The sequence below is a fragment of the Lissotriton vulgaris genome, chromosome 8 (genome assembly GCF_964263255.1).
Source record: "Lissotriton vulgaris chromosome 8, aLisVul1.2, whole genome shotgun sequence".
NCBI lineage: Eukaryota > Metazoa > Chordata > Amphibia > Caudata > Salamandridae > Lissotriton > Lissotriton vulgaris.
The window spans coordinates 280,667,037-280,739,125 of NC_141696.1; positions in this window are offsets into that span (position 1 = coordinate 280,667,037).

The window sequence follows — 72,089 nt, forward strand, 5'->3', positions numbered from 1 at the left end:
TCTGGCCCTAAATCCTTAGTAGACTTAGACTCCAACATAATTTGACTCCAGGAGACGTGGGCAAGGGAAGAGTTTCAGCTACAGAATTTTTATGTGTACTGCAGTACAGCAAAAAAATCTGCAAAGGGGCATGCAAGTGGAGGTCTAGCCATTTTGCTAAGTTGTGATATAGCATGGGACCCCTTCATATATATACACCCTTCTAATTACTGTATTTGCGCAAAGTAAAAAATAGGAAAGGATAACTTGGGGCACGTAATGTTTTTGTTCTTGGTAAATGTTTATATACCCCCAGGGAAGGTGTCTAACCTATTGGTCGACTCCATCTGCACTTTCGTGCAAAGCTTAGGTAATATGGAAGAAAGTGCACGTATAATGATGGTAGGGGACTTTAACGCTAAGTTAAGTAACAGCTCTATCTCGTCTTTCTCCAATTTGGATTTGGAGGAGGTTTGGTCTATTCCAGAGGCAGTATTCCCGGCCCAGTTAAAATCTGACAAATGTGGCCTTTCCCTTTTGCAAAATCTTAGGAATCTTGACCTTGTACTTTTAAACAACAGATTCCCCGAGGATTTGCCTGCAGCCTACACCTTTTACGGGACATATGGCAACTCCTTACTTGACTATATGGCAGTTTCCTTTCAAATGTTTGGGGCATGTACACAGTTTAAGGTGCTCCCCCCTAAGATGAGTGACCATAACATTCTAGTGGTAAATTTAGCTATAAACATCTAGAAGCCTGAAATCTGGAATCAGAGGAATGAAAATGTAACTTACTCTCGAAACAATGGTCGTACTTGTTGGTCATATAAGTCACTTCCAAACTTTCATAGGGTATTTAAGAATATCACATTTCGGCTAAGTCAGGAGAGCCCGGTTGAGAGGTACGAAAGAGTTTTGGCTGCAATTAGAAAACTGGGTAGAAAGAAGCAAGGTATAAGAGGCCCCCCCTATAGTAATAATTTCCCAGGCAATTAAAAAACTGAATAAGGAGATAAATGGGTTGATTAGAGCCCAATTTAGAGACCCTAATTTACTAAGGCAGAAACAGATATACAGATTAAAACAGGTTCGGAAAAGGAAAATAGCATCTGATCGGAGGGCTGCTGAAGATAAAAAATGGGTCAACCTACGGGAAGTGGCTCTATCTGGGGATACTAGAAAGTACTGGGCATTGATAGCTAAGTATTGTGATGGTAGAGAAAAATCATAACCCATTCTGATCCCAGAATCAGAATAGTTTATTTATTTATCCCAACTGTATGCCCCCAATCAACTAGGTGATCAGTTTGAGGGAGTTGTTAATAACTTAGTAATGGTGGGTGACGTAGGAGCACCAACAGGGTGGGAAATTGAAGGATATATTAAGGGGGCAAGATGCTCTGGGGCAATGAGGCCGGATGATGTCCCTGTAGGCATAATAAAAAAGGACTGTAGTGATTGGGCAAAATTCTTACCTCCTTTGTTTGTCCATTGTTATAGCAGCGGGGACATCCCTTACTCCTGGAAGGGAAGTATAATAGTCCCGTTATATAAGAAGGGCCCAAAAAACTCCCCAGCCAGTTTTAGGCAAATTCCCCTTTTAGATCCAACGGGGAAACTGTTTGCAAAGAGCATCCTTGGCCACTTGCAAGAATGGGTATTCGGAAATAATTACATCCCCTTGGAGCAATCGGGGTTCCGTGAGAGTAGTGGTACACTAGATAACATTTCTGTCCTGCAAACTCTAATCAAAAAATATCCTGTGGGTCGGGGGATCCCGTTGTATACAGCATTTATAGATTTCTCCACAGCGTTCGACAGGGTAGATCGGGGGACGATGTGGAGGAAATTGGTTACTATGGGGATCCCACTCCTCGACGTGGACAAAAGTCTTGTTAGGGGGAACTCAAGGCCTCTCAAAGAAAATATGTGCACACAACGGGTTGAAGCAGGTGTGCCTTCTGGCCCCTTTACTCTTTTCAATCTATATTAATGACCTGCCGAGTCAGGTAGGAGAGAGTAAAGGGGACCCACCCCAAGTGGGTAACCTAAAACCTAAAACTAAGTTGTCGGTTGTATGCAGATGATGCAATAATAATGGACTTAACTCCAATTGGGTTACAGAGACGATTGGTGGAACTGGTTAGGTACACAGAAGAATATTTTTAAGAAATAAATATTTCAAAGAGCAAAGTTTTGATTTTTAGTTACCAAAATTGTAGGGTTAGAAAACATTTGAATTGGTTTCTGGGAAATGAAAAAATTGAGGTAGTAAAATGTTATCCTTACTTAGGAAAAATATTTACTAACAGGTGTTCTGCTAATAGACACATGGACCACTGCAAAGGTAAAGCTATCTCACAAGCCTCAGCAATTAATCGCTTGTATTTGCAATGTGGGAAAAGACATTTTTCGCACATTATTGCAGTTTATAAAATAAAAATCCCTCCGACTCTGAATTATGCTAGCGAAACAATAGATGAGTGTGAGTGGGCAAAGTTTGAGAAAGTGGAAGGAAAGATCTGGCGCCAAATATGTAATCTGAGTTATGCTGTGCCAATCGCGGCACTTAGGCTCGAATTTGGCCTTCTCTCAACATATTTGTTAACAATGGCTGCCTGCTGAAGGTGGTGTAATGCTCTTATAAATGGTCAGGACAACTTACTAAGGGTAGCATTGCACAGGGAAATATTTGTAAACATGCTGAGGAAAAGTGCAATTTATAGAAATTATTTAAAGGCTTTAAGCATTTTTGGTTTGGATTTTGAATGGGCAGCAGTTTTAGATAAAACATCGTTAAAGCATATCATTAAAAAAGCTATATATGCGATTTCTCGTGAAAGAGATTTGAAATTATGCTCATTGAACGGAAGGATGGACTGCATTGTTGGGAGCTCGATTGTTAAAAATCCTCATCCGTATGTTTTATGGAACCTTAATCATGGAGTTCGTAGAGTGATTTTGTTACTAAGATTGAACCTACTACCCTTGAGAATTGTAACAGGTTCCTGGGAGGGTATTCCCAAAAATGAAAGATATTGTCACCTATGTAATTGCGGTATACAAGATTTGAATCACGTTCTGATTGTGTGCCCTGCACTTCACTCAATACGACGCAGATACTTAAGGAATGGTTTTTTAAAGTATAATATCTCAACAGCAGAACAGGCCCGCAATTTTCTTCTGTTCCCTCCATCCAAACTGATGTGTTTTAAAATTTTTCGTTTTTTAAAGAATTTTTAAATGTTTTTTAAGAAAGTAATACGTTAAGGTGATTTGCATGTTTTTTAATAGTATTATGTGAAACCATTTATACTGCTGCTAAAAAATCGTAAAGAGCACCTGCACTTGCGTATGAAATGTTAGTTGTCTTAATTAGATAAAGTTTGCCTGTTAGATCATTTATACTGCTGCTAGGGGAGGTTGGAAAATATTCTCCTAAAAAATCGCACAGAGCACTTGCAGTTTTCTTTTATGAAATATGTTTAACTACGTGTATCTCCTGAGATACATGCTGTTAGTTAGTTATTGGTAAAAAATGTCCTGGAGAGGATATTTAATGCATTAGCATTTTTTCAAACACTTTATAAAAATTTCTTGCTGCTCGTATTCTACTTTCCTAAAAAACCGCACGCAGCACTAGCACTTTTTTTATGACAGGATTTATCATGTGTATCTCCTGAGATACATCGCTGCTATTTAGTTAGTGGTAAAAAAACGTCCTGGAGAGGATATTTAATGCATTAGCACTTTTTAAAGCACTTTATAAAAATTTCCTGCTGCCAGTATTAAACTGTGATTTTTTCCCTAAAAGAAGCTTTTTTACTGTTTGAGTTGTTTGATATTTGTATATTGGATTACAACCGTATATTATTTATTCTGTGTGCCCTCCTTAAGTAGGTTTTTGTGATAGTCCATAGTGTGTTATAATCGAAAGAAGTCTGTTTTAGCTGCAAGCGCATCTGCCTTGAAATTATGTTGACCACTGTAGTACTTAGACTAGTGAATAAAAGAAATTGTTTACTTTTAACTGGATGTATTTTAGTATAAAAATTGAATTTGTAATTTTATGTTTTGCATCTCTTCATGTATGAAATTATGTTTTATTTTGTATTTTATGTGGAATTCCTTGGAATTCTAAATCATAATAAATAAATTGAATTGAATTGAATTGGGTTAAATCCATTATTCTTTTACTCACCGTGCCACCCCAGTGTAGACCTGACCATATTCAAATCAGTCTTGACCCTGTGTCTCATGGGAACAGTCACAAAATGTGAGAGGTGCACTTACAAACGTAGGGGATAGGGCCAGTGACAAAACAACAAAATGATATCCCCAACATGCCTCATAAAATCCCTTGCACGCTATTCACTATTGTCTACACTAATCCCACACTAAATTACCGAACCCATCCACATGTGACAATGTTTACTTTATTGCTATTTTATTATTCATACAAAAACACTATTAAAATCTTGGAGCAGTATCAGTTAAAAAAAATTATTTCATATATATATAATCACAAATTAAAAATGAGGATTTGCATTTACTAGTATTCGCCTCCAGTTTATTAGTGATATTTGAATACAATTTGTCAATCAGTACATACAAATTAAAAACACATTTTATAAAAAACAATCACATAAACAGTGCGACAGTTACATATTCGAAACTGGCTTATGGTCACTGGAATTTAAAAACATGTAGCTGTCAACGCAGCGTTTCGGTGGATGATATTCAATAGAAAACCACCTGCTTCAGGACATTAACTTTGTGACAACAATCATCTATTAAAAGATATATAAAACATGGGGGTAAATGTTCTGCATTCCATCCATCAATTGTGTGTCTATGGTGCGTGACCAAATAACCAGGTTTAGAGCAATCACATGGATGGCCATCTAGTCGATCACATGGATGGCCATCTAGTCGCACTCAGTTTTGTGTAGAAGATTTTGCTGGCCCTTGATGGGGCCAGGGACTTTGCGGGCTGGGCTCCTGTAGCACGGCTAGGCCTCAGGCAAGGAGCTTTGGACGGCATGTGGGGTCCAACAGAGATCTGACCTGGGCCCAGTCAGAGCTTCTTAATCCAGGCAGTCAGGCAAACCCTCCATGAGCATGTGTGACCCTATCCTGGGCACTTTCAGACATGGAAGACAGGAGAATGCTTCCACTCCTGGGTGTGCTTGAGCTCTGATTATAGGAACCAGTCAGAGCATTTTAACAAGGGTAGACTTCGCCAGGCCTACAGGACCCCGACCCGGGCACTTTGGGACACGGTGGGGCAGAGATTGCTGGGACTGCTGGAGCTCTGAGCCAAAGGCTAGTCCTGGGCACTTTGCATCATGGTGGACCAGGGAAGGGAGCCTAGCAATAGGGCCTTCATTTTCTGGGCATGCTGAGGCTCTAAATGGGGGCTTGGTCAGAGGTTCTTAACCTGAGCAGACAGAGGAGACCTCCTTGGGCCAGCGGGACCCCATCCAAGGCAGTTTCAGAGTAGAGCACAGAGCCTGGGGCTTCCACCCCAGTCCCACCGGAGTTCTGGTCTGGGCATTGGGCAGCGCTGCTTAACTTAAGCCGGCATTCCTGTGTCTGGGGGACCCTATCGAGGGCACTTTGCAACTTGGTGGGTGTTAGATCTGGGGGCTCTCTAGTTGGCAATGGTATTCACCTTTGTCCAAATAGGGACCCTTACTTATAAGTCAGGATAAGGGGATTACACTCCTAAATAACCCCTACTCACCCCCTTGGTAGCTTGGCACGAGCAGACAGGCTTATCTCAGAGGCAGTGTGTTAAGTATTTGTGAATATACACAGTACTACAGTGAAAAGACTACAGATGGACACAACACAGGTTTTCTAAAAATAAATATTCTTTATATAGACTTAACACAAGACCACAAACGACAAAAATCCACAATACTGTACTTAAGATTGACTTAAAAGATGGTAAAAGTTGCTTAGTTCAAGTTGATGATAAATGCGGCCAAGTTCTCAACAAAGTACCTGGATGCGTAACCCAAAATAAACAAAAGGCTCACAAAGGGAGATGCGTTGTTTCTGTGCTTTGGGGAGATGATGCGTCGCGCCTCAATGCTTGCGCGGAGTAGGGGATGTGTTGTGATCCTTACTGGTGCGCCGATGATGCATAGATTCTCGGCCTGCGGTCCGGTTGCGATGCACAAGATGGCGCCTCGATGCGATGCGACAATCCTGGTGCAGTGCGAGAAGATGGCGACAATGCGATGACACTGCATAGATGCCCTGGCAGCCTTAAGACGACTCTGTACTTCGGAGCCTCGACAAGCCCTGCGACACGCTTCTCCGGCGATGGTGACCCTCTTGATGGCATCACGCTTCTCCGGTGATGCGACAGCAGGAGGCTTCGACGAAGACATGCTTCCTGGGCGATGCGGAAGCGGCACACTTCTCCGGCGATTCGAAGATTTCAACTGCAGTGATGTCACACTTCTTCTCGATGCGTCGCGCTTCCAGCTCCCAGCAACACGCAGGCTTTGGCAAACAGAATTCCCGGCAAGGAAACCCTGAGGGGAGCTGGAAATTAAGTCTTTTGTCCCTGAGACTTCAGCAGGAGGCAAGCACAAGTTCAATCCCTTGGAGAATATTCTGTAAGATGATGAAAGTCCTTAAAAAGTTCCTTCTCCTTTCCTTGGCAATAAAGAAACCACTGCAGGCCAACCCAGCAAACAGCACACTGGCAGAGGGGCAGCCAAAACTCTTGCAGCTTCTTGGTTCTTCTCCTTGGCAAAAGGTTTGTCTTGTTCCCAGAAGTGATCTAAAGTTCTTGGGTCTGAGTACCAATATTTGTACTACTTTTCTCTTTGTTCTCTGAAGGCAGAAGGGCCTTTGCCCAGTCCAAACCAGTTCATGAGCACTCTCTTTACAAGGTTCCTTTCCCTTCACAGTGCAGGGCAGAAACATCAGACGCCCCACAGGAGGTGGAGCCAGCATCATGGAGGGAAAGCACAGCCCTGGAGCACTTTGTTGACATGATTCCTTCTCTCCTTTCTCAGTGCAGGGCAGAGACATCAGAGGCACCACAGGAGGTGGAGCCAGCATTGTGGAGGGAAGGCCCAGCCCTATTCAAGTACCAGGTGCAACTCCTCCCTCCCATCTAGATGCAGATCTCGCTATTCACCACTGGGCTACCTCAGCCTGTCTCCTGGAATCCCCCAGCCCTGTCACTCAAACTCCAGACAGGGAATACACAACCTAGCAGAGGCAGGCTTTGGATAGTTAGACAATAAAATACCTACTTTCTAAAAGTGGTATTTTCAAACACAGAATGTTAAAATCAACTTTACTAAAAGATGTATTTTATCATTCTGAGTTCAGGCATACTAAATTTGTATTTCTACCATGCTCCCTGAGTCAGTTACGATTATAAGATGTAAAAATCTAACTGCCCATTCTGGCCTATGGAGAACAGTTAGCCTTGCAATAAGTGAAAAACGAAAATGGCTGTAATTCACTATTAGGACATGCTACACACACCAGGGCATGCCCTACCTTATACTTAATGAACCCTGCCATTGGGCCTACCATAGGCCGGGTCTGGTGGCTCAGTGGACTAAAGCAGCCACTGCTTGGCCTGTGTTCGACCTCATGGTCACAGGTTCAATGCCCGGCGGGTCCACTCAGCCTTTCATCCATCTGAGGTCGATAAAATGAGTACCATTGAGTTGGGTAACAATATACGTCTGTTATTCAGCGCCAGGACACCTACGGGTAACTGTGCGCTTTACAAATACACCTGTTATGTTATAGGGGTGTCTGATATGAAACAAAGGGAAGGTTTAGGGACTGGCAAGTGGGTGCACTTGCCAAATCAACATGGCAGTCACAGACTACACACAGCCCTTGCAATAGCAAGCCTAAGACACACTTTACAAGCTGCTTCTGTGGGCGGCACAACCAGTGCTGCAAATCCACCAGCAGCATTTGAATTGCAAGCCCTGCGCACACATAGTACACTGTACTAGGGTCTGACAAGTAGATCAAATAACCCAATCATGGAATCACTAATTAGTACATCAATTTAACTTAGGGAGCACTTGCACTGTGGCACTGAATAGCAGTGGCACAGCCCCAAAGCATATAACCAGCAAAGCATATCAAAAACAGAGGAGGCAATCTGTAAAAATGTAAGGGAGACTCACACCAATGATGCCAAGTCTAACAGCGGGCCAGATAGATGAGCCAGAGTTGGCAACTTTCACTGCTGCGTGTGCCGGAGCTGTGATACGGGCTGGGTCGGAGCTCTTCACATGGGCAGGCAGGAGAGACATACAAGGCATGAACAACCCCGTCTGGAGTGCTTTGAGGAGAAGTGTGGCTCAGGGGTTAGAGGCGGCAGACCCGGAACCTGAGATCGGGCCTGGACCAGGGTTCAATTCCCCGCCTCGACGGGGCTTGGGCTCAATAATTCCATGGACTCGATAATTCTCGCTCCGGTGCCTACTCGACTCACGGGTTCACACTCTGTGACTCTGGGCAATAGCTTGCTTAATCTCCACAACGGCCCCTCGCGGCGGGATGCCTGGCTTTCACCTTGTGGATACCCTGCCGGGGTTATCTCACAGGGGAATACCAGGACGGGTTCCCTAAGCAAGCGCTTAGATGCCTGCGATGTGGGTGGTTTGCGCTATATAAATACCTGTACATTTACATTTACATTTGACACACAACGTTTAACCAACAAAATAGGAATGCCAATACTGATGTGCATAATTTCAAAAACCACTAACCACCAGAAACCTGAGCAAAAGATCAGAAATGGGGAAGTACTATTTAATAGTATTTTTATTCAAAAAGATTTTTTCAGCATATATCTCAGTTTTAAATTCTTTGATACAAAGAAAAGCTTTACAAAAACACGTGGGACATAAGGATATTGGCCAAATATTCAACCATTCATTCTAAATTCAGGCATATCACACGCAATCAACATGTATACATACTTGGGGAAGAGAAGGAAATTAAAGTAGAAAGGTTAAGAACAAATACCAACGTTTACAAATATTTACAAAACATTTGGACTAGCTATTTTATCAGTACATTCTTATATTTCTACGAAAACATTTCGAGTTTGGGATTGATGTTATAAAGTAATGTACAACAATATGCTCAAGGTTCAAAAACTGGTAGCCAAGAGCTTTTGTAGACTGGTAAGGTAGAGCCTACGCGTTTCGAATGCCACTGAAGTTGTAGGGGATTCTCTTCAGGGCCTTGAAAATTCCTGTGAAGGATAAAAATGCGAAGAAAGAAACAAGCATAAGTGGAGCAGAAATGAAATCAAATGTTAGGTAGTTCTCATGACAAACATGTACCACATCAAGTGAACTGCCCAGCGATACAAACAACCTGTGATTCGAACGGTATTATAAGTGGATTAAACGTTCTACATCCATGCTAAGAATTAAGTCCCTTCATGTGGATGGAATTTGAAGTAAAAGAAGGGGAATACTGCTAATATTTACTAGACTGGCATTGAGGTCAAATTTCCAATAACTGATGGACTACTCACCTTTACTGAAATTAAAGGACAGGGTCCTTAATGTAATTGTCCACGCGGTGTGCCACTGCGCTATAGCATACAAACAAACTACCTACAATGAAAGGAAATTGGTTTAGACTCATGGTCGAATCAGCGAAGTTTCCTAACCAAAAAGGGGGGCGCTGCATCTGAGGGAAGTCATATAAACTTACCCTTAAGTTCTATTTCCTTTGTTTGGAGGCTTCTATTTGTGTTGACTGTCAAAATGAGGAGGATTACACGATGATTTCATAGTCGATTAATTGAGAAAAGGGGAATCGTTTTAAACCTAGGGGTGTTAAAAAAGAAAAAAAGAGAGGGAGAGGCATAAAGCAAAGCTCGCTTCGAGAGGCTGGCCTAGGCAAGATGGTTCAGATGTAATAACACAGTTCTTACCCGTCGGGTGTGTGGTCTTATTCCTTTATACCCCTAGGTTTAAAACGATTCCCCTTTCCTCAATTAATCGACTATGAAATCATTGTGTAATCCTCCTCATTTTGACAGTCAACACAAATAGAAGCCTCCAAACAAAGGAAATAGAACTTAAGGGTAAGTTTATATGACTTCCCTCAGATACAGCGCTCCCCTTTTTGGTTAGGAAACTTTGCTGATTCGACCATGAGTCTAAACCAATTTCCTTTCATTGTAGGTAGTTTGTTTGTATGCTATAGCGCAGTGGCACAACGCGTGGACAATTACATTAAGGACCCTGTCCTTTCATTTCAGTAAAGGTGAGTAGTCCATCAGTTATTGGAAATTTGACCTCAATGCCAGTCTAGTAAATATTAGCAGTAGTCCCCTTCTTTTACTTTAAATTCCATCCACATGAAGGGACTTAATTCTTAGCATGGATGTAGAACGTTTAGTCCACTTATAATACCGTTCGAATCACTGGTCGTTTGTATCGCTGGGCAGTTCACTTGATGTGGTACATGTTTGTCATGAGAACTACCTAACATTTGATATCATTTCTGCGCCACTTATGCTTGTTTCTTTCTTCTCATTTTTATCCTTCACAGGAATTTTCAAGGCCCTGAAGAGAATCCCCTACAACTTCAGTGGGATTCGAAACGCGTAGGCTCTACCTTACCAGTCTACAAAAGCTCTTGGCTACCACTTTTTGAACCTTGAGCATATTGTTGTACATTACTTTATAACATCAATCCCAAACTTGAAATGTTTTCGTAGAAATATAAGAATGTACTGATAAAATAGCTAGTCCAAATGTTTTGTAAATATTTGTAGACGTTGGTATTTGTTCTTAACCTTTCTTCTTTAATTTCCTTCTCTTCCCCAAGTATGTATACATGTTGATTGCCTGTGATATGCCTGAATTTAGAATGAATGGTTGAATGTTTGGCCAATATCCTTATGTCCCACATGTTTTTGTAAAGCTTTTCTGTGTATCAAAGAATTTAAAACTGAGATATATGCTGAAAAAATCTTTTTGAATAAAAATACTATTAAATAGTACTTCCCCATTTCTGATCTTTTGCTCAGGTTTCTGGTGGTTAGTGGTTTTTGAAATTATGCACATCAGTATTGGCATTCCTATTTTGTTGGTTAATCATTCTGCTCAGCCTTACTGATCAGAGCCAGCCCTTTGTTGTTTCTTGTTGACACACAACGGGCAGAGAATGAAGAGCAGTGCCAGAGGCTTCCACCCCTGGCCCTGCCGGAGCTTTACCTGGGTCTCAGTCAGGGTTTATTAACCCAGGAAGACAAGGGAGGCCTGTCCGGGTCTGCATGGCTGCATCCTGGGCTCTAAGTGACATGTGTGGGCCAGAGAAGTGAGCATGTCAAGGGGTTCCAGTCATGGCCCTGCAATAATTCTGACCCTGCACTGGGTCAAAGGTTCCTAACTTGGTCAGGCATGGGTGACCTCCCTGGGCCTGCGGGACCCCAAAAAGGTATTTTTGAGACATGCTACCCCATAGATCAGAGCTCGGCGACTGGGGCTTCCATCCCCTGGCTTGCCAGACCTGTGCCCCAGCAGTGCTTCTTAACCAAGGCAGTCAGGGGCCATCCCAGGCCTGCAGACTGTCTATCAGACACTTAGCCACATGGAGCCCAGGACCACGGACTTCCACCCTTAGACCTGTTACGGCTCTGACCCAGGACCTGGTTATCAATTCTTAGCCTAGGCAGGCAGAGGAGGTGTTCCTGGGTCTGCGAGACCCCATCCCAGGCACTAAGTAACACTAAAAGCTGGGTGAAGGAAGTTCAGGCCCTTGGGCTTCTACCCCCAGGCCTGCTAGAGCTCTGACCCGGTGCCTGGTTATGCTTCTGAACCTGGAAACACAGGGGATTCTTCGCCGACCTGTGGGACAGAGTTCCGGCCACTTTGAGACACAATGTGGTGAAGAACAGAGATAAGAAACAGGAGCTTTCACGCCGGCCCAGTTGGAGTTTCTTAACTCCGACACACAGAGTAGGTACTCCTGGGCCTGAGGGACCCGTCACTGGCTCTAAGTGACACAATGGGCTGGAGAAAGGAGTCCTTAGCTGCAGCTTTTCACCAGTGAGTCTAACCGGGTTCTGAACCACCCCAGTCAGAGGTTCTTAACCAGGGCAGGCAGGAGAGACCTCCCTGGTCCTGTGGGACCCATTGAAGGAACTTTGAGACATAGCTGCCTGGTGAACAAAGCCCAGAGCATGGGGCTTCAACCCCTGTGTTTGTTGGTGCTCTGTCCCAAGTTCAGGTCAGATTTTCTTAACCCAGACATGTAAAAAGGGTCTTCCAGGGCCTTTGGGACACCGTCCCGGGAACTTTGTGACATGTTGGACTGGTGAAGGGAGCCCAGGGCTGGTGGTTCCATCTCAGGGAGTCTTCACCGACATGAGGACCTGAATTCCCACCACTTTGAGACACAATGTGGTGGAGAACAGAGACAAGCACCATGAGCTTCCACGCTGGGCCTTCTAGAGTTATGACTGGGGCCCAGTTCGAGTTTCTTAACTCCAACACACAGAGTAGGTACTCCTGGGCCTGAGGGACCCGTAACAGTTTCTATGTGACACAATGGGGTGCGGAAAGGAGTCCGTAGCTTCAGCTTTTCACCAGTGAGTCTGTCCTGGTGTCTGAACTAGCCCCAGTCAGAGCTTCTTGACCCAGTCATGCCAGAGAGACCTCCCTGGCTCTGTTGGACCCATCCAGGGCACTTTCAGACATAGCTGCCTGGTGAGCAAAGCCCAGAGCCTGGGGCTTCAACCCCTCTGTTTGTCGGTGCTCTGTCCCAAGGCCAGGTCAGAGCTTATTAACCCAGACATGCAAAGAAGACCTTCCAGGGCCTTTGGCACACCGTCGCAGGAACTTTGTGACATGGTGAACTGGTGAAGGGAGCCCAGGGCTGGAGGTTCCATCTCAGTGCCAGCTGCAACTCTGACTCGGTGCCTGGGTAGGGCTTCTTCACCTGGACAAACATGGCAGCCTTCCAGAGACCTCTGGAACCCCATCCCTGGCACTTTGTGACACAGTGACCTAAAGAATGGAGCCAAGGGATAGAGGCTTCCATCCATGGCCCAACTGTATCTCTGAACCTGGGCCTGGTCAGAGCTTTTTAACTTGGCCAAGCAGAAGAGCCCTCCTCTGGCCTGCAGGATCCTGTCCTGGGTGACATAGAGGCCGGAAGAATGGAGCCTAAGGTGGTACTTCCATTCCAAGGCCAGCCATAGCTCTGACCAGAGCTTTAGTCATAGCTTCTTCACCGGCCTAAGCAAGAGAGCACTCCACAGGCCTGCGAGTCCCCATCCCGAGCAATTTGAAAGACAGAGGCCCAGAGAATGTAGTCCAGGGCTGGGGATTTCCAATCCCAGGCCTGCTGGAGTTCTTGCCCAGAACCTGGTCAGAGCTTATGAACCCAGCCAAGCATGGAGCCCTCCTCGGGCCATGAGGACCATGTCCCAGACACTTTGTGACACAGTGATCCAAAGAGTAGAGTACAGGGGCTTTCACCACCGGGCCTGGCAGATCTCTTACATTGGCTCTGTCTTGTAATGAAGGACAACATAAATAGAATAACTTCAAGTGTGAAGTTTATTGTGAGATATAAAATTAAGAATATAAATATTAATTAAGAGAATAGAGCTTTGAATGAGTTGCTGATCTGTCCGTGCCCAGGAGAAGAATGCAGATCATCAACTCCTTCAAAGAGAACACAGAACATGGAATACTGAATTCCTCCAAAGGCAACAATCTAAATGATTAAAGACACAGGATACAACATCTTCCTTCTATAACAAAAATAAGATCAATATAAATAAAAATCTTTGAATTTAGAAGGAATTACAATATTTAATTTTGAATTAATTAAATCAGAAGTATTACTTGAATTGCAAATTACATTTTCCGTTACACCATTTGAACCAGTGTTTAGCTCTTCACTTACAACTTGTTGAATCAGAAACATGTTCCACATTTCCATTATCACTAGAATCAAAATCAAAAGTTTCATTATGAGCATATAACAAATTGGCAACATTATCAACCTTATCTGATGGAAATTTTTCAAAACACAAAAATGATGAACCTTTCATCTTATCCATCATCGATGTTTTCTTTGTAATTATGTCTTTCTGAAAAGGTTCAACTTTAATGACAGCACTCTTATTCCACCATCCTTTGTTATTAATCATAACAGATGAACGAGTAACTCTAACAACTCGTTGTGGCCTACTATATTTTGATTCACCCGTACGCACCTTTTTCGTTTTTTTAATGATAACCCAATCTCCAACAGCATACCTCTCTTCTTCATTAACTGTACCTGTAGCATTTAGTTTGTACTTTCTCATAAAATTGTTCATAACACAATCAGAAATTGAATCAGCAGATTTGTTCTTATTAATTTTCTCCAATGAACTAAATTTGTTTCCAAAAACAGGTTTCAACACAGATTTAGAATCTCTACCCTTTAATAAAAAGAAAGGAGAAAAACCTGTAATAGAGTGTGGCGTATTAAGATAACTCCAAACCTTCTCCTTAATATGACTTTTTACGTCCAATCCATTTGACAAAGCTGTCTGAATGCCCTCCTTAAAGAACTTATTAGCTCTTTCCACCAGGCCATTTGCAGCAGGAAAATACAAAGGTGTTTTTTCATGCTTTATATCATGTTTTATTAAAAAATCAACCATCTTCTTTGAAACAAAATGTGTTCCATTATCCGAAACTAATTTCTTTGGAAAACATTCACTACAAAAGATTTTTTCCAAGAAATCAATCACGACATCAGTAGTGGGTGAGCTAACCAAATGATACAACCCACTTCGAGTAATAATCAGTCAAAACAATCAGATATTTCATATCAGAACTCAAAATATTATAAGGTCCTGAAAAATCTATAGCCAATTTTTCCCAAGGCTGATCCGGAAAAACATTTGTAGAATGTGCACATTTCTTGCTCTTCCAATGTTTATCCAACAATAAACATTCAGGACATTTATTAATATATTGATCCACCTGTGAATCCATGCAGGGCCACCAGTAATACTCTCTCAATAATTTCTTTGTACCAGACATTCCTGGATGTCCAATATGTGCTTTCTTAATTAAAGAAATAACAAGGTTCTTTGGTGGAATGAACAGACCATTTCTAGTGACAAAATCATTTTCTATTCTCAATTCTGATGACACTTGTTGATAAGGCACTATTTTTTTCCACATTTCTCAATGGTGGCCATCCTTTTGTAATATACACTTTAATTGTAGATAGTTCTCCATCTTTTTTATACTCACTAATCCAATCTTCATCAGATATCACCCCATCAGAACTTACTGAAGCATCAACTGCAGATACAACAACACACTCATCTTCATCATTTAAATTAGAAAGATCCTCTCCTAAATTAATAGGTAATCTCGACAGACAATCAGCCCTAAAATTTGCACCTCCAGATATGTGTTTTTTATCAAAATTATACTCTTGCAACTTTGAAATTATTCTTACCAACCTTGAAGATGCCAAACCAGTTCCTTTGCCATTCATTAAAAATATCAGAGGTTTATGATCAGTCTGTAAATCAAAGTGACTCCCCCATAAATAATTTTTGAACTTTTCTACAGCCCATGAACAGGCTAAGGCCTGCCTCTCTATGGTACTGTAGTTTTATTCTGCCTTGCTTAAAGTACGTGAAATAAAAGCTATCGTCTTTTCCTTACCCTTGCAAAACTGAGTTAAAACTCCGCCAAGTCCAACAGAACTAGCATCTACGGTAACTGTACACTTCTCACCACAAGTGAACGGTTGCAACGCCGGTGCCATCTTTATCATCTCTTTAACATTACAGAAAGCATCTTCTTGCTCTTTGTTCCAAATGAACTTCTCATTCTTTCTCGTCAAAATTCTAAGTGGCTCAACACAAAATTCATACCCATGTACAAAACGTGCATAGTACTAAAAAGGATTTCAGTGACTCTTTATCTACACGGACCGGATGGATTCATTATTGTATCAATAAGATTCTGTTTAGGTTTAATTCCCTCTTTAGTAATAGAATGTCCTAAATATTCTAACTCATTCACAAAGAAATGACATTTCTCCTTTGAAATCGTCATTCCTCTATCACTAAGAATATGAAGAACCTTTTCAAGAATGCTATTATGTTCTACAACTCCTTTACCAAAGATGAGTATATGATCTTGGAATGCTTGTACCCCTTTGATGCCTCCAAATAATGAGTCCATTAGCTTCTGAAAAACACTAGCTGCTGAAGCTAATCCAAAAGGGAGTCTCAAATATTTGAAGGCACCAAGGGTAGTGAGGTCTTGAGATTTTTCAGTAAGAGCAACCTGATGGTACGCAGACTTAAGATCTATAAGAGAAAAATGCGTAGACTCACCAATGGCCATCAACATTTCTTGAATTAGCGGTAACGGTTGACAGTCTACTAGTATGTTCTTATTTAAAGAACGTAAATCTGCACACATGCACAATTTTCTATTTTTCCTTTTAGTTAAAGCTACAGCCGAAACCCATTCCGGTGAATCCACTGGTTTAATAATCCCATCTTTGCATAAACTTTGTAAATGATCCTTCAATTCCATCTTAACACTCAATGGAACACTCCTTACCTTGTGTTTCACTGGTGTAGCATTTTCCTTTAATTTAATATTATGCACAACACCTTTCACACAACCAATCCTGTCTTCGAAAACATTTTTATATTTGTCTAAAATAATATCCAACTTACTTGAAGTATGTCTTTCAGTGCAAAATTCTACTGTGAAATAGTAGTAGGAACATCACACAGGACAATAGGAGTATCACTACCTGGTTTCAGCATAATACCCATCCTGCCTAAATCACGCCAACCAATAATATCTTGTCCTTTTCTAGCAACATAGACTTTTGTGTTAATCTTTATTCCCAAAAGTTCAACATCTTCATAAAAAATCCAACCATGTCTACATCTTTACCTCCAAACGCTTTAGGACTACAATTTGGAAGTAAAAGTTTGTTAGTAAAACAATTTTTATACTAAGTAACATCATTTAAAATTGTAATTGGCGATCCAGAATCAGCCATGATATCTAACTTCACATTTCCAAAACATGCTACACCAAGAGGTCCTTTAAAAGAAACATCAGATTCAATAACATTGACATTAACAATAAGATTATTGATCATATCCTCTTCTAGATCTTCTATTGCAGTTACACTTGTTGAAGATGAGTTCTTAAACTTAATAATGCTTTTGCATGAACTTTCCAAGTGTCCTATCTTTTTACACCTGTTACATCTTTTTCCATGCGCTGGACAACTTGGATTGTTCCCAATATGTGTTTTAGATCCACAACGATAGCAAATTAATTTTTTTTAATTGTGAAGTTTCCTTTATATCTGTTACTTTCATTAGTTTTTTGTTTACTTGAAACTGCGCATACTGAATCCGTATTACTGTCAGTTCCAGAAATGACTTTAGTGGAAACAGACGATCTCTCTATTCCTACGGCTATATCAATAACCTCACTCAAAGTAGGATTCCTGCAAGCCAAAAGACGTTCTTGCACCTTTTTTAGAGAAGCAATGAAAAACTAGTTGATCACGCAGATATGTATCAAGCATGTCTCCATATTCGTATTTTGATGCTAAAATACGTAGATTAGATACATAGTCTTCAATACTTTCATCTGCTTGTTGTTTCCTCTTATTAAACCTATGCCTTTCTACCATAATATTAGGTTGTTCATAAAACCTTTTTTCTAATCTTTTTATTGCTTCTGTATATACATCCCATAGTATAAACTGACCAGGAGGTGGTTCACGTTCTGGGATATTGTCAAAAATGTCTCCTAATAAACCATTTAAAACTGCTTTTTTCTGCCCTTCGAGTAGTCTTTTCCATCAATTGCGATAATAAAACTCTCAAATGACTTAAACCACTGTTGCCATCTGACTGGTGGTTTTCCTGGATTTTGCAAAAACGGATTTATCTGGTATGGTTGTATTTGATAAGCCCTTCTGCTTTATACAAAAAATTACTTTTCTCAAATTAATTTCTAAAATGTTCTAAATATTTCTTTTTTTGTGCTGAAATATCGACTTTCCACATATATATTAAAACCAGCTTTTATTTCTTTGTTAAAATCATAATAAAGTACCTTTAACAAAGTTCCAATGCTCCTGCGTTGTTCTCCGTGTTTCTTGTAGCTGTTGCTATGCTTGGTTACTAAGAAACACAATTTTTCAAAAAGGCTGCCGCTTGAACTTACGCTGCGTGACCTTTACAGTGATTTCATCATCACGCTTTTTTAACACTCTCGCGCTTCAGCACTCGCGCGTTCTTCATTAATCAGAAGCTCTCTCGCGCCCTTGCCGATCATGCAAAGATGATTTCAAAAGAGGACACTGGACAAACTGGCACTTATGCTTGACGATCTTCAGAAAACGGACATGGCAAAGTAATCTTACCAGGTTTTCTCGATCGCAGCAATGTTCTTACTTCCTGTTCATTTTTCTTCTGTCCCACAATGTTTTCAAAAGCTCATTAACTCAAATAATTTTCTTTTAAAACGCGTAAAATCTCTTTCACCAACCTCCGTCGCCAAATTATGTTGTAATGAAGGACAACATAAATAGAATAACTTCAAGTGTGAAGTTTATTGTAGGATATAAAATTAAGAATATAAATATTAATTAAGAGAATAGAGCTTTGAATGAGTTGCTGATCTGTCCGTGTCCAGGAGAAGAATGCAGATCATCAACTCCTTCAAAGAGAACACAGAACATGGAATACTGAATTCCTCCAAAAGGCAACAATCTAAATGATTAAAGACACAGGATATCACTCAGCTAAGCAAGTGTGCCCTCTTGGGCCTGCAGAATCAAGTCCTGGGTGCTCTGCGACATGGCAGGATGGAGAATAAAGGGATGTGTCCCCTTGGGCACAACTTGTGTCCTAAAGATAGACTGCCCAAGTTGTAAGTCAAAAAATTATGAGAAGAAAGTTCAATTCATATTTTATTTTATTTAGATCCTTGTGATCATGGTAATTATGAAACAGCCATATCGACACATTGGTCACAACTACGTTAGTTAGATCATAATCATTACCAGATTTTAAGGTCACTTTCTATTAAACTCTAAGATGGCCGCCACGATCATCATACGATCCATAGTCCTACGTCGATGCAGATGATTAACTCACTTGGTTTAAACCTTCACATCCACACACTAACGGATCCACTAGGCCGTACTGGGGATAACCGATTTGAACAGTCTGACGACTGGATCGTAAGTTCTATTACATCATTTAATTGAATGAGGTTTGGTCTTCATCTGCAAATTGACCTACGCGCGCACGATTTAACAACGGACACGAGATGTGTAAGAAAAGCATACGAAATGCAAACCTTTTAAAACGTAGATTTACATGTTTTCCGCAGCACGGAAACATATATCTGTACTATTCCAGGGAAGCATGTTGGTTATATCAGTGGTAACTGCCCAAGTATTCTCAACGACACCATGACGGCACTTTAATCACCCAAAAATATAGTGCACAGTACGGTCGTCCAATCGGACTAAAAGAAGCTTGTCAGGACCCAGTAATTACTTTTATTCACTTGCTAACACACACCACGTTTTCTGTTTATATGGGCACACGTCGTATGGCATGGCTACAGCACTTGATTCATATTAACACAGAGCCCAGTGAGGCAGTTTAGAGACGTGTGCAACTCTCTTGTATGCACTTTATATAGTTCATGGGACTTTATGCACCTTGAAGTAGCACTATAACATCACAAGATAGCATTATAAAATACTGACCATATTACATACATTTCTTTCGTCCCCTCATAGTATTATATGTTTATTACAGGATTATGCCCTGATGAAGGGTTAATACCCGAAATGCATTGTATACATACCATGAACCAGTCATTATGATATAAGTTTCGCTACTTGAATTGAGCATGTAAAAGACCAAGAATTATCACAAGGATCTCAATAAAATAAAATATGAATTGAACTTTCTTCTTATCATTTTTTGACTCACAACTTGAGGAGCCTATCTTTAGGACACGAGTAGTGCCCAGGGGGACACATCCTGGAATCAGATTTTATACGACGTTTTGAATGGAAGACGTTACCCCAGGAGCACACAAAATATTGATTATTGAAGCATCAATTTCCTTGAACTTGGTTGTCGCATGTATCTATCCTTAAGGATGGAGAATAGAGCCAGGGGCTTCATTTCTGGGGCCTGTTAAGGCTCTGATCCATAGTCCGGTCAGAGTTTCTTAACACAAAGGCTGCAGAGACCCTGTCCCCGACTATAAGTAATATGTCAGACTAGAGAGGGAGCCAAGGCAAGAAGCTTCCACACTTGGGCCTGCCGGAACTCTGACCTAGGTCCAGTCGCGGCCGGCAGTGGGAGTACCTGCTGGGCGGTAACCTGGGGAGGGGGAGGGGCAGGGTGGGGGGTAGTAAAGTATGGATTATGGAGCTTCCCAGGTAAGTAAACATTTAAAGAAATAAAACGAATTTCGTCGAGTGCACTGCATCCCCAAATGCGATGCAGTGCGCACAACGAAATTCATTTTATTTATTTAAATGTTTACTTACCTGTAAAACTCTGTAATCCATACATTACTACACCCCACCCTGCCCCTCCCCCTCCACACGTCACCGCCCTGCAGGTACTCCCAACGCCGGTCATGGCTGCCTAGGACCTGGTTAGAGCTTCTTAATCCATTCATACAGAGGAGAACTCCTTGGACCTGAAGCACACCACCTGGGCACTTTGAGACACGTCGAACTTGAGAAAAGATCCCCCAGCCAGTGTCTTCCATTCCAGGCCTGCCGGAGCTCTGACCCAGGGCATGGTCACAGTTTATTGACCTGAATAGGCAGAGGAGGCCTTCCTAGGTCTGAGAGACCCCATCAGGGATATTTGCTAAATGGCTGCCCATAGAATGGAGCACCGACATGGAGGCTTCCAGCATCAGGCCAGCAGAGCTCTGCCCTAGTCCCAGTTAGAGCTTCTGAACCTAGCCAAGAAGAGGAGCATTCCCGACACATACCGGTTCCTGATCATGGCACTTTCTGAAACATCGGCCTGGAGAATGGAGCCCAGGACAGGAGCTTCCAATCTAGACCTAGCTGGAGCTCTTATACAAGGCAACTTAGTAGCTTCCTCACCTGGTCAAAAAGGGGAGCCCTCCCAGGGCTTTCAGGACCACATCCCCGGCACTGAGCAATACAGCAGCTTGGAGAACGGAGCCTAGGGCCTGCGGACTATCATAGTTCTGATCTAGTGCCCGGTTAGAGCCTCTTAAACCAGGCAGGCAGGGGAGCCTTCTCTGTCCTGTGGGATTGTGTCACCTCAACTTACCAAGACAGCTGACTGGAGAATGGAGCCCATGGTCCAGAGCTTCCACCCTAGGGCCAGCCACGCTTCTGACTTGGGCGTCGGTCAGAGTGTCATCACCCTGCCAAGCAGGGGAGCCCTCCCTGGGACTGAGGGACCTTGTACCAGGCACTTTGGGACACTGCATCAGAGAATGACGACCAGTGATGGAGACTTCCACACTAGGCCAGCTGGAAATTTGACCTGTGGACAGACCTTCCTCACTTGGCCGAGCAGGAGACCTCTCCCAGATTTTGCAGGACCCAGTCCTGGGTGCTTTGAGACACAGCAGCTAGAAGAATGGAGTACAGGACAAAGGCTTTCACCTCACGCCAACTGGGGCTCTAACCCTGGCCTAATGTCAGCTTTTTCTTCTGGCCAAGCTGAGGAGCCAGCCCAGGCATGCAAGACTCTATCCTGGGCACTGTGGCATATGGCATGTAGATCGAGTGACAATGTAGGACATTTGAGAGAATGTATCTATGCTCTGGGAGCCTTAACTTGCCTTTAACGTTCAAATGACCCTCATTGGGACTTTCAGGCCAGCTCAGAAATCTGAACACTGAGTCGTGTGAAGGAAATTATGTTTTTTGTTTATTTATTTTAAGGATAAATGTCACCAGTAACATTGGTGTGGCACATTTTGCACCAATGATTTAGGCGGGGTTAATTATAACTTCACACACCCCTAGTGATATAATGCATTAGTAACCTATTGATTCCAGGTAACTGGGGTAAACGTAGGCATAGTGCTCTTGCCATTCCCTGAAGGGTATATCTAGTTTATAGTGAGTGTAATGCCACATGTACTAACAACCATCTTCACACGTTCTGAATAGTTTTGGACACTTACCTGCTGCCTTATAGTGTTACCAGTATCAAGAAGTGCAATAAAAAACTATAAAGCAAAATTTTAGCCATGCCTGTCATGTCACACCATTTTTTCATCTTGATATATGCGTATTGCTGAGATGAACGTAATATGCTGCAAAGGTTTGTCCTTAGAATAGGAGCCACATGTATAGGTTTGGAAAACCATCCTGGTGAAAACTGGTTAGAATTATATTTTGTAGAAGTAGATTTTCTACATTCTCCTGAATGATATCAGGTTTTCAGCAATTCTGAAATGTGGAAGGAAAGACCAAAGCACTGGAAATAACGAGCAGCAAGGATGTGGGTATTCGTGTGGTTCAGTTTCTGTTCAGAGGAAACAACTTGTTTGCGAGATAAGCAAAGTCTTTGGTGTGTAATTGTTTTCATACAAAGCTTATGCTTTTCGATTAATCTGTCCATTTTAATTGAGTTACAGATTAGTGGCAGCAAGGTTTTGCAGCTGGACCTTGCATGAAAGTTGGGATAGGAGTTCTGCAGCCAAATTCTCTACAATCAGAAAGGCTTTAATGCCAATGTCATGAACATCCATATAGAGTACTATGTGCTACAGAATGAGAGGGGGGAGTAAGAGCACTTGTACAACTGTAGCACAGAACTTGAAGAGTAGAAGCAGGTCCAATGTATGTATTAGCCGCACTTGTTTAAAATAAAGGCCATTATCAAATGCATATGAAAGTTCAAGATAGAACCCAATGATTTTGTTTGTAAAAAGTTTAAGGTTTTAGAAGAGAGTGTCATCATGTTTTAGAGCCCTTGCAGAATACCCGATAGCAGGTAAACATGCTCTGGCCTCATGTGCTGCCTGCTTCCCAATGCCCCAATTCCCACAGCTGTCGTTCTTAAAAGGGGAGAAATATATCATGGCCAGATTCCACGTCCATACCATCTGCATGTCAGTACCTGATCAATTGTTTGTGACTGGAGCTATGGCCCAAACCATTGATACATTTCATTGTTGTTCAGAAGTAGGAGGGAGACACCTCTTTTCTGCCCTGTCCGAATTCCAAATCTCTGTTTCCCAAAGTTTGCTTTTGAGTTGAAAGGACATTCCCAGCTCGCAGAGTTCTTTTGGAAACCTGAGGCTTTGGTTTAAGTAGTTGCAAAGCCTGTGATTTTGCAAATCACAGGATTTGTAACCACAGAATCCTTCAGTATGTTTGGCCATTCGACCCCAGATTTGTGACTGGCTTGCAATAAAAGGAGTAACGATAAAGAGATACTAAATATTGACTATGCATTGGTTGAAATTAGGTAAGTAAGGAAATGGTTTAAGTTACAGATATCAGGTCTTTTGGAAATAAAGATGTAGATATAAAGGTTTTTGTATTTGCTTGAGTTATGAAGAGTGCATTAGTGGGGGACTGTTAATGTAACATCAATAAATAGACATTATCTATAGATCCCAAGAAATCAATACCTTAATTTAGAAAACATAATTATTTATCTCAAAGATTTCACGATTGAAGATAATTTCATGAGGCTGCGTGCTCTGGGGCTGCTAAAAAATTGTGAGCAATGTTTCACCCACAAGCCTTGTCTCTGCTTCCCTCAGTTCCAGAAGGTAAAAGTAAGACATTTCAGTAAGCCAGGTTGGTTTAACATCACAAAATAGGTAATCTGGAGCATTCCAACATCAATCAACAATCAGTTCCTGATTGATCAATCTTCTTAAGTTCTTTATTCGTTCAGCCAACAGTCAGCGTATCTTTATAACCTCCAGCACACACTAGCCAACACGTGTTTCGTCTCAGGACATTTGTAATCCATGAGACTTCATCAGGGCTAAAACAGTAATTAAGTGAAAAAAGAGAGAAACCCCTCAGGATAAGGGGACAGGGTTTAAACAACAGAACAATATAAAGGATTCTGCTTGCTGAATACTTGAACATTGAATACGTTCACATTCAGTCACCCCAATCAAACTAATTTGAAAAAATACACAGATTATTTAATTATATATTCATTAAAATACATCTGATCAAAAATTATTGCATAGCACAATCAATGTACCAGATTAGCAAAGATAACATTAAAGACAAATATACAAAAGAACATGAGAAGGGGATTAATTAAAAAAACACTCAAATCAATTTCTCAATGAAAAGATACACTCACACATAGTGTGTCACTGGATGTGGCTTGAATATTTTCAGTGACATATTGAAATCAAACATGCACTGTGGGCCGTGTTTATGTGTTCTATTGATGCGTTGCATTAGTCTTAAACCATGTGTACTACTGCCAATTAAAAACCTATTTCAGGGAGCTGAAGCCAAGCCTGGGGCTAAGTAAAATACAAGCTAAACTGATTTTTGTAGCATGAATCATGCCAGGCATGGTTGTATGATGGTACACCACATGCTTAAACAACTCATTCCTGTACTATGCGGTCTCTACCACAGATGTGTATTTACCACGCATGCCTTAAAGACGCAATTTCGTGGTAAAGACATGAAGGGTAAAGGGACATTCATGATAAAGATCATACCCCTGTCCCCTGCCCTGTACACTGTCCCTTTTCCCCCTACCCTGAACCCTAAAAATGAACCCAATGCCCCAAATACTTCCCTGCCCCAAGCCCCCTGCCCTGAGCCCCAAAAACTGTCCTCTACATCCCGAAAGTACCTCGGGCAGGGTCTAAAACTGCCCCTGCCCTGTAAACTGTCCCTTTTTCCCTGTCCTTAGCCCTAAAAATTGTGTCCCCCCCTAAAACCGACCCCGACCCCAGCACCCCACCCTGAATCCTAAAAACTGTCCCCTACACCTGCTAAGTACATGGACCCAGCCCCTCCACCATGAGCCCTAAAACTGCTCCCTACCCTACAAGCAACCCCAACCCCCTCCTGTGCCCTAAAACCTACCCCCACTCCGAAAAACGATCCCCTACACCCTCAAAACCCGGCCTCAGCCCCACTTATCTCAACACATCCTCTCCTGATTCCTAATCATCCGTCCTCTTTCTGCCTTCCTATCCCGCCCATTGGCTCGACATCTAGACCGTGCATTGCCTTAACCACGCATATGCGTTGTTAAGGCGTATGCGTGGTTAAGGCAAGCGTGGTTCTGCTTGCGTGGAAACCACCAGCGTGGCCGAGCCCGCGTAGCAAAGGCCGTTTTTCATCAGACATAGACATGAAAGCACGTGTTATGTCGGTTGCACTTCTGAGAGTCCATGGGGCAATATTTGTCATGTTATGCATGTGTCTCTGAGAGGCTCAGAGCTGATAAAACGACCCACTGATGCCTCTTTCTGAGAAGCCAAAAGGATAAGTTCTCACTTGGTAAAGTGCCATGCCATTGCCTCTAAAATATTACAGTACCTTGAATATAGTAAATTGCCTAACGTCTTGAGGCCTCTAGATGACTAGAACAGATGCAATGCAGAAGGTTTAAGGTACCACGTGGGGCATTTTAGGATGATGTGCGAAGTAGTCCAAATGTAGTCAGTGCTTTTGGAAGCTGGTGGGATGTGATGGACCGTTCCAAGCCAGGCTAATGCTGAAGGGCACAGCACAGTCCAGGCCATAAGGGCTAAGGTAGATATAGTGACATATCTAGTCTTGGTCTCCCTAAGTGATGTAAGTTGCATCAGGGGCATGTTGCTGCCAACGGTTCACTAACCGGGCAGGAGAACCATGAGTTGTGCTGATTCCTGAAGGACGAGCACTCTCAAGTGAAATCAGTTACCAACCTGGCCCCCCTCTCATTAAGCATGGAAGGGTGAGAGAGGGGCTTGACACGATTGAAAAGCTGCTGTCTACCTGATACATGTTGTGCAGCTGGCAGAAGAGGGCGGGTATTGCTAGGTTGAAAGGATGTTGTGCTGTGGCCAGATCAGACAGATGTTGGACAAGCCCCTCATAGAGGGCAATGGGAAGTGTCGGGGCAAAATGATGAAGCCTCTGCCTCTGTGAGGACAGATGCTGGGGTGTAGAATTCCAACAGTTGGGATATTTATTCAAGAAGCTAATATGCCTGTCAGTTTAATAAAGAGTAGTGTGCACTTACTTGCATGGGTCTTCTATTTCTTTCTATCCAACAGTTGCCTCTGGGCACCATCATCTTTAGGTCTTGAAAGCTGGGCCCGCGCCCCCTAAATATTCAGCCCCCTCACCTGGCCCTCATTTCTTGTGATGGTGAAATTGGTGATTCATTTGTTCCTGCAATTCTTGACAAGCTTCGATTCGACTACATTATGGCTATCACTAGGTCATTTCATACTTGTAAATAACTAAACCCCATTGCTTGAGGCAGTTATGAAGCTCCATTTTGTTTGCAACTGTGTTCAGTCATGGGTTAGAGTTTCTCCTGTTGTCTAGGATGCTGAACGTGGTTGACCGGAAAACGTGGAAACATTTGTTGGCAAAGCGGTAAGAGATGTTGATAGAAGCGCTATGCACCGAGTTTGATATGATTGGAGTGACGCCAAAGGGCTAAGTGCATAGAATTAGGCCTTTGCGTCATTCAGTATATTCTTAGTCTGAAAATGCGAAGAGATGTAGTCTTAAGAGAGCTAAAAGCGGACAACTAGAAAAGCCTCCAACTTAATTCTATTATGATAGACACTGGATTTCCTGGAACTGAAGTGAAGGAGGATGTCATGGTAAATTGCAAAATTAAAGTGAACTTCGTAACAAAGAGTGCAGTGCAGCAAAACAGCCATTTCGGAAACAGAATATGAACCACCGAAGCCATTCAAAGAGATGCTGTTTAGTTATAGACTCTATTTAATAGGGCAAGTGCAATTCTATTTGAGAGCAACAAAGGTCAAAAGTTAGACTTTTCTTAAAATGTGATATGGGCAGTTTAATGCTTTACACAAAATGAAGTTGAAATCAAAACATATTTATATGGATAAGAATTTCTGATTGTGCAACATTTAAAGGTATAGATCATCTCATAGTTGTAAACTTTAAAGGTATAGAACATCTCATATTTGTTGGTCACTATTTGATTGGAATTTAAAGGCAATTTTTGAGATCTATATTTTTAATAAAAGTTAATCAAATCAATCAAATCAATTATTTTAAATAAGAGTCATATTCAAGAAGACCTGCATCGTATATACAGCCCTTCACCTTCAAGAAAATGCATATCTTCTTACTTCCTTGATAAATTACGGCCCTAACAAATACCTAAGTACCAAAGACACTCTCTAGAGAAAAAGATTCAGGCATCACTCTAAAGCAACCCAGTCATTCTTAGGAGCAATCCCACACTTCAGAACTCACAGCTGAAGAGCTGCCATGCACAGGGTCCTTCTTTAGTTATGATAACAACTAAAGCCCCATCTTTGTATATGATTCTTAAACAGTTATCTTCTCTGAGACTCTTTGCAAACTCCCTGTCCTGTTCTTTTATTGTCTATCTTCCTTTAGCGACTCATCTGACTTTATGTCCCATCCATATCCCCCACCTCCCTTCTATTTTACTTTTTTCCATCTTCTTGCTTCTTCCCTGTTTACCCTACCTCGTCCCTTAACACACTAAGCACAATTACAGACCACTTTCCTACCCACTGTCATCATGCCAGCAAATCACTTACAGGCGCAGTTCAAGGCTTAAATAGCCATTTCCTTGTTTCTAGTATCGCTTTGGAATATGGGCCATGTAGTTGTGTATGATATTGTTTCTTTCCGAATGTTATTCTATTCAATACTTTGACTCTGTTGCCCATCCCAGTGTTTTATCGTCAATGTAGCACAAAAAATATGTTGAGTATAATTCATAATACATATTTAGCTTTTTTGTAGTTCAAAGCATAGTAACACAGCTGGCCTGAATGCTGTTCATGTTTTTATTATGCACAAAATAGTGAGAACACCTGCCCAATAACATAATTCTTTCCTGAGTGTGCAACCACCTTTTGCCCAATGAAACCACATTGGAAAATTGAGAAAAAAACCAGAATAGATCACACACACCTGGAGGCCCGCAAATTACTTACATTTCACTATACTAATTCACCACCAATCTTTTATGGGTTCCGGAGTAGCGTGCTACTCGCCAAAAAAGCGGTTTAACACCTCATTAGGAGTAGCAAGCGCTATATAAATTTTTTCCTTCTTCTATCCCTCCACTATCCTTCTCAATTGAAATAACTGACTAACATATCCAACACTCGAATTTGTTTTCATCTTTCACTCTACTAGTTTCACCACTAATCCTTTATAGATTCCGGAGTAGCATGCTACTTGACAAAAAAGCACTTCAATGCCTCGTCAGGGGTAGCAAGCGTTATATAAATGCAATTACAATACAATACAATGTGTAGTTCATGGCCTAAATAGGTCTGTCTTTGATTCTACTTTAGCTTCGGGTTATGGATTATGTAGTTATATATCATAAAGGTTATCTTTCCCAATAGCATTATATCCCATCTTTTGGGTCGGTAGCCCATTCCAGCGCATTATGGCCTTTGTAGTTCAACAAAAATGTAGCGTGTAATTTCTGATACATATTTTTATCTTTTTGCATCTCTTCCAGAGAATGTAACCACATTCTGGTATTTTCAGGTTTTTCATTGTCTTCCTAGGGGTATAAATTGGCTGCTTACTGGGGGAAGATGATCCACTACAGAGAGACTGTTATTGAACTATTTTGTGACAACTTGAAATTTGAACTGTTTTTAGAACAGCTGTGGTATATTCCTACGAGGAACAATTGCATCTCAAACTCACCACCCTGTGTCAACCTCAACAGGGAGATTACCAACTGCAGCAGCGTTGTACCTGACACTATCCCTCGAGCAACTTGTTGGTAAGGATATTACTACTGTTAGAGCATGCACCTATGATCTAACCCAATGGCATTTTGTAAGGCCTAGAGAAGTTCAAATACCAAATCAGAAACCATAATTCACTGTGCATAGCACCTCGGCTTGTCTTGCGTCTGCACCCATAGCCACATTGCAATGTCTCAACTGTTACATTGCATGCAGCACACATTATTTACCCTACCTCGGTCTGCTTGAATAAAAACACATTCTGCAGCTAGATGCGTGACTGTTCAGAAACACGCAGAAGTATGTTTTGTGTTGTCATTATATGTGGGAGCCTGTGAGTGTCTCATGTCAGACATTTAGCACGCATTGTATGCCTGGCATGCGACAGTGTAGATCTCAGCATTGCCTAATTACCCAACTATGGATGTGAAAAAGTGCATTTCGAATTTATTATCTGGTCAACCAAGATTTATTCAAACATGGTAGTGTTTACATAGGGTGAGTGGCAAAAATAAAATTCATTAACATATATATATATATATATATATATATATATATATATATATATATATATATATATATATATATATATATATATATATATATTACCTACTGGCGATAGCCAGTAGGTATATATTGTTAGGATTTTTTGTCTATGGAACTTTTGAAAATTCTATGTCTAATAACTTTGGCGTTTGTGGACGGAATCGGCTGAAATTTTCAGGAAAATGGCACATTTTGTTTCTGAGCAGCTCTTGAAAATCTGGGGGGGTTTCGTCAAGGGGGGGCCGAGGAAAAAGGGGGGTCCCAAAACGCGTTTTTCCCATGTTAATTTCCATAGGGCGTTTGGCCTCACTTTTAGCTCGAACGGCTGAATGGATTTGCACGAAACTTGGCAAAATTGTAGGGACTGTTAGCCCGATGTGCCTTTGCTAGGTCTCAATATATGTGCTCCAGTGGATTTTGAGAAATTAACGTTCAAAACAAGATATATATCTGTAACAGCGCTCCGGGCTGCGCTCCGGTCCGCTTACTTTTCGCGAAACGGAACTTTGCGATGCGAAGCTGATTGGCTCTCCGGTGTCTGTCAACATTCTAAACAGTCCGGAGCGGCCGCCATCTTATCTCTCGGTAGGATCAAGAGAGAAGAAGAGGTGAAAAACGAAGGGGGAATTTAATGAAAGGGGGCAAGGTAGACCCCTCTTGACCCCCTAGGAATGATGTCGGGGTTATAAAAGGGTCCCGTGGGGAAAATAAAAAAAAAATGATTTTTCACGGTAGAAGCGCTTCTCGGGCCGCGAACTGGGCCGCAAACTGGTAGCGAAACGGGAATTCGCCATTTTGTGTTTCGTTTTAAATAAATTACTAGGTATAAGGGGGTGCGGGAGACGTATCCTGATCCCTTATGTTTTCTGAGGGTGGCTGAGGAGGCTCATATATGTTGATACATGTCTTCCAGCGGCAGTGCGTGTTTTTTTTTTTTTTGCTGCGTGACGTCTGTTAACGTTCGATTCGATGGAAATCAGGAAGTGTTGACCGCCAATTTGTCACTGCGATAAAATATTTTGTTATAAATGAATCCTTATTGATAAACATTGTCTGCGCCATCTTGCCTTTTTTCCAATGCCACAATTTTGTCGTGCACGGCAGCCATTTTAGATGCCAGGCCGGTTCCAGGCTATCACCTAGCCCTGCGGATGTAGTTTATGGCCCCAGCTGTAGAGAATCCAGACATGCCAACCCTCCCGATTCAGGCGTGAGACTACTGATTTCAGTGCTAGTCTCCCGCCTCCCGATTTCTGCAAGCAAAAACCCGGGGGTATATTACCAACAACTAGCGATAATTTTTGTCTCTAACTTGTTTAGAGACAAAAATTATCGCCGCACATCGGCGATTTTTATTGCAGATAAACCTTGCTATTAGCAAGGTTTATCGCAAATGCGATAAAAAACGGCCGCAATGCCTAAATATCGCTGTAAAGTCAGCGATATTCATGCATTATCGAGCAAATGCTCTTAGCCATGTTATCCACCTCCCATTGGATAACATGGCTAAGAACTGCTCAGGGCAGGCGTTAGCTTTTGGAGATATTCGCGCTTAGCGCGAATATCTCCAAAAGTTGGTAATAGGAGATAGCGATGTTAGGGACTGTTTCCAGTCGCTAACATCTTGGCACGCCCACTTTGCATGTCATTAGTGATAAACATCACTGACATGCAAAGCGGGGCCCAAGATGGTCGCTATCTCCTTTTAGCTGTCACTAACTGGTGTTAGCGACAGCTTGGTAATAGGGAGATCATTTTATCTCCGCTTTCTTGGCTTTTAAAGCCAAAAAGCGGAGATAAACCCCCTTGATAATATGCCCCACGATTCCTCGGGGGTTTCAGGTGACAGGGCTTGGTGTTGTGTTACGTGGTAATTCTTCCAGGAAACGTCAGAGGGTCGATGCAGGGGTTCTAGAAGGGGTGATAAACCATTTAAGCCTCATGAACAAGCGCATGGTCTTTTAAAGATCTGTGAAGTACTCGGGGCGGCGGTGTGTGTGTGTCCTCTTTCAGGAGCGGGCGGGGGGGCACTGCCAGCAACTTGCCAGGCCAGGCAGTGTTCAACACTTGCATCACCCTTTCTCTGCCTGCTATTGCGCTCCATGCTTCGGAAAGGTAAGAAAAAGAACGTGCATTTGAGTTTGAAATGTCCGATCCTGTAGCAGTACACTTGCAAAGCCCACACATGACAATAACCCGATTCAAGGCCCCATTCACCCGATTTTTTAAAAATATATAGCACTCCAACAAAGTAGGATTATAAACTTTATTAACTTTTAAATATAACGAACGGAACAAAAACTGTAACAAACATTTAAACATTTTTGACAAAAAAAAGCAACAATGGTCAGAAGCTGTCTTTTGTGCGAATAGTCCCAAGGCAGCACAACGTGCTGAGTTCTGGACGGCACCCAGGTGATGTCACCTGGGTGCCGCACTGGTTTTTGGGATCCTACAATGCAGCTCAGAAAAACAGCGTGGGGCGTCCCGGGTGGTGCGGGGGGAGGCCTCGTCAGTAGCGGTCTGTTGTGCGAATAGTCCCAAGGCAGCAGAACGCGCTGAGATGTGGATGGCACCCAGGTGATGTCCAGTAAACTGCCGCACTGGTTTTGGTATCCTACAATGCTGCTCCGAAAATTGGCGTGGGGCGGCCCGGGGGGGGGCGTGGGGGAGGCGGCGTGAACGGGCCTCCCCAGGTGGCGGCCATCCAGCTGAGTTGCGCCCGCTCTTGCGGCTACAGCGTCTCGCTCACCATGTAGTTGAGTTGCTCCCACTCTTGCAGTGCAGCGATAGGCGGCTGCCACAGGACTCTTAAAATGGCGGCCGGCTCTTCGGTTTTGGGCCTGGTCCACTAAAATGGCCCTGGGACACCTTGGAACTCGGACGCTTGCCTGCTAGGGCTTGGGCTCCATTCTCGAAAGCGTCCCCTCAGCCGTGAAGATTCTACAAAAGTCTTGGGGGCCCTCGACTCCTGCAGGCTTCCGGTGGGGAGCGGCTGCCATGATTGCTCGCGGAATGACCACGACGGAGCCACGAGATGGTGGTGCTCTCATGCTGACGCCAGCTTCAGTCTGAATCATCCAGACACAAGGTGGGGCTTTCATCGTTTGGGAAAAAAAAATGTTCTAAACCAATGAAAAGTGTTATTTTTAGGTCATATGACCAAGCCTTCCATCTTTAGGAAACCAAAAGTAAAATGAACCAATGAAAAGTTTTATAAACAAGTCACATGACCTGTTATGCGGCATAGGGCTACAAAAAGCGTAGAAAATCCGTTGGCACGTGAGGCGGCGTCAGTAGCGGACCGATGTGCGAATAGGCCGAAGGCAGCACAACGCGCCGAGATCCGGATGGCACCGAGGTGGTGTCCAGCATATTGCCGTACTGGTGTGGCCATCCTACAATGCTGCGCCAAAAGACGGCGTTTCCAGCTGAGTTTCGGTCACTCTTGCGGTACAGTGACTCGAACACGCCGAGATCCGGATGGCACTGAGGTTGTGTCCAGCAAGTTGCCGCACTGGTGTGGCCATCCTACAATGCTGCGCCGAAAGTCGGCGTGGGGTGCCCCGTTGGCTTATGAGGTGATGTCAGTAGTGGACCGATGTGTGAATAGGTCGGAACCAGCACAAGGCGCCAAGATCCGAATGGCAAGTCCTGGATGTTGAGTGCCATAGTTGAGAGTTCTGAGCAGTGCTTGTAAGACTATCTGAAGCTTATTTGCACCTGCTGCAGCTTCACTATTGCCCGAGGTGGTGTCCAGCAAATTGCCGCACTGGTGTGGCCATCCTACAATGCTGCGCCGAAAGACGGCGTGTTCAGCTGAGTTCCGGTCACTCTTGCGGTACAGTGACTCGAACGCGCCGAGATCCGGATGGCACCGAGGTTGTGTCCAGCAAGTTGCCGCACTGGTGTGGCCATCCTACAATGCTGCGCCGAAAGTCGGTGTGGGGTGCCCCGTTGGCTTATGAGGTGATGTCAGTAGTGGACCGATGTGTGAATAGGTCGGAACCAGCACAAGGCGCCAAGATCCGGATGGCAAGTCCTGGATGTTGAGTGCCATCGTTGAGAGTTCTGAGCAGTGCTTGTAAGACTGTCTGAAGCTTATTTGCACCTGCTGCAGCTTCACTATTGCCCTGGTGTGGCCAAAGATCGCCCATGACATAGGCGGCCGGCTCTCGAGGTCCGGCGGAACTTTTTTCCTTTTCCTTTCTGCTTCTTGTCCCACAATCCGTTTCACCTGAAGACACGACCAGGTCCCTGAATGTGTGCAGGGGGACGCTATTGATTGAATGAAAATGGCGGCTTGACACAAAGCTGACTCAAGCGTTGCTGTTGATGCTATACAGACAAAAATTGGTTTTCAGTTTGTACATTCTTCAGGATTTTTTTTTCCATCCAAGGCTGATTGAGAGTTTGTAGAAAAATGGCTTCAGATTTTCCACATATTACTCTTCAACATTCTTCCTAAATGTAACAATGTGAGACTCACTAGGAGAACGGCTGTTTATCTTTCCTTTCAAAATGCTGCCAACAATATTTTCTGAATGGAAGACACCATCTTGTAGCATAAAGGGCCGAAAGGGGTTCTGGTCTGGCCGATGGTTGGTGGAGACATTTTGACTATATCTTGGACCTGCCCGGCCTCGCCCAAAATGGCGCCGGTATAAATGGGACTCGTAACTCCTTGTTGTGTACTGGTTGAACAACCTTGATATCACGAGATATGAATGCAGTTTTGATGCTCATGGCGGGCGGGGACGAGAATTGATTGAATATTTCGACATCCCTATTGATATTAAGTTCTGATGTGTTATTGATTACTGTACTATTGAAAGTTTGAATTAACGTCACCCATGGTACTTGCACGCAAATGTATATCTAGATAACTTTTTTGTAAGTGGCCCTGTCGTATTTTAATTACAAAATGTACGTCCACCGATTCCGCAACTGTTAGACACCTTAGTTCTTGCAACCTAATGGCTCGTTCGTTACGTTCCTCTATAATGTAAATGTCTCCTCATCATATACGATTTCAGTTTGCTCCGTGGCCGGCCCACGTGGTTATAGGCCCGTATTTGTATACTGACATTTTCACAATAAAGGTTTTTAAAACAAAACATGGTAGTAGTATTTACATTGGTAAAGTTTTTACTTTTAGTCACTGTTTTCGAATCAGTAAAAGGCAAGTGAAATAAAGCAGTCCAATTACATGACGGATAAAAGGTATAATATGTAGGAACGCAGTAAATATAAATGGTCAAGGGCAGTTGTGTTTTCCACTCCTGCAACATAAAGTGATCGATAAGAATCTGATAATGAGGCGTATCGGCGACTAAGACAGCAGGCCGAGTCTCTTTTACTCAACAGCTCCGTCATGGAGCGAAGAAACGCCCTTTTTCTCGAAAAAGGAATATATTTTACTTGCAGGACAGTTGAAAATTTTCTGGGAAAGTACATTAGCCTGGAATATTATAACATATATGTTATAAAAAAAAAAAGTTCGAAATCAATAAAAAGCGTATTTTTTAGGTCATATGACCAAGCTTTTCATTATTAAAATAACAAAAGTAAAATGAACCAATAAAAAGTTTTATTAACAAGTCACATGACCTGTTATGCTTACGTTACGCGCTGCACGCCGCGCCCCGGATCACTTCCGGGTGCGCTAACGCGGCGTGTCATATAACGCATTACGCGACAAAGAATATAGTCAAAATGTCTCCACCAACCAGCGTTCGGAACACAACCCCTTTCAGCAGTCCAAAAAGTTCTGTAAAATGACAACAGAGGGGACAGGCAACAAGAACCATCAGTCAAAGAGGGGAGGGCAAGTTCTTCTCTACCGGGTCATGTTGGGGCGCTACCGGAACTGATCGAATTGGTAGTCTACAGTGTTTCTGGATGTTTCAGACTAAAGCTGGTGTCAGCATGAGAGCACTACCATCTTGTAGCTCCGTCGTGGCCATTCCACGAGCAGACATGGCAGCCGCTCCCCACCAGAAGCCTGCGGGAGTCGGGGGCCCCCAAGACTTTTGTAGAATCTTCACGGCTGAGGGGACGCTTTCGAGAATGGGACCCAAGCCCTATCAGGGAAGCGTCCGAGTTCCAAGGTGTCCCAGGACCATTTTAGTGGACCACGCCCAAATCTGAAGAGCCGGCCGCCATTTTGAGAGTCCTGTGGCAGTCGCCTATCGTTGCATCGCAAGAGCGGGAGCAACTCAACTACATGGTGAGCGAGACGCTGTAGTCGCAAGAGCGGGCGGTAAACAGCTGAATGGCGGAAGAAGCACAGTGTAGCAAAAGCGGGCGGAATGGCAACTAAAACGGTAAAGGGGCGCCCCACTACAGCGTGTCTTCAGGTCAAACGGATTGTGGGACAAGGTCCAGAATAGAAGAGTCATCAAAAGGCAAAAAGTTCCGCCGGACCCCGGGAGCCGGCCGCCTATGTCGGGGGCGATCTCAGGCTAAACCGGTGCTATAAGACTTGGGGAGGGGGTCGGAGCCAAGCGTCTTCTCCGAGTCCGTGCCATCACACCGCCCCTCGGGGGCCTCCGTCAAGCGGTTTAGGGAGGTACCATATCACATTGTTTTCAAATGCAGTCAGGTCCACAAACGACACTCACTTACTTTGAGAATAGTGAAGCTGCAGTAGGTGGAAATAAGCTTCAGACAGTGTTACAAGCGCTGCTCAGAACTCTGAACTATGGCACCCAACATCCAGAACTTATGCCATTTGAGAATGGCAGTGATATTGAAGCAACTCAGGGACCAAAACCATTAACGTACTTTCACGTATGAAAATCTTACTTGGGGAGGGGGCAGGAGCGAAGCGCCCCCTCCCAGTCCGCGCCACCACACCGTATGTTGAAAATCTGAAGCCATCGTTCTACAAACTCAACCAACCTTGGATGGAAAAATCTAGGAAAATGTACAAACTGAAAACCAGTTTTGGTCTGCATAGCATCAGTAGCAACGCTTGCTATCAGAGTGCATGAGTTTCATGCTCGATCGATTGAGCTAGCCGGATCGGGCAATAAAAAGTATAAAATAGTTATGTAAATAGTTATTTAATAAAATGTTTTACCCTGTTTCTTTGCTGGTGTGTTGTCTATATTTTTAATATTTGCATAGGGTTTGTCGTTATTTTGGGCGGGGTGGGTGACGGAGCCGAGCTGTCTTGCAGCCCTCATGGTGTGGAGCTCAGTTCATCTCACTATTTTCGTATTTCTCATGAAGAGTTGTTCCTAATATTTCTATTTTAGCGAGGTCAAAAAGAGATCCAATTAGTGGCCTACTGATTTTGCTCGATTAATTTTATTTTTTTACACGATTTTTCACGATTTTTCACTATCTGCAAAGACTAAACAGAGTATTGCGACTTTGTGCTTGTTTGTAAATAGAGAATGAACCAAAGAGAATCAATTGTAAAACAGTAAATGCTTGGATAACAATCAATCAAATGGAGAGACAAGCAGGCACGACGGATTACAACGGGGGTAAAGGCCTGCGTTAACTACTCTTCACTATCTGCAAAGAGAGAGTACTACTAAGAGAAAAGAGGGGAGGGGGGCAGCGTTCAAAGCACATCAGCGTGCATAAACACGAAAAAGTTTTTACCTATCACGTACTTGACATTTTACAGCTTTTGATATTTGCTATTAAAAAACCAATGAAATTCACTGAAAAAACCATAGGTTATAGGCCATATATAGTTAGGAATTTGCATTTACAAAACCTTGAAAATTCACTGAAAAAACCATTGGTTATAGACCATATATAGTTAGGGATTAGCCTTTTCAAAACCTTATTTTACTCACACAAAACCATTGAAATTTCATATATAGTTAGTTCCACTAACTATATATCGCGCACCCGCAATCCACTGCTGATGATGTCACATATTACATCATTCATGACATGGTTAGTGACATCACTGATGACATCACTGATGACATCTCAAATGACATCCTGTTACACACCGACAATCATCGAAAAGTTACTCACACACATACTCACACCTGCAAATAAACTATTGAACATCCATTTATTTGAATATTGGAAAGGGGCGACCACTCGGTCCCCCCGAACGTTTGGTGGAGTGCCCCGACCCCCCCGGGAAGCCATCTTGGGCGGGAGGCGAGTCTCGGCTGGTATGCCCAAAGCGGCGTAGCCGGGGCGCGCTTTTTCCCACCCAAGAGTGGGTTGTCCTAGACACCGAAGCCGCCAGCCACGCCCCCGGAGGAGGGTGGAGGCGGGTTTACGCCCGCCCGAAGAAGGATAAAAGGAGCGACAAGCCAAGGAAGCATCCTCTTGTTCCTGTGCTCTGAAGCTGCACCTCCCCGCTGCACGTGAGCTCGAGACGGAACGAAGAGCCAATTTTGACCCACCCACCAGCCCCTGAGGACAGCAAGTTGTTTGTGAAATAAAGTCATTTGACGTGGTAATTAATTTTCTTACAGGTTGTTCTGAATAAAGTTGTGATTCAGTATGCAATAAAGTGGATAATTCTTTACAGTATGCTTTATTGAATAAAAGTAGTTGCACCAGAGTTGATCAGTGATGTTGTAGACAGTTCATACTTTGAATGTCTTATTGTCTTTCTCCTCTTTAGTAATTAGCCTCTTTAGTAATTAGTTTGTCGTATTTATTATTTGGTCGGGCGGTAAGGTCATGATCGGTGAGCAGTAATTGGAAGATCCCTAGGGGGGGCGTCACCCATTACGGATGAGAGCGCCCGGGGGGAGGTGGCCATTGGCCCCTCAACGGGGAGGCGGTCCCTTCTAAGGATGGGACGCCGAAAGGAAAGGGAAGGCGGTCAAGGCCCCTCCCTGGATAGGAGGGGCTACGGGCCCCTCCTGGGAATTTCCCGGGGCCAGGACATCTGCGACGGCAGATGTGGTAAGTTGTGTGGGGTGGGGAGGGAGGTCTACGCTACCTTCTAGACACCTCACACGAGTCCTCGGACGACCATTAAGATGGCGTCGAGTTAATTGGGGCCCCCGTCAAGACAAGGGAAATTGGTATGTGCACATGAGGTGCAGTCCTCTGTGCGGCCGCCCCTCACAAGTGAGGGGGGAGTTCTGGTTTAGGGATCTGACACCGGTTACGACCTTGCCGTTGGCCCTTAACGTTAGGATGTACAATTTCAATTTGAAAATGCATTTGTAGGATGTTAGTATCGGCTAGGAGAACCTTTGTATTAGAAATGTGTTAAGGTCAGCCAAAACATCGTAATGTGGAAATGAAATTGTACATGATATGAAACTGTTATTTTAATGTTTTAATTTTGTTTCATATTTTAATAAATACGGCCGGGAGGGTAACTCCCTCCCGCCTTCCAAAAGTTCAGAACTGTTTCCGTATTCCCATTCTTGGGGATTGTGTTGAGAGGGGGTGGCGGGTATCTCAGCCATAAGAGTTATACACACACTTCCACCTTACTTCTATTGAAAATTACACATATTTATTCTCTTAAACAATCACTTATATAAACACATACTTATTTAAACAGGAACTCTTTCAATCTCTTACTCTCACATATACTCACTTATATACATCAATATTCACATATACTAGATTAAAACATATGTCGTTACTGATAAAGACACTAGTGAGACAGTCATTCACTCACTAACAAACACATATACACACTCAACCACCCATACAGTCCTGCACATATGCTGTCTTCAAAACACATACAAACAGAGAGTCAGTGACTCATGCATCTATGTGCTAAGTAATACCCCCACCAAACCATATAGACACTCATACTGATACTAAGAGAAACATCTAATAACCCATATACATACGCATGTAGCTACTTACCAACACATGTAGCCACTTATACACAAAGTGAAACACTAATATATATATTTAAATATTTAAACATTACTCACTAATATTTATTTTTCAGAAAGACACATATTCACTGGATGGTGTCATCAGTGATGTCATGAGTGATGTCACTGACCATGTCATGAGTGATGTAATATGTGACGTCATCAGCAGTGCATTGCACGCGCAAGTTATAGTGAGTCCAACTAACTATAACGTGGAATTTCATTGGTTTTATGTCAGTAAAATTTCCAGCTAACTATAACTGGTGTTAAACCTATGGTTTTTTCAGTGAATATATATATATATATATATATATGAAAAGGAATCCCAACCTGTCAGTGGATGACAGGCAACATCAGGGTGCAGACCTCATTACGCCACAGCAGACAGCCAAAACGAAGCTCACAAAGGGTCCAACTCAAGTGAGTAGCAGGAATAAACGTTTATTTAATGAATGACGCGTTTCACTCCACTGGGGAGCTTGTTCACATAAAGGCACTCAAAAGAAGTGGGAGAATATATACATGATGCAGGGAGGGGCTTGATTGGGAAGACACACCCAAGAGTAAAAAAGAAATAAAGAAACAGTGCAGAAAATAAAGCATGTTATTTTCACATAAACAGAAACCTGTACAAAATATAATTTAACAGTTTATGTACTATTCATGGCAATTATAAGCGGTATAAGTATTTCATATAAGTGATGTAAAATACAAGCATTGATCAAAAGCGTTCAAAGAAAGTAAAAAATGGCTGGCTGGGAAAGTTTACAAAGAAAAAAGGGGAGGGTGATGAGGGAAGCACAAAGACAAGCAAAATAGCAAGCGTGACAGCATGATGCCTAATCAGTATGATGTGCTTTCCAAGGGTTTATAGAAGCCAGCAAATTATTGAAAATCTAGAACGCGAGCAACTCAAGACATAGTGCCTGATTATTCCAACAATGCCACTGTTTTCTAAATAAGAAAACGTCATATTAACAGAAAACAAACAAAAATGGTACAAGTTAAATACTGCAAGGACAGTGCAAAGCAGTAAATAGCTGAGTATAGGGAAAACACAATTAATTAGAAAGTGAAAAAATAATAAAAGATACAGAAGCCCAACCTAAAATGTGTAAAAATAAAATGAAATTCAAGAAGAAGCAAAGGAAAAAATAGTAACACCTGAGGCGAAATAGATAGGATCAAAATGACATGAATGCTTAGTCAAAACATATTATCAAACAAACATGACTAAGAACAGGCGTCATATCAAAAACGTGGCAATAAGCCAGAGCCAAAAATTGACGCCTTGACTGAATAAGAGAAGGAAAAAAAGGGGAACATAATAGTTTCCAGTATGGAAAAAAGATCGACAGAAACCAAGAACAAAATGGATCTGCAATAGAATGTTACAAGAAACTTTTTAGATCCTCACTAAGATTGAGCCCGTTGGGGGCCTTGGTGTCGAGGGACATAATGAGTTGAGATTCACGCTGTCTCAGTAATTTTTCACGGTCCCCACCACGACTGGGTTGAGGCACTGAACAAAGGACTGTGTATTGCAAGTCCTTCAGCTTTTTGTCATGGACTGCTTCAAAATGCCTCGCCACCGGGTAATTGCTATCACTGTTAACGATGGCCCTGATATGCTGAAGTATTCTTTGATGAACAGGCAGCTTGGTGCTGCCTATGTACTCCAGATTACATGTACATGTGAGCTTGTAGACAACAAACTCCGATCTACATGTTAGATATTCTCTGATGGGAATAGGTGTGTCGCTAAATGCAGTGACATATTCAGTAGTATTGGTGGCAAAATTACAGGCACGGCAGGAAGTGCATTTAAAAAAACCCATTTTGGTGATCTTAGTGAGTTTGGGTGGATTTTCTGGTGCTGTTCTATCAAGAGCGTCGCGCATGGATGGCGCACGTCTGAATGTGATGGTAGGAGTTTCAGGTAGCATTGGACCAAGAATGGGATCTGTCAGAATGATAGGCCATTCAGTGCCAATGATGCGCCTAATCTTTCGCTTCTGTGAGCTGAAAGTGGTTATAAGCCTGACAGTGCGCTGAGAGTCATCTTTGGTATTTTTGGTATTCGCTGTAGTGGGCTCCCTTGGTGTAAGTAGTGAGACTCTGTCTATTGATGAAGCTTTGGCCAAAGCTTGATCAAGTATAGCTCTGGAGTACCCTCTTCGCAGGAAACGTTGTTTGGAATCCTCAAGGCATGTTGCCAAAGAGTCAGGGTCACTGCAGATTCTATGGATACGAATAAGTTCGCCAAAGGGAATACTGCGGATGGTATGTGCTGGATGGGAGCTGCGTGCGTGTAAAATTGAATTACCAGCAGTACTCTTGCGATGTAGTTTAGTCATGAGTGTGTTGTCCTTGATAAACAAATGCACATCTAGAAATTCCGCTTCAGAGATGCTAACATTGGCAGTAAATCTTAGATTTAAGGAGTTGGCATTGCAGTCAGATACAAACGAAAGGGCCTGATCTTTGGTCTTATATATATGATGGACTGCATGCCCACTGGGGATTTCAAGACTACACACTACAACGACCAGAAGGCCGTGAGAGGGCCACACCCACTGGGGTGGGTTGTTTAAATTAAACAGGTGTGCAGCTAACTTTGCATCCATTTCACAAAGACACGCCACTGAGGAAGGGATAAAAGAAGTCCTGAAACGCGTCTGGCAGTGAACTTTATCGACTGCGAGCCGCAAATAAATGCTGAAACACTGTGAGCTAATATGTGTCTGAGGCCTCATTCCATTTGGGGGCTACCTGCTTTTGTGGATATATATATATATATAACAGTCTCTGCTATCTCTCGCCCGGAGCCCAATTCGGATACCTTCGGCGCAGATGAAGAGAGGCGACCCAGAGTGCAGGTGAGCAGTGTTTTTATTCAAAAGCGGCACACCTCAGCATAACGTTTCGGCCTGCACAGAGGCCTTGGTCACATGACGCCTGCAAGGGAGGGGGCAGTATTTAAAGTGCTAATGCTGATTTCATTTTCCAACCATTGGTGGAGTATGGTCACATGCAAAATGATCTTATTCATAGACACAAACAACATTGTAGCGATTGCTACTGCCGACATTACGGGACAATCCCTTAATTACATTACAATTGAAAAGCAATGTACAAAATGTAAATACAATCCAAAAGAAATAAAGTGCTATTTTTCATGTACATTACGATTTCTCAAATCTCGGGATAAATCCCAGTTACGAATCAGGAAGCTAGTGCAAAATTGAGCGATGTGCAACAGACGCTGTAAAGTGCAAGTAGTGTTATATAAATATAAGAAATGTCAATAAATAACCATCATATATGCCACAATGTTAAAAAATATATATACATACATGTATAATAAATATATATACAAACATTAATGATTTATATATATACATTGAATATACACTATATACACAAGATGAGATCTCAGGTAATCCGTGGACTTAAGTGTATGAATACACTGAATCGTCCTCGAGATCGCAGCATCCTATTTTAAGAATTATGTACAAGCTTCTTGACAGTCTGTGTACTAGGAGGAAATGAGGAAGAGAGGAGACATCCTATTCCGAAAGGTCCAGAAATGTCGCAGCCTCCCCTCCCATTTACCTCCCTAGTTGCATGCCTCCATTATTGGTCGGACAAAAATCTAGCTTATATCGTGAAGTGAAAAGTGTAAATCATGTTTTTGTTTTTTTCTCACACTTATGTAGTTTTTTTATATAATTTTTTCTTTTTAGTTGATTTTATCATCCATTCTTTCTTTTGTGAGTACTACTTGGCATTTGTTGAACAGTTATTGTAGCCTAAGCCTAGGCTACAGTACTCTAATGGGCCATGAGCATACCTAGACATGTACCAAACATTGGTAAAAGCTGGAAGTATCATATTATCATATTTAATTGGGTACAAACTGGGGTATATACTATGGCTAGCTGTAAAAGGTATGGGAGAACCAGAGCGGGGACAGGACTCATCATTTACATATTAGAGACAGGTGTAAAAGTCTTCAGTGGAGTTCAACCCCCCCGGGGCTCTGCTGTCCATTTCTAATATATATCTGGTCTCCAACCTCCTAAGGGCTCCCTCCCTGTCTCCTCCTCTTCTCAGTGGGCCAACACTATCCACAGCATAATAACGTAGCAGGGCGCTGTCATTGTTGTGGTGCTCCTTGAAGTGGCGGGCCACCGGATATGCCGGGTCACTTGTATTGATGGCCCTTATGTGCTGGAGTATCCTCTTGTGCACCTGCAGCTTGGTACTACCCACATACCGCAGGGCACACGGACACTCCAGCACATACACCACAAATTCACTTTTGCAAGTTAGTTGTTTCTTAATCTTGCGAGGGCTGGGGGTAAATAGGACTGCATATTCTGTTTTGTTTAGCCCGTGTTGGCACGCTTTACAGGAAGAGCATTTCCTGAAGCCTTTACTCTTGTCAAGCAAGTTCTTGCTAGACAAAACCTCTGGACTAGATTTGACCAGTGCATCTTGCATCGAATATGCTTTTCTATAGGTGATTGATGGTCTGAGTGGGATTTTGTCACCTATGACAGGGTCACATTTGATTAAGCCCCAGTGTTTAGAAATGATCTTACTGAGCGCCCTGTGCTGCCTATTGTAGGCCCAGATCAGTCTGATTGGCTGATTTTGGGAGGTTGACGCCACGTCAGCGGTTTTGCGTTGCAAAATTACACTGCGTGCATTCGCCTTAGTTATAGCTTTATCAATCAAGCCAGGATTATACCCTCTTGCCAGGAATCTGGTTTTACTTGCCTGCTGAGCTAGATGACATTGAGCCTCAGTGCTACTCAACCTTCTGATACGCAGCATCTCCCCATAGGGGATGCTGCGTATAAGATGGGCCGGGTGGTGGCTTCTGGCATGAAGTATTGTATTGCCCGCCGTGGGCTTTCTGTATAGCCTGGTTTCAAGTTTGTCCTGTCCAGCTGATACTGTCATATCTAGGAAGTGTACCTGTTCCCTGCTGATGTCAGAAGTAAACTGTAAGTTGTAATTATTGCAGTTAAGGATCTCAATAAATTGCTCAGCTTCTTGACGGGTTCCCCTCCACACAAGAAACACATCGTCTATGAAACGATACCAACAAACAACAGATCTCATGGAAATGTCAGAGTGTTCGCCAAAGAGGACCTGCTTCTCCCAATAGCCCATGTGAAGGCAGGCATAACTTGGAGAGAAGCAGGCCCCCATGGCTACACCCCTGACTTGCTGATAATATCTGTTGTTAAACATAAAGAAATTATGGTGTAAACAGAATGAAATCATAGATAACAACATACGGTTATGATCTGCCAACATTATCGGTCTCATTCCCAAGAAGAACTCTATAGCTCGTAGGCCATCCTGATGATTTATACTAGTGTATAAAGACGTGACGTCTAATGTAATAAGCCATAGTTCTGGGTCCCACTTTATGTTCTCAATCTTACGCACAAAGTCATTGGAGTCCTGAACAAAAGATGGAAGGCTTTGTACAAATTCTTGCAAGAATGAGTCTACGTAGATGGTTGTCTTCTCTAACAGTCCACCACAGGCTGCTATAATCGGCCTACCCGGGGGGTTGACCGGGTTCTTGTGAACTTTTGGGATTACGTATAAAACTGGCATGATCGGGTTGTCATTTTTCAGATATTTGAGCTCATCCATACTTAATAGTCCAAACGATCTCCACCCCATCAGCAAAGAGTAAAAATCTGCCTGGGCTTTCTTGACCAGGGTCACGTCACGTCACATAGCAATCTGGATTATTCAGCTGAGAGAGGGCTTCTTCTAAATATAGTTTCCGTGGCCATAAAACTATATTTCCTCCCTTATCTGATTGCCTAACAATGATATTTTCATTTTGTTGGATCTTTTGGATGAGTTTTAAGTATTGGTCATTCTGTGTATATTTCCTACGTTTTGTGTTGAGCAATTTAGAGTGTAGCACCTTGATCTCTTTTACAGCTGCATCATGGAAGATGTCTATGTTGTCATACAGTGAAGTAGTGTGGCTCACTGGTTAGAGGCGGCAGACCCGAGAGCAGAGGACGGCCCGGGACCAGGGTTCGATTCCCGGCGCGGCAGGTTTCTGGACCAGGGTCAGCGGACTCGATAATTCTCTCGCCTCGGTGCCCACTCTGATCAGCGATCACATTCAGCAACTCTGGGCATTAGCTTGCCTCATCTTCACTAACGGCCCCACCAGACCGCCGGGGATGCCTGGTCTCACCCTGGAGATACCCATTAAGGGACCATCTCTCAGGGAAGCCAGGAAGGGTTTCGCAGCGGTCGAAGCGCCTTGGGACCCTACGGGTAAGTAGTGTGCTATATAAATGCCAATACATTTACATTTACATTTACATACAGCATCACAGGAGTGTATGTGGAGCGTGGTTTGAAAGATGTCAAGCCCCCCACCTTACTTGTAGTCTGAGCTGGGGCTTCCTGGGATATAGATTGTTCAAAACCCAAATGTTCCAAAGCCTCTAAGCATGGGGCATCACGTGATTGAAGCCCCTCATCGGTAGTTTCTGCCCTCAAGGGGGTGTTTCTCATTTTAGCCCCCGCAAAATGTTTCTGCAATTTGACCTTGCGGACAAACTTATACAAATCGATCCTTGTGTCCACATAATTAAAATCACAGGGAGGACAAAATGAAAGACCCATCGAAAGAATACGTAGCTCAGACTGGGACAACTTCATGTCAGTAAGGTTCATAATTGAGGGGGCAGTACCTGTAGTTGCTGGATCACTGCTCACTTCCTGTTCCATCTCTTGGTGCTCTTTTTCTTTTTCTGCTTGTTTTTTTCTTCTTGAACTGGCCTTTCGGCGCTGGTATCGCTTGGCGTTCCGGATTTTGTTCCTACAGCCCCCTGGACTCTTGGGCGTAGGGTCTCACGCCTGTCTTTCCTCAGGCATTCGAGTTCTTCTGCTGGCGTGAGTCTGGTAAACCCCAATTGTCCATCTATTTGGGACACATTAGAGTCAGAGTCGCTATTGGCGCAGGAACTTAGATTGGATTCTGAGGATTCCTCGCGCTGCGCTGCCCCCGATCTCTGCCCTTGGGTGGGGTGAACTGATGCTGCAACTGCTTTCAGACGTCTTGTGGCTTTGATGGCTTCATATTTTTACGCAAAAGTAAAGATGCGCCCTTCAGCATAATCCGCCTTATCTCTTTGGAACTTGAAGGCCTTTCTTTTGCTGATTGCTTCTTCCTCTTTCTGAAGCCTTGCCATCATGTCCTCACGTAACTTCGTGCATTCAGTTGTGAGTTGCCCACAAGACGACTCTATCTCCAGGTTAAGTTCCTCTATTTTCGTCTGTGTTTTCTGACGATCACTTTCTGCGTAGCGCACAAGAATCTGAACAAGCCTGCGCGACGACTCCAGATTACAATCTGCCCACTCCCTGAGCATTTCTGGGTCCGGGTCCTCGTAGCTGGGGGGAAGCATTACACGCAGTCCCCGCGGTATTCTGTTAACTTCCAGATACCTGCTCAGGGAGCGGTGCTCCCACCATTTCGAAAGTTCTCTTTTCATTAGTTTTTCCAACCTTTTAAATTTGTCACGGAGACTGCCAAGTTCGTTCACAGGTACATTTTGTGCTGCTGGTCCCGATGATCCCCCCGCCGGGGAATCATCAAACGCGTTCAACGCAGCCAGTTCCCTCGCTTTGATCGCGTCAGCTGACATGCCGCTTTCTTGTTCTTAAAACGCACAATGCGTTCTCACCGCCACTCAACGGAATCGACAAATGCACACCGCTGAATAGAAAAGCACGTTCTCCCCTTACCGGCGTTATCTTGTTGCACGATTAAAACACAGCAATCCGACTTCAGGTTTCTTTAGAGAGCTGGACGCCCTCCGTATTCCTCGCCAGGTCCGTGTAGCAATCGGCGTGCACAGTATATATATTCACTAAAAAAACCATAGGTTTCACATCAGTTATAGTTAGCTGGAAATTTTACTGACATAAAACCAATGAAATTCCACGTTATAGTTAGTTGGACTCACTATAACTTGCGCGCCTGCAATGCACTGCTGATGACGTCACATATTACATCACTCATGACATGGTCAGTGACATCACTCATGACATCACTGATGACACCATCCAGTGAATGTGTGTCTTTATGAAAAATAAATATGTTTTATATATGTATTTGTAAAGGACGATGGAAGAATAAAGGGTTAAATAAGTGTGTAAATGGATGTTTTTTTTTAAAAGAATTGATTGGTTAACTGCCTTATTAAGTGTATCTTAGTGAATACATATATTAACGAGTAGTTTTTAAATATTTAAATATATGTATCAGTGTTTCACTTTGTGTATAAGTGGCTGCATGGGTTGGTGACTGACTCACTGTTTGTATGTGTTTTGAAGACAGTGTATGTGCAGGACTGTATGGGTGGATGAGTGTGTATATGTGTGTGCTAGTGAGTGAATGCCTGTCTCACTAGTGTCTTTATGAGTAACTACATATGTTTTAATCTTGTATATATGAGCATTGATGTATATAAGTAAATATATGTTAGAGTGAGAGATTGAAAGAGTTCCTGTTTAAATAAGTATGTGTTTCTATAAGTGATTGTTTAAGAGAGTAAGTATGTGTAAGTTTCCTTAGAAGTAATGTGCTAATGTATGTATAGCTGTATATGCAAATAAATGGATGTTCAATAGTTTATTTGCATGTGTGAGTATGTGTGTGAGTAACTTTTGTGAGACTGTCGGTGTGTAACAGGATGTATATGTGTATCACTATATATGATGAGTGAGAATATGTATGAGTGACTATATAGAACTGTTGGTGTATGAGTGGATGTGTATATAGATGGTGGAATTACTGAATTGGTTATTGTAACTGGTATGGGTATCTCCATTTTTTTGAAAATGTTAGTTTCTATTGTTTGAATATGTGTTTCAAGGGTTACATTACACTGAAAGGAGGTCTGTCAGTCTGTCACAAGGATGGTGTCATCAGTGATGTCATGAATGATGTCACTGACCATGTCATGAGTGATGTAATATGTGACGTCATCAGCAGTGCATTGCAGGCGCGCAAGTTATAGTGAGTCCAACTAACTATAACGTGGAATTTCATTGGTTTTATGTCAGTAAAATTTCCAGCTAACTATAACTGATGTGAAACCTATGGTTTTTTTAGTGAATTTAATAGGTTTTTTAAATGCTAATTCCTAACTATAACTGGTGTGAAACCTATGGTTTTTTCAGTGAATTTCATTGTTTTTTTAAATGCTAATTCCTAACTATAACTGGTGTGAAACCTATGTTTTTTTCAGTGAATTTCATTGGTTTTTTAAATGCTAATTCCTAACTATAAGTCTCACTTTATAAATAAGACTGTTAGCACTCTAGTTGTTCTTTAGAACACTCTGGTACATTCTGTCATTGGGCTACAGTTGGGCTACATCTAGCTGATATTTGGGCTACATTTGTGTTTTTTGGTCTCTGGTGGCCATCTTTGGGCTACATTGGGCTACATTGGGCTACATTGGGCTACATTTGGGCTACATTTTGGCTCTAACATATATAAAGCCCAATTTAGCACAATACATATTTTTCAAAAGTAAATTTTTGTAAAAACCACTTCAGAATAGGGCTACCTGTCCCTACAATTTTTCCTTTTTTTGTTTTTGGAGCGCTCCCGGTGCGCGCCCCGGGGAGCGCCCCGGAAAGCGTGCTTCTATAAAGCGCCCCAGGGCGCGCTCCGGGGAGCGTCCCATGAGCGCCATTATCGCGAACGAAAACATGATCGTGACGTATCGCGTAGCCGCGTCCGCGTGATACGCACGGCGTAAGCGCACCCGGAAGTACTCGAGCGAATACGATCGCGCAACATAAACATCCGACGCGCTTACGCGACGCGACCCGGGGCGCGCCCCGGGGTGCGTAGCGTAAGCGCGTCGGGTCATGTGACCTGAAAATAACAGTTTTCATTGGTTCGTAACAGTTTTGGTTTCATAATGATGAAGCCCCTGGTCTTGTGACCTGAAAATAACACTTCTCATTGGTTCAGGACAGTTTTTTTTCCAAATGATGAAAGACCCCACCTTTTTTCCTTATTCTGACTTTGTCCTTTGACTGAGGAAGACCTGTTTGTACATCTCTGTACCTTTTTGATCTTTATAATGGCTTCAGTAGCAGCAGCAGCTGGTGCATCTGCCCCACCACCACCACCACCACCACCAACAGTACCAGCTCAAGATTATATTGGTGGTCAAGAAGAGGAGGAGGAGGAAGAGGAAGAGGAGGAGGGGAGGAGAAGATGGCTGCCTGAAGAAAATACCCCATACAAGCCCAAGCCACACATTGTATGGGAGTTTTTTTCACTCCCAGAGGGCAAGAAAAAAGTGAATGCGGCCAAGGTAACTTGCCTAATCTGCAATGAAGAACTCTCAAGGGGCAACCCAAACAAAAAATATTCATTTGGTAACTATACCATGATTCGTCATATGACCAGAAAGCACCCTAACAACTATTCTCGTGCAGAGCTCAGGGAACTGGCCAGTAACCTCCCCCAGTCTTCAAGGACCACCTCCCAAAGAAACGAACCCACTTCATCGGGACCAGAAACATCAGAGATGATGCCTTGTATTCAGCCAAGATTTGCTGATTTTAAAATCACTTGTTCTGCATGTGGCAAGCTTATCGCCTATGGTGAAAAAAGCGTAAAGCTCATCGTCCTTGCAGGTGATAATCACAAGTGCCCCAAAAAGAAGTCATTTTTTTTTTTGCTCCAGTTGAGCCAGTTTCAATTCCCTTTTTTTATTTCTCCCCCTAAAAAAATACAAAAAAAGTACAAAATGTTCAAAAAACACAAAAAAATATAAAACAACATAAAGAAGAAAAAAAAAGTTCTTTTTAGAACTACCTCCAATTTCAAAAAAAAGGCTTCATTTTTTAAAAACTCTGTCATCTTTTTTCCTCATAGTACGCTCCCCGGGCCGCTCCCCGGTGCGCGTACCGGGCGCTCCCCCCGCGCAAAACAAAAAAAAAAATATTTTAAATGCCCCGCGGGGCCCTTTTATAGCCCCCACATCAAACCTAGGGGGACAGGGGGTGTCTACTCTGCCCCCTTATGGTCTTTTACCCCTTTGTTTTGGCCACCTCTCATGTCTCGATCCTACCGAGACACAAGATGGTGGCCGCTCCGGACTGTTTAGAATGTTTACAGACAACCGACAGCCAATCAGCTTTCCGTGCGCAAGTCGTGTGGCGCGCCTGGTGCGCTCCCCGGTGCGCGTACCGGGGCGCGCCTACAGATATATATATTTTTTGGAACTTAAATTACTCAAAATCCACTGGAGCACATATCTTGAGACATAGCAAAGGCACATCGGGCTACCAGTCCCTACAATTTTGCCAAGTTTGGTGGAAATCCATTCAGCCGTTCGGGCTAAAAGTGATATCGACCGCCCTATGGAAATTAACATGGGGAAAGCGCGTTTTGGGACCCCCCTTTTATCTCGGCCCCCGCTTTACGTATCCCCCCCAAACTTTCAGGGAAGGACTGAGTTATTCCAAATAGAATTTTGAGATTTAACATTGAAAAAAATCCTAACTATAGCTACCTACTGGAGACCGCCAGTAGGTAATATATATATATATATATATATATATATATATATATATATATATATCTATTTAAAAAAGAACTGCTCGCAGTTGGGGACACCCACGCAGTGGTCAATTTCACCTTTATTGTTAGTGCTGCAGCAAGTCTCAGGAAAACGCCTCAAGACGGTGCAAACGTGCGCCTTCAATGCCATACGCGTTTCGGAGAGTCCTTCATAAGTGGCAAGGCATTCTGGGGGAATGTTCTGGGAAAGGCGTTCTGGGTGTTACCAATGTTTTTAAGGTCTCAGTTCCGCCCTTTTGGGGGCTGGTGTGTTCGCCATGCATCCTGGGATCAGTAGTCCAGGACAATCTTCTTTCCGTAGTGGATGACGCTTTCCCTTCTTCCCTCCTTATTACACTCCATCGGGGCACCGCATCAGCGTTGTACAGACACCTGCTTTCTTCCGCCTCACCAACGGGTACACTGCTCCATTCTTCGCGCCCCTCGTGTGCAGCGCATGGACCCGCAGAAGCAGGGGGGTTGTCCCCGTGACCTGAGAGTGGCCACTGATATATTTAAAAAAGAACTGCTCGCAGTTGGGGACACCCACGCAGTGGTCAATTTCACCTTTATTGTTAGTGCTGCAGCAAGTCTCAGGAAAACGCCTCAAGACGGTGCAAACGTGCGCCTTCAATGCCATACGCGTTTCGGAGAGTCCTTCATAAGTGGCAAGGCATTCTGGGGGAATGTTCTGGGAAAGGCGTTCTGGGTGTTACCAATGTTTTTAAGGTCTCAGTTCCGCCCTTTTGGGGGCTGGTGTGTTCGCCATGCATCCTGGGATCAGTAGTCCAGGACAATCTTCTTTCCGTAGTGGATGACGCTTTCCCTTCTTCCCTCCTTATTACACTCCATCGGGGCACCGCATCAGCGTTGTACAGACACCTGCTTTCTTCCGCCTCACCAACGGGTACACTGCTCCATTCTTCGCGCCCCTCGTGTGCAGCGCATGGACCCGCAGAAGCAGGGGGGTTGTCCCCGTGACCTGAGCGTGGCCACTGATATATTTAAAAAAGAACTGCTCGCAGTTGGGGACACCCACGCAGTGGTCAATTTCACCTTTATTGTTTGTGCTGCAGCAAGTCTCAGGAAAACGCCTCAAGACGGTGCAAACGTGCGCCTTCAATGCCATACGCATTTCGGAGAGTCCTTCATAAGTGGCAAGGCATTCTGGGGGAATGTTCTGGGAAAGGCGTTCTGGGTGTTACCAATGTTTTTAAGGTCTCAGTTCCGCCCTTTTGGGGGCTGGTGTGTTCGCCATGCATCCTGGGATCAGTAGTCCAGGACAATCTTCTTTCCGTAGTGGATGACGCTTTCCCTTCTTCCCTCCTTATTGCACTCCATCGGGGCACCGCATCAGCGTTGTACAGACACCTGCTTTCTTCCGCCTCACCAACGGGTACACTGCTCCATTCTTCGCGCCCCTCGTGTGCAGCGCATGGACCCGCAGAAGCAGGGGGGTTGTCCCCGTGACCTGAGCGTGGCCACTGATATATTTAAAAAAGAACTGCTCGCAGTTGGGGACACCCACGCAGTGGTCAATTTCACCTTTATTGTTAGTGCTGCAGCAAGTCTCAGGAAAACGCCTCAAGACGGTGCAAACGTGCGCCTTCAATGCCATACGCGTTTCGGAGAGTCCTTCATAAGTGGCAAGGCATTCTGGGGGAATGTTCTGGGAAAGGCGTTCTGGGTGTTACCAATGTTTTTAAGGTCTCAGTTCCGCCCTTTTGGGGGCTGGTGTGTTCGCCATGCATCCTGGGATCAGTAGTCCAGGACAGCACCGTCTTGAGGCGTTTTCCTGAGACTTGCTGCAGCACTAACAATAAAGGTGAAATTGACCACTGCGTGGGTGTCCCCAACTGCGAGCAGTTCTTTTTTAAATATATATATATCTATATATATATATATATATATATATATATATATATCTACTAGCAGCCCGCCCCGGCTTTGCACAGTCCGCATCCCTCCCGGCTCCCGCCCCGACATTGGCCATACCGCCTCCCGCCTCCCGCCTTGGCCTTGAGCCTCCCACCCGCCGCCCCCCGCCCCGACATTGGGCATAGCGCCTACCGCCTCCCACCTCCCGCCTTGCACCTCCCACCCGCCTCCCGCCCCGGCTTTGTAACCCACCCCCCCCAGGTCCCGACTTACCTCATCCGCCGCTCCTCCCTACGCTGGAGTGTTTACCTCTCCACTGCTTGACTGCTTGTCAGCTACCTCATCCGCTGCTCCTCCCGGCGCTGCCACTGCTCCTCCGCTTCTCGCCGCTCCGCAGCTCCTTCCGGCGCTCATGTTCTCCCCTCTTCCTGTTGCTGGTGAACTCCGCTCCTCCCCTCACGCAGACGCTCCTCCCGGCGCTCATGTCCTCACTCTTCCTGTTGCTCGTGAACGACGCTACTCCCCTCATGCATACGTCGCGGCCGGCGCTACTTGCAAGGGACTACTTTATTTTTATTTCTAAATATTTTAAACAACGTTTTATTTTTATTTTTATGTAGCCTATGTCCTTCTGCTTGACCTGAGGTTTTCTTAGATGTCTTGGGTGTTCAGATTGGTGGTGTAGTTTTCGAGTTTACCTGGCTCAAAGGTGCAAGTTCTCTCTTTATAATAGTAGTATATATATATATATATATATATATATATATATATATATATATATATATATATATTTTTTTTTTCAATGGGCTCGTGCTTCTCCCCCAGCTACGCGAATTTATTCGTGGGCTGGTGGGAGAAGCACGAGGCCTGGGGAGGCAGTAACGAAAAGTGGAGTGAAAGTATACTGATGTGGACCAGATACATTGACGATCTGTTTATTGTTTGGAGGGGAGACAGGGCCTCGGCTGAGGAGTATGTCTCAACCCTGAACAATAATGACCTGAACCTACAGTTCACCTGCACAATAAGAGACAAAAGTGTATGTTACCTTGACCTAGAGGTCTTTGTGGAAAACGATCATCTCCACACCAGACTCTATAGGAAGCCGACGGCTGGGAATGCCGTATTACATGCGGCCAGTCATCATCCTAGGAGTCTGGTAAGGAACGTACCCTACGGTGAATACCTTAGACTCAAAAGAAACTGCTCGGGGACGAATGATTTCAAAAAGGCTCAGGAGGAAGCCAGCAATAGGTTCCAAGCGAGGGGATATTCCTGTAACATCTTAGAACAAGCAAACGCTAAAGCAGAGACCATCGACAGGAGGGACCTCCTGATGGTGAAGGATTCAAGGAAAGATAATGATCTGGTCAGAATGATTACTACATTTAATAGTAAATCTGGGGAACTGGTCCAGACTTTTAAGAAAAACTGGCACATATTGCATACTGATAATATCTTGAAGAAATTTTTACCTGATAGACCTATGGTAACATATAGGAGATGCCAGTCACTTTCGGACCATCTAGTCCACAGCCATTACTCCCCTGAAAAAGCAAATCAGACTACCAACAAAATTGTTGGCTTCTTTCCCTGCCTACGCTGTAAGGCATGCAAATACAGTAAGAAGATCAAGGAGTATCCATGCAGAACGGGTGAGGACAGACCCAACAGAAAGATTACCAAACATCTGAATTGTAATTCGGAGTATACAGTTTACTGTTTGGTCTGCCCCTGCCAAAAACGATACATAGGAAGTACCATCAAACCAACGAAAATGAGAATCCTAGAACACATGAGGGCTATCGTGAATAATGATAAGACCTATCCGATAGCCCGTCATTTTGCAGAGCAACATCAAAGCAATAGAGATTTACTCATTTACTACTGCATAGATCAGGTTCCCAAATCTGAACGAGGGGGGAATAGGGAAAAAGCCCTCCGTGTTTTGGAATCGAGATATATTTTGGACCTCAAAACGATGACACCGTGGGGTCTCAATAATGATGCAGAAATGTGGGTACACCTTTGAAAATCTCGGGTTCTGCAAAACCAATAACCATAATCTGTTAGAACATCATGACATTACTCCTTGACCAAATAAGTATAGGAATACACTGTATCCTTGTAAATATGTCGTTCGCTCCCCTTAACGCCATGCTGAATTGTTAATAATAACACTAGTGATACCCGTGTCTTAGGCCATCTATGTGTGGTAGATCACAAGCCCATACAGGGCTCAATCAAAACTAATTTGCAAGCATAAATAGGCCTAGCTCCATGCATGTATATATTGTAGATTTGTATATAGTGGACATTGGGTTCAATAATATACTATCTGTATAGAACTAATCCACATAAATGAACTGCAATATGGAACTGGGGATACACCCCTACATAATACAAAGAAAAACTGTAATTATGTAAATGGCAACACCGGGTATCGGAAATGTAAAAAGTGTAAATATGTGCTAGTCACGCTAATTTGTGTTAATGTCAAACGTTATTTTGAATTTTTGCACTAAGCACTTTACTTGTCGCCATCTTTGAACAGTATCAAATGCCTTGTATAAACATACTACAAGATGGCCGCCACAAAATGAATTCTATACCATCATCTATGTCTATGAACTAGAAAGGCGGACTGTTTAAAATGGCGAATTTGTTTGTACACTTATGACACTGACGAAGCCTTGAGCGAAACTCGTCTGTCGGGGGTGCTGGGGGGTTTGGAAATAAATCAATCTTAAGATCACGACATCGGAGTGCTTGCCGTTTCTTTCCGAATACTATAGTTTGGAAACGTGTGGCGATATATATATATATATATATATATATATATATATATATATATATATATATATATATATATATATATATATATATATATAATTTTTTGGGGGGAAAGATATGTAGGAAGTGGAAGAGAGTACCGACTACTGTAAGAAATGCTAGTATGTAAGAATGGGTAGTTAAGCATGAAATTAAACAAATGATACATTCCAATTCAGGGAGAGAGAAAGCAGAACTGGTAAGGAAATTAAAAATGGGAGGGGCACTCCAAAATAGGTAAATAAAATAGACCCTCCTCCAGTCTGCCACACAGAATCTGATGCTGACATAATTCACCTACTTGCCAATATGTTTTGTACAACTCTGCACGATTTACTGAGTATGAAAAAGACTGCATTCGTTTCTAACTCTTCCTCTACTGACTTCTGTTATACTCATTTTTTGATCAATATTGCCACTCTCTCTAGGCCTGTTTTTAGGTCTGATTTAGCACTCCTATTCCAGCTTATGGCCTCTCCAAATTGCATTTACTTTGTATTCAGACTGCATGCCAGTGTGCATATTTAGGCCCACTTCCCTCCTTATGCTCTTACATTTAGCCGGTTTCCCCTGTGGCAGGTTTGCAGTCCCTCTTCTATCTCCAGCTAACTAGACCCTTCCAATATGGCTACCGCATAACATCGATCTCAGGACTGTCATTTTATACATGGAAGATGTGGAGAGGAACATTGTTCTCACAGACTCGAAACCCTTTAGAAGTAACATTGCTTTTTGGAAAGGATACATTGACGATATGTTTCTAATTTGGAAAGGTTCACATTTCCTTTTACTAAAATTCCAGAACTGGCTTAACCAAAATTGCTATTTGTTACACTTCACGATGCTTAATCATTAGACAGAGCTCTCCTTCCTAGATCCTACCGTACAAACTAATAATATTAATTTACACACCAGCTTGTACTAAAAACCTACTGAAAGAAACAATTCTGGCATATACTGGCTTTCACCCTTGCTGCTTACGAGCCACACTACCCAACAAGCAAGACTTTCCCAAAGAAGTTGAGACATTCTGTAATAAACTCTTGGCCGGTGGTTATCCCAAACAGTTGGTTAAATGTCCGGCCATACAAGCTTTGTTTTGCACAAGGGAGACACTACTTACTACCCCATAACAAAAAGATAAGAGAAAGAATAGTGCTTGGCAGTAATATTTCACCAAATTCCAATGTGATGTCCAAAAGCCTTTAAAAGCTTGAAGCAGGGGATTTGATGCTCTGATGCTTGCCTATAAAAAAAGCAAATATGTAAAAGATCATTTTGTTCGTGCTGCTATAGCTATAACGAAACCTATGCTGACTCTCACTGATCATTGGGGTATCCTCCCATCATCGGCCATGATAATTGTGGTTGCTGCAGCATCTGTCAAATTATAATTGAGACAAAGATGTTCACCCGTAACAACATTATGTACAATTGCAAACAGTGTCTGTGAGGATTTGGGTAAATTATATAGTCTGGATGCACGACCTTACCATGGAATGCAGTCACAAAAACTGCCATGGGTCCACTCAGACTCGTTTGCACAACCTTAAGCTCAGCCCTGGGTAGCTATGGCTTATAGCAGCAACACTAGAACAAATGAACTAGATTAAAGCACTTAACGGTACCAAACAACAAAATAAGAATGCCACCACACTATGAAAGAAACACAACATCAATTTGTAAAAATATATTTTATTTTTATGAATTTTCAGAGTCCAAGATGAGCAAAATCTACCAGAGGGTTCCGAAGAATCAGATTTTTAAATAAATCTTAATTTGTAATCCAACTGCAAGCAAGCATTGTTTGTAAAAGTTAGTTTGACTACTCCGGCCTGGTTTGGGTGACCAAATCGCACAGGGAGAAGGTATGGGGAGCCAGTAGGGTATATTTGGACAGTTTCATGGCCACCAGTGCGTTTTCTAGTCCAGTTGCACACTTACAGCGCGACCACCATAGACATCTATGGAATGGTACTGATGCGGAGGATGCAGAAGATAAAGATGCTCAAGGATGCTCCGAGTGCTGTGTGGTCAATAGAGATGCCATTGTGGTTATTCCTAAGTCCATGGGTCAAGTGAGACAACTTGGCCACAGATGTTGGGGTCCCTTGTAGTCCCTTGTAGTCCTCTTTTAGATAGTAGAAGTCCAGCTGCAGCTGAGCTACAGCGGTCCTTCAAACTCTCCTGTGTCGGGGTACTCAAGTGCAGCATTTGACTATCGAGGATGAGACCCCCTATTTTTGTGCTTATGAGTTGTTGTGGCAGGCTGTGCTGTTTATATTTTGATGCAGAAGATTTGCACTGGCACTCACTCCTATGTTTTTGCTACTTCGATTAACTGTTTGATTAAAATTGTCATTGAGCTGCATATTCTTGTAACTAGGGACCTCTGTTCCTTGCTTAACTATTTGCCCCATGTCCCTGTTGATTCCTGGGTTTCCTTTGTGTAAATATAAACTACCTAATCTATTTCCTCATCATCCTAACATTCACTATCTCAACCTTATCTTCGGCTAAGATGTCATCATAAGGCTTTCATAACACCTCTGCCCTCCTTGCAGTCTGAAAAGGTTACATGTGTTCAATATTTGTTTATGTTGACAGGTTTTTGTTGGGAGCATCATTGAGGGCCATTTGAATTTCAGGCAGGAAGTACATCAACTTCCTGTGCTAGTCAGAAATCTAGGAGGAGTGCAGCAGACCAGTTTTACAAATGGCCTTTGTGACATTGTCTCTGAAATCATCAATGATCAAGGGTATGCCTCCCATGGTTCTAATACAATTTGTAAAGCTAAGTTGTTGCCCGACAAAGACAGTGTCTACTGTCACACAGACCTGCTGCTATGCAGTGATGAAGGTTGTCAAATACAGTGGGAGTTTAATGGTGATAAGAAACTAGGTGATTTACTTGAAGTGGGATGTTGATGATGGAGGAGAGATGCGAGAGCTGAAGAGCCTACATGGAAGGATATCAGCTCCATGGCTGGTTAACTCAGTGCTAATCAGCAGGGTCTTACATTTTTCTTCCTTGTCAGTAATAGGTATGGCTATGGTAGGTTTATTGTCCAGTTAATTAAAACATTACAAGTGAAACTAAAAATGTTAAATAAAACAATTTTTAAAAAAACCCTCTGGCTGTTTGCCTATTTTGTTATGTACAAATTCACAAAAATTATCAATTCATATGCATAGAGTTTTCTATTGAATACTAATTCCATCGGTTGTGGTTATGCCAAGAGTATCCTAGGTTTATTAGCAGCAAGAGTATACCGATCTCTTCAGACTGTGCTAAAACCTACAAAAATAGTTTTCACTCTATTGAAAACCTGCTATCATAAAATGCTTATTGCGTAAAGATGATCTAAACAATCTAGTCGATGTAACTTGCATTGTACAATTTTCTAAGATAAACTGCTTTGTGCCCTTACACATTCCAGGCTTCTGTATAGTTTGAATGGCAATTTTGACCTTAAAGAGGGCAAATTGGATTTTTTGTATTCAATTATTGCAGTTTTACATTTATTCCATTGTACTATTTTTTTCTTGAGGGGTCTCTTTTTCACCTGTTTTACATTCACAGAGTGACAATGGGGGCAGTATCTTTTCTACCTTGTTTAGGAATCTCACAAAGAGGCATTTTAGTTGCGTGGTGGTTGGATCGAAACAGGCCAATACCGATTTTCTTCAAGTTTCAACACCTCTTTAATTGAAGAGGGAATGGAGCATTGTTCGCCATCCTCCAATAGTTTTGTGCAAAGCCATATCAGGTGCAGAAGGTCGTCAAGCTCGGTCCCACATTAGCGCAGCAGGTGTCTTGTTGTGTTCTGCCGCCAAAGCAGTGAATGTGGGAGAAGAGGTAGTATGCCCAGATGATATCTCAGAAATTTCTCCTTTGCTGCCAAGTCAAAGCCTGTGTCAATGTATGGTTGCAGCTTTGCTACGTCATAGGTGTGCAGATAAGCCAGCTTTGAGACCTGGCCGCCAGCGCTGACTTATCCTCTATTACTTATCCTCTATTACTTATCCTCTAACTTGTCACCAAAGCCATCATTTTAATGGCTTTGGTGACAAGTTTCTTCAAGCTGTACAAAAGGGGGTGGTGATGGACGGAGCATCTGAATCAATCAAACACTCACACCCAGTCAAAAGATCTGGGTTTAATCCATCACCGTTCTTTAGCCTACTCTGCCACCCCAGTTCAGACATGGCTATATGCAAATCAGTCTGACCCTGTGCCTCATGGGAACAGTCCAGCCCGAACTGGCAAGCCATGTCTTCCCTGGACCGGAAACAAGCTTCCGAGGACCGGTTTCTGGCATTCGAGCCGTCTTCAGCCCGGCTTGCTTGAATCCAGTGGCAAAGTGAGCAAGGGACTCAAGTCTGAGCATACCCTGCCACACTTATGGCGGCTAAAAGCGGTACAAAGGGGGTGGTGATGGACGGAGCATCTGAATCAATGAAACACTCACACCCAGTCAAATGATCTGGGTTTAATCCATCACCGTTCTTTAGCCCACTCTGCCACCCCAGTTCAGACATGGCTATATGCAAATCAGTCTGACCCTGTGGCTCATGGGAACAGTCCAGCCCCAACTGCCAGCCATGTCTTCCCTGGACCGGAAACAAGCTTACGAGGACCGGTTTCTGGCATTCCAGCCGTCTTCAGCCCGGCTTGCTTGAATCCAGTGGCAAAGTGAGCAGGTTATGCTCAGACGTGAGTCCCTTGCTCACTTTGCCACTGGATTCAAGCAAGCCGGGCTGAAGACGGCGGGAATGCCAGAAACCCGTCCTCGGAAGCTTGTTTCCGGTCCAGGGAAGACATGGCTTGGCAGTTCGGGCTGGACTGTTCCAATGAGGCACAGGGTCAGACTGATTTGCATATAGCCATGTCTGAACTGGGGTGGCAGAGTGGGCTAAACAACGGTGATGGATTAAACCCAGATCTTTTGACTGGGTGTGAGTGTTTGATTGATTCAGATGCTCCGTCCATCACCATCCCCTTTTGTACCAAGTTTATTCAAGCTGGCATGAGTTACTGGAGTTTCCCTTAGGGCCTGGAGTCGTGAAGATATTTCCTAGCTGGGGATCTTTCTCGTGATGTTAATTCCACCCAGTGAAAAACAAGGGTCCTTAGCTTATCAAAATCAACAAGAACAAGATAATATAGGCCATAATAGGAGACTATATTTGCCTCTGCCCAGCCGGGCAGGGTATTTATTTCAAAAGATAAGAAGGTGGTACCTGGTTAGAAGGCACAATCCTGTACCATACTTTGAGACAAACAAACAACTTATAAGAGAAAAGGTTACACAGGCAAATTTGAGCAATGTTTGGCCACTTTTAACTCAGTAATAAAATCTCAAGTATTGCCAAGAAACGCTAGACACAGCAAGTTGAAACACAATGGCTAGGCTGTGAAAGCATTTACAACAGTCGGCGTTTTGATCCCTTTTTGCTCTAATTGATTGGGATCATCCTCAGGGCTAAGGTTTTGACAGCATTTGCCTGCCTGTATTACTTTTGAATCCGCCTGTTTTAGGAGGAAAAGAAGGAAAGGTGGAGAAGAAGAGAAGAGAGGGGGCCAAGGGCCGGATTACTCGCTGTTTCTTCACCGTTCGAACATGTCCATTATTTTGCACATTTCACTTTTACTCGGTTTCGACTTGTAGTGATTAAGTGACTGGAAGTGGGAGGTACAATGGGCATACACGTGCCGGTACGCGAGTGAATAGTGATTTGGTGATCCTTGAATTAGAACCGCAAACAGAAACACAATTTGAAAAAAAAATGGAAAATTGAGCGGCCAACCTTAGTCTCATTGGCTCTCACATATTAATGTAATCACAACATGGCCCTAGGGTGATTACTTCTATAGTATAGAAGCGTATTGCGTTCCGTGGACAATTCACTCACCACTGTTTTTAACAGCTAGCAAATGCTATTATGGTCTGAAATGTTATGCAATTTGAACACTTTTAATCACTTACGTCGCCCGCACAAATACACTTTTCTAATGTATGAGCACTAATAATGAACCTCGCGCAATTACCAATTGGTAGTCCATCGTTTGTGTCCCGACTCGGGTTCTACACGTTACTCAACCCATTCCCCTCTCCAAGAAGGCCGACACTAATTTGTTAGTCCTCTTTCTATAGCCATCTCCCTCAAGCGCAGCGTACTTTTACCAGTGAGGTACAATCGCATTCACTGCCCTCCGAAGCAACAGACGGATTGGACATTGTATCCAAGTCCACAGACTCCCGATTCTACGGAGCCTCTTGTTCCTCGAGGTAAGACCTCCCCATCCCGGCGTACTCGCGTTCACCCGCCTATACCTAATCCTTTAATTTTAACTGGAGACTGACCCTCCCGTTTTCCCCTTTGATTTTAGAAAACATCCGATGAACCCTTCCGGACCTCGGTTATCCCTACCAATTTGAGTCAAAGGACTCTCCGAGGTAAGCGCGTTCTGAGTTTTATAGTTCACCCCCACTCGGAACCCTTTGGTTCCCATGACTATAACTCACTGTTGTTTCTGCTCGACGCACTACTGAACCTACTCTCCCCAGAAGTAATCCGGACCTCACAGCAGAATAATACTGCCCGGACTGCGACTACCTGCAAATAGCACAGAGGTAAACCGCCACTAATTAATTGCCCTTCATACATCCTTAGTGCCCTCTATGTTCCTAACACAACCCCCTCCTCACCCACAGGTCTCTCACCCATTCCAGCCATCGATGCAGATGGCAAGACGTGTCCCCGCAGTCTCATTTTAAATAATTCAATTCGGGGTAAGCGACATCCTCCGTCCACCACCGCGATGCACTGGTTTGAATGTTCACGAATGACTGTACACCCGAGGGTTTAAATAGAATTTAAATGTCCCGTTGTTCATGTTGTGATTACATTAATATGTGAGAGCCAATGAGACTAAGGTTGGCCGCTCAATTTTAATTTTTTTTCTCAAATTGTGTTTCTGTTTGCGGTTCTAATTCAAGGATCACCAAAATCACTATTCACTCGCGTACCGGCACGTGTATGCCCGTTGTACCTTCCACTTCCAGTCACTTAAACACTACAAGTCGAATCCGAGTAAAAGTGAAATGTGCAAAATAATGGACATGTTCGAACGGTGAAGAAACAGCGAGTAATCCGGCCCCTGGCCCCCTCTCTTCTCTTCTTCTCCACCTTTCCTTCTTTTCCTCCTAAAACAGGCGGATTCAAAAGTAATACAGGCAGGCAAATGCTGTCAAAACCTTAGTCCTGAGGATGATCCCAATCAATTAAAGCAAAAAGGGATCGACACGTCGACTGTTGTAAATGCTTTCACAGCCTAACCATTGTGTTTCAACTTGCTGTGTCTAGCGTTTTTTTGGCAATGCTTGAGATTTTATTACTGAGTTAAAAGTGGCCAAACATTGCTCAAATTTGCCTGTGTAACCTTTTCTCTTATATGTTGTTTGTTTGTCTCAAAGTATGGTACAGGATTGTGCCTTCTAACCAGGTACCACCTTCTTATCCTTTGAAATAAATACCCTGCCCGGCTGGGCAGAGGCAAATATAGTCTCCTATTATGGCCTATATTATCTTGTTCTTGTTGATTTTGATAAGCTAAGGACTCTTGTTTTTCAAAGCATACTTCCCCATGGTCCTCAGCCATTATGTGGGTGCCCTTGTTATAATTAAATAGTTAATTCCACTTAGAGCTGAGAGTTCAATGTATTCTGTTCAGTGCCCCTGATCTTGTATGCCCACTTTCTGGCCAAGGTTTGTCTTTGAAGCCCGAATTCCAATCTTATGTGTGTGAGGAAGAAGAACTTTGGGAGACTAAAGATCATTCTGTATGCCCCAGTGATGATACTGTCCAGGGTGGATGCATCTCTCCCTCGCAATGTCTCACTCCCATATTATATTATTGGCAAGAGTTTCACTTGAAGTACCTGGAGTAGAGGAGTTTAGGTAGAGTCTGCCACTTTCTTTTCAAGGATGTCAGTGTCAATGCTACCATGATGCCTTTTTATCGCAACACTTCTTTATGAGGCTTAAAAGATCCCTTATTGCCCATGATAACCCCTAGAAATATGTATTCTGTCACAGTTTCCAACCACTGTCTGCCCAAATACCAGTTTGGTTTTCACCTTTTTGTATAATTTATTGCCATTACTTATGTTTTTTCCAGGTTGGTTTGCAAGTCGTTTTTCAGCAAGTACTCTTGAGTGCCATCGAGTAGATGCTGCAATCGAACTGATGTGTGGCTTATTAGTACTAAATAGTCTGCATAGAGAAGACTTGAGAGGACCATATTCCCCAATTTTGGTGCATGTAAATTACAGTTGTCCAGTCTCGCCATCAGGTCGACCATGAAGGGGTTGAACAGAGTGGGGATGAGAAGGCACCACTATTTTAGCCCTTTGGTGGTAGGGATGCACCTGGATAGGTGCGTCCCCACCCCCCGCTTGACTCTTTCCCATGTGCCCATATTCATTAGGACTAGCTGCCTTAGGAAGGCTGGAGAAATTGTCCAGTTGCTGAACTTCTGCTACATTTCCCTTGTTTAACATGATCGAAGGTGGACTGGTAGTCAAGGAATCATAAATGCAATGTTTGCTTGTTTTCTTTGGCAGCGTCAATAAGCAGGGATGAAGCCAATATGCTGGTGGTGGTTCTCACGTGCTTACAGAACCCTGCTTGGTTTAATGGATGATGGAGTTGTTTGCAGCCCAGGATGTTAATTCCTCCAGAATTGTTCCTGCCTTGTATTTCGCAATGTTATCAATCAAGGCGACCAGATGATTGTTCTTTGCATTGCTCTTATCATCCTGATTGTTGATAGGGGATATTGTAGATCCCTTCCAGGAGGCAGGGATTGATTCTTCTGTCCATAGCTGTTTGTATGTGGCTTCCAAGATTTCCGACCAATATGAATGATCTTGCTGAATTTTCACTGATGCTCCCTGGAGGAGCTGAAGAAGCAAAACATCAATGGAAGAGTACAACCAGTGAACATTTCCATGCAGACCTGAATATACCCATAGAGCGTTGCCCTCCCCTACAACCTTATGCCATATCCTCAGGAGGCCAATGAAGTCATTTTTTACACCAAGACAACCCCAGTAAGATAGGCAGTGCTCAAATATGTGGTGTTATCTGTTCTTTCTGAATTTACACAGGACAAACACAATTACCAAACCTACCTGGTCTAAAGTAGTACATGCTATTTCCATTCGTTACAGAAGGACTTCACACAATCAAACTAACCAGTGGCCCAAAGAGGTGCATATGGTTCAGTAGACTGACACATCACTGTTACAGTTAGCTAAACCAAACTGTTTCTGGGACCAGCTCCCTCTCCAACTGGGACAGAGTCAGGCTGAGTTCCATGTGTCCTGGGTACAAAGAGTCCCACTCACAGGTCTCTTCTTACACCAAACTATGACCAGGCCTCACCCTTGCACCTTTGAAGTAAATTAAACTACTGAACCATCCCAGCTGCTCTTCAGGGCTGTCAGGTGTCACATAATGCATCCCCATCCCAGGCTGTCATCAGGCCTAAGCCATTATCTCTGCTTTGGGACAGTTTTCAACATTAAGATCAAGCACTGGCAGGGCAATGCAAATCTTCTGGAGCTTCAAGCAGGGAAAAGTAACTTTTGATAAATGATGTTTCCTAAATATTGATAAAACTCTAATTTCACACTGAATATTAAAATAGTGGTTGAACCATTTCTCTAGCTTGGCCCAAACCTGAGACAGCAACATGAATATATTAATCTGCCCTCTAGTTTTCCCTATATGCCAACCAGAGTCTTGCACAGCAAAAATAGCTTTAGGGGGCTTGTCACTGTAAGAAAATGCCAACATTAAATGTATACATGTCCCACTTTTAAATGGAAGGCAGCATACCATTTGGGTTACCAGGCCTACTTAGAGGTGACTTATTAAAAATTAAAAGTGTTTTCCCCCCATCAAAATGGTAACTTTGACAGGCTAGACTCCAGGTTTAAATCTAAAATGGTAGGCCTAACGCAGTGATGTCTTTGTCACACTAGTGGATGGCAAAATAAGTGCTGCAGTCCACATGTAGCAAATAACTTTCCATGCCATGGAAGTAGTTTCTACACAGTATAGTACAACCTTATAGCAGAGATAGACATGCCAGCCAGGGATTAGGACTTTGTTACATGTTTTAGGGGTCAGAGCACATTTATTGGTCACTGGACAGAGGTGCCCTAGTGTGCAGAGTCTAAATATTAGCATTACAATTCTGCACAAAATGGGGGTGCTTATATTCTACTATTTTTAATTCCAAGATTCTTGCTGGAACATATTTATTAATATCAGTGCATCTGACTAAATTGTCATCTGTTTAGCTTAATCACAGACGTTTCTTTCAAACTGTCTTCCAGTGAAAAAATCACAATGACACGAGTCTCATAAAGGGGCAGCAGTTCTTTATTTTTATGTGCTTCCTACAGACAGGGTTTAACTACCTGTTGCAGAAAGAAGTATTGTGGACAGTACCAATACTTACAGTGAGCTTTGGTTCAAGCCATTGCATATTATTAGTACATTTGTTTGTGAATCTCATTTGCTTATTTCTTATTTGATGCTTTTCCTACTTCTTCTTGTGTTTATCCCTCCCCTGAATCATAGCTTCTTTGCCATCTTTTCAATTAGATGATTTGCATTCCTCCACTTCTTGCATTCAGGGAATTGCTTTTCTCTTTTGATTTTAGCTCCTCATAGGAGTGCATGTTTCTGTGCTTAATTTGAGCCAGTGATTTCCGGTGCTCCGCACTGGAACCTAATTGTCAACACTGGTGGTTGTGACAGTCTGACAGTCTTCCACAAGGTGACATTGTTTGGCTAACTTAGAGAGGTCCACAACAACAGTTAATTATTAATTCAAGATACATTAAAAACTTCTACTATTTGCCGCCAAAGACTTTTGTATAGCTTTGGGGGCTTGAAATAGTCCAAATTGCCACACTTGTAAGAGTCTGATAGTTAGTATTTGTGCTGTTACTGTCACTGTCGTAATCAAACAAGAGTGCCTCTCACTATTCAATCACAGCCAAAAATCAAGGCAGGTTGAAGACGCTATTTGTCGTTTTCAACACGGTACTTTTATTTATACCAGTTACTTTTTTTGGTTTATAGAATGTTTGTCGTACACAACATATGATAAGCAGAAAAGACCTGTACGAAACGTCAATTTTAAGCAAAAGTTAAATTATTCAATGCAACATATTGTCAAAATTAAACGTAGACCTGAATGTGGTCAACAGATAGAAACATTAAACATATGTGACAAAATACATAGTGCAACACATTTTTACATCAGTGCAAGGTTTGATTAAAGCAAAAAACTAGCAAAGAAAGGAAAGATTAGAAAAAAGGAGTCTATTTTATCGTCAGCAATAGCTTGAGTTTGAATTGTCCTTTTCTAATTCGCGAATTAGAAAAGGACAATTCAAACTCAAGCTATTGCTGACGATAAAATAGAGTCTCGAATTCACTTTTGCGCTCCTTTTTTCTAATCTTTCCTTTCTTTGCTAGTTTTTTGCTTTAATCAAACCTTGCACTGATGTAAAAATGTGTTGCATGTGTTTTGACAATATGTTGCATTGAATAATTTAACTTTTGCTTAAAATTGACGTTTCGTACAGGTCTTTTCTGCTTATCATATGTTGTGTACGACAAACATTCTATAAACCAAAAAAAGTAACTGGTATAAATAAAAGTACCGTGTTGAAAACGACAAATAGCGTCTTCAACCTGCCTTGATTTTTGGCTGTGATTGAATAGTGAGAGGCACTCTTGTTTGATTACTATATTTAGGCCCAGCCTTCTCACTTGTCCTCTAAGGGCCAAGCTCCCCTTGTTCTACTAGTTACTGTCACTGTCAGCATGGCAAGGGTGAAGTGTGTGGTAATGCAAATACAAGTGGGTTCCCCTGTTAACGAATGTGGTTTCTAAGACAGGGACAATTTACTTAAATATACAAAAATCCTAGGCAACTCTACATTCATGAGGTGTGAAATCCATCATAACAAAACTTGGGGCACAATGTGCAATGACCCGATGGACAATTATCAAATTCAATACATTTATATTCAAAACATATATAATATTCTCTATATAGCGTTAAAAAACCTGTATATCATCTAAAATCAATCATTAGCATTTCAGTTCATTGTTATTACCAGCATACAATCTCTCATACCCTCTCATCCTTCCACAGCATACAACTAAACAAAAAAAACAAAAAAGGTTCAATAGTGGTAGTGAATACAAATTATTTGTATGAAACAAAAAGACAGTTTACAATAATCTTTGTTTTATTTATTTATTAGGCAGGTCGATTATACATATAGTTTATCGAACAGTGGTTCCTATATAATATATTTTTCTCTTTTACATTATATTTCTCAAACAATGACTACGATATAGTATATTTTTCTCTACACCTGTTTTGGCTGGAAGCTTTCTTCAGGAAGCTACGGGTTGTAGAACATATGCGGTATCTGTGGACACAACAAATCTTAATCAGGGCAATGTGTATTGCAAGCTGCAGTGGTCTCCTGACGAGAGCTCTGGCGCCTATTTCTTTTTACAAATTAAGCACTGCTTCCTTTCCTGTGTGATGTTCCTCCTCCCATCTCCGCACTCTCATCACATTGCAAAACTTCACATGGCGACTATCTTGAAAGTCTAAAAGTTACAGAAAACCATGTTTGAGAAAAAAGTTTCAACGGTGGACTTATGTCTCTGCACCTCACGCAGAGGTAACTAAACAGTCCTGTGCAGTGATACCCCAGCACCAGACGTTGTGTGGTGCCTCTGTGTTCCAAATCCTGAAAGGGCAGCTACAAGTGGGGGTGCACCCGGTAGTGAAGTCCAGAACACTTTTGTTGTATCAACCGTCATTATGTTAACTCAATTCTTTCCTTAAGTTAAAAGAATAAACAGTTCAGCCAACACATTTCATTCCCACAAGGAGAATTTCACTGGATCACCAATCTTGGATTCTAGCAACACAGTTTTCTGAGCTTTTCGTGTTACGAAGCCCTGATGAAGTTCTGCTTGTGGGAATGAAACACGTTGGCTGAGCTGTTTATGCTTTTAACTTATAGAAAGAATTGAGTTAAAATAAAGATGTTTGATGCAACAAAAGTGTTCTGGACTTCATTTTCGGGTGCACCTCCATTTGTAGTTGCACTTACAGAAAATCATGTTTTCTATACTTTCCTAATTGCTACAAGATTGCATTGTTGTGTTGGGTCATGCAATGGGCTGGCCATTGTGAAAGTATAAAAAACAATTCCTTAAGCTAACAGCCAGAGTCAAAATGCATTGGCAAAGTGAGGCCTTGACATTCTGCCTGCATATCACAGAAGCTATACTAAATTCAGTTCTGTAGGTACAGTAATACATCAAGGAGTCTGAAATAAAACAGTAAGTATTTATTTATTTTATTTTATTTTGAAAGTTTTATATAGCGCGAACAAGATCTTCGCAGATATCAGAGCGCTTTACATAGAGGGGTACATGAGGGAACATAGTCAATCCGATAAATTAATAGATAACACAGTACAAATAGGTGGCTGCAAGGCCAATCATGTGAGTGAATTTGAGAAGAAACATTTCCCGGTCAGGAAGTTATACCTAGATCATTCCAGATGATGTTAATCACTGAGGGAGAAGGCAGATTTAGGAAGATAACTGTAATTGTCATGCATCATGCTACTAAGTGCTATCAGTGCCAGTCATAGATCAAGAATAAAAGCACCTTTACTGAAAGTATTTCATCTAAAAAAGGAGGTTGATAAGTATTATGAGAAAGACAAGTTCTATGAGACCCCTTGAGGTAGCCAACTAGCTAAGGCTGTCGGTAAGATGCCAAGGTAAGCATTCCTCTGTTGAGGACCGCCCATCTTATCGAGAGATCCCCTCCTGGCTCATCTCTCTGCATTGTTAGTGCTGCTCAGGATACACTGAATGCAGGGTTGAATGTCCAGTAAGTGCCCTAATCTTTGCCCTCGCAGCATTCATTTTACATTTTATAAAGGACACTTCGATAAAAGGAATTTCTTCATCAAATACCAAACAAAATCAATAACTCGGCCTGGCAGTTCAGGGCCAGGAAATTCAAGAACCGTTGTCCATGTTCTAAATGGGAATACATAGGGGGAGGGCTGCTGCCTCTGTGGCCTGGCCATCCTGTGAAACGCAAGCTTCAGGTCAAGGATTTCTACCTGCTCACCTGGCTCAGGCTCAGCTGGCAGAAATGTGGCTGTTGATTTATTTCCTCAATACATTGAACACTGCGTGCACTTGCTGGGCTGAAAGAAAGCACAGAGATCATTAATACTGCACGGACACAGTGCTTTCTGCCTCTAATGCATTAACAGACTTAAAAATAGGGTCACCAAAGAATGCTATTTTTTTTAAAGCCTGCCTCGAGAAGAGTGGTGACAATGTGATTAAAATACATCCTGATAATACCGTCCTAATCTTCTGAGCTGTTAATAGCATTTTAATGCTTTTCTGGTAATTACTGTAGAGTGGATACTTTCTGTGAAAGAAGGACCAGCTTCTCACCATGCAATGCTTTATAGAAATCAAAAAAAGCTGGGCTGGTAAATGCCACACGCCTTCAGTTTGCTTTTGAAAATATCTTTGTCGTCTCTGGCAGGCTTTTGCTGAAGCACTTTCACAGTAACAATGGCCAGAAACTATGGGGCTATTTTATATTTTGGTGGACAGACAAATGTTACAGAAAACGAGTCCACTAAACTGATAGTTTGCCCTCCTTATTTGGGGTTGGTAGTGTAGCCAGCTTTCGGTTAACAGATCCCCCATTGAAGAAAAGCTTCCTCCAATGACCAGACTGAAGATGGTTTGTTGGAGGAAGGACATGTTAGAGCTCGCCCTGATTAGGGTAGATTGTGCAATGTCTTTTGTTCTGTTCATCACTGACAGTAAGGTATATAAAAATAAATAAATAATGACCCCCGCACCCAGGGAAAAAAATCCATGGGTGTGGGGGGAGCAATAGTTTTTTTGTTGTCAATAACACATTTCAACTTTTTAGGGTTTGTTTACAGCCAATCAAAACCAAAGGTGGCCGTCCACCATAATTTTCAAACCATGGCAGTCACTGCTATGATGGCCATTACTGTCAAGGTACCAAGTTCACTGCTGGGCCAGCAGTGATCTCTAAATTTGGCAAACGGTAGTCCATCAGGGTGGTGGACAAACTATAAAAGAGACCCAATGCTTATTGTTGGTTATTATTACAAAAATGTGGCAAGATTAAAATATGGCAAATTGGTGCGTGGTAAGGCATAGTTCACATACTAAAATCTGAACACATTTTACACAGTGTTCTATATCTTGGCCTGTGGCTTGAGAGATTAGAATGTTTGAGTTGAGGTCCTGTAACAGGACTGGTTGAGGAAAATAAAAGCCCCTGGAGACACCCTTTTGTGCAAATGTACTCATAAGTCATGCAATGCTGAATTACAACCAAAGTTGCTGTGCTGCATTGTGTGAAAGAGAATGAGCTGGATAGGACCATATCTACCCTCACATTGGTGTCTTGCACTCTGCACATGTCCTTGTGCCATAGTGAAAGGGTGTCTGTATAATGTTTGGCATAGGAACTGAAAGAGTACACATCCAGTGCAAAAAGCTATGCTTAGCCATTGTTTAAACTTGTTTCCACTTTGTATGTGAGCTGTACAGTGCAGCACACATGCAAAGTTTGAGAAGTTTGGAGGAAAAGCTTTTCTCCGACTTTACACCTGCCTCAAGGAGGAGCGTATTTTTGGCTTTATGCCCTGCCAACAAATTTAAGTAGATAGGGATTTATATCAAAATCCATGGGTCATTGCATGGGAAGCCTTTACACCACCCAAGGGATGCCCCCTTGATGCAAAGTAGCACACACCAGAACCAAGCAATACTGTGTGTTACTTAAGCCTAATTTCCAATGCAAAACAAACTTTACACTTGAAAATAAATTCCAAATTAATACTTTGCGCTGATTTGCGTCACTTTTGGAAACAGTGCACCAACACAAAGTGTATACATTTTGCCTGTTAGATAGTAAGTTTAACAACAGACATTTATAATGTAATTTCACTGTTTGCTATTTAGTTACATTTCAATAGTGTATTGTAACTAAAGGAGGATGCTGTTTCCCCTTTTGGGCTAATATTGGGGGTTTGGCATCATTTGCGCAGATAATTGCTTTTATTGTTTGTGAGTCTGAAGAATATGAAATGAAGTAACAGAAGGAATAAATTTTCATGACAC